Here is a 70936-nt window from a genome sequence, read left to right as displayed (position 1 = left end):
GAGAGAAAGTGAAGATGACAAATTCATCTAAGATAGAGGATCTAAGAATTAGGTAACAATGTCTTACCTAGACCTAAACCCCCCCCCCCCCCCCTCCCCCCCGGCGCTTCTCCCAAAAAAAAAAGTCTGACCTTCTCTACAGCTAACTGGTATCCTAAAAGATAATTGAAGTTTTGATCTGTTAAGTACCCTAGGTTTCCTTAGGCCTTACATTACCAAAAGGTTCCAATTCGTCACCTAGGCCAAAGAGCCAATAACCTTGTAGCTCAATGACATTGCCTGATAGTTATTTACAAAAACTTGATTGACTTGGTAAGAGAGACTTAGTTGTTGACAATTAAGTCATATGGATTTTTAATATTTGGAAATGTTTTTTTGCCAATAGGCAGCAGGAAATTGCTAGATTCATACAGTTCCAGGACAAAGAGATGGAACAATTTGTAGATGAGAGGGATAAGCTGGATAGAGATCATGAATACATGAAGCGAAAGCTGAGGCAGAGGTACTGGAAGGAAGAGGTTGAGCTGGAGAAGAAGTATGAAACTAAAATAACCCAGCTCATGGAGAAGTATGCCCCCTCATCATCATCAGGAACAAACAGCCAATAGCTTCCATTCATAAGATGGAGTGTGGTGAACTCAGAATCAGAAAGCAGTGGGAGTATGTGGGTCTATAGCTTTTCTTTTGGTTTTTGGCTCAATTGTAGTTTTTTGGGGAATGCTATACCAAAAAAGAATGAGCCTGCTAGTTCCTTACTATTATTTTTGCCTTGTATTTTCCTTCTTTTAAGTAAGTTTTGATCTCAAGGTAAGAGGGAGGGGATGATTCAAAGTAGTGAAGTCTGCTTCATGAAGCGTGATTCCCAATTGATTGTACTACCCTTGGGGTTATTATGATTTATTTCTGTTTTGTTGTGTGGTAATGAATCTAGTGATGACATTTTACCCAAAAAATAAATGTTCTATGCTTTTTCTCATGGTCATGAGCAAATGGTTAATAGCTATGATTTGCACTCTTGTTGGATGAAAGTGATAAAAAAAGTTCAATTTGAAAGAAATAAAATCAAAAGCTTCTATGGGTAGAAGAATGTATTTTCTGAACTTCTGTGTTTCCTTGTTTTGTTTTTTGAAGGCAAAGGCTTTTGGCTCAGTTTGGATCTTGGATATCTTAAGGGATATATAATGGAAAATTGCAAGATTACTTAGGAAATTAGGTTCTTGTTTGAGGCAATTTTATTTGCTTTCCTTTCCCTTCAAAGATACTACTGGGGTCTTTTTGTGGCTAGCATATGTGTTGTCCTTTCTTGTTGGAACCTATATTGTTGAGGGAGTTGAGTTCAAAACTCTTGCTGCCAATGGGTCGCCTATTGAACTTTGTGTTTCCTCTAAGTAGTGAAATAACATGATTTGTGTTTGAAATGAAATAACAAATGGTATGGAAGAGTTTATTCCTTAGAAATAAGTGATGATAAATATTTTTGAGTTAACATAACAAGAATAACTTCATAACATAAAAGTGAGTTAAAATAATAATATACCAAACTTCTCCTGTAGTTGTTTGAGATTGTTTTTACATTAGAGACCATTGTTATGCAACATCACTAGTTTAATGTTAATTATCTTGGAAAGAGAGAAGGTAAGTAAGGTACATAAAATGTGCAATCTAACCTATCATGGCTTATGTGATTTAAAATATCAAAAGAAAAAAAAGGATAAGTCATGCACACTTAATCGAATGGAGCCAATTTCCTTGATGAATGTGTTTCAAGCTGACATACTAACCAAATGCATGTTTGCCACCTCAAAAACCTACCCCCTTATATTCCAAACCATTTCTCTAGTGTTATGACACATCACTAGTGAAACGTTAATTGCCTTAAAAAGAGAGAAGGTAGGTAAGATGCATTAAATGTTGTGAAATTCAAATGTCATGGCTCATGTAATTGAGAAGATTTAGAAGAAAATGACAAGTTATGCACACTTATCTTCTTGAGAGAAAAGGGACAAGTCATGCGCACTTAATTGAATAGAGCCAATTTCCTTGATGAATGTATTTCAAGCTGTCACACTGACCAAATGCATGTTTGCCATCTCAAAAACCTACTCCCTTACATTCCAAACCATTTCTCTAATGTAACGACACATCATTAGTGAAATATTGATTGCCTTAAAAAGAGAGAAGATAGGTAAGACGTATTAAATTTTGTGGAATTCAAATGTCATGGCTAATATAATTGAGAAGATCAAGAAGAAAATGACAAGTTATGCACACCTACCTTCTTAACAGAAAAGGGACAAGTCATGCACACTTTAATTGAATAGAGCCAATTTTCTTAATGAGTGTGTTTCAATCTGATCAACTGCATGTTTGCCACCTTAAAAACCTACTCCCTTACATGCCAAACTATTTCTTTGGTGTTACAACACATCACTAGTAAAATGTTAATTACCTTAGAAAGAGAGAAGGTAGGTAAGGTGCATTAAATGTTGTGAAATCCAAATGTCATGACTAATGTAATCGAGAAGATCACGAAGAAAATGACAAGTTATGCACACTTGAATTGAGTCATTTTCCTTTTTTTGTTTAGTGTGTTTCAACTATTAAGTTAACACAACAACTAAAGGCAAGGTTGTTGTGTCAGCACCTCGAAATCTACTCACTTCCATGCCAAATCAATGGTCATCTCATTGTTTAATTAGTTATAAGTGATAACATAGTTAGGGGTGTTCGTGGTGCGGTGCAGTTTTTGGTCATTTTTAGTACCGCACTTTGCAATGCGGTTTAACTAAAATCATAACTGCGCTGCACCTTATTTTTGCGGTCACATATGCGGTATGGTGCGGTTTAGAGTTTAACCAAAATCATAACCGCACTGCACTTCATTTTTACAGTCACATGTGCGGTGCTATATACAAGATGAGATTTGAAGTTGGTATATTTTTCAAATTTTGGGCATTTCCTACCCATCCCAAAACTAATTTTTTCAATTTTTTTTTTGCCAAGTTTTAAATTATTTAGCTAGTTTTTCTTTATTTTGGGTTGGTTTTTCTAATCAACACTTATTTGGGTTATTAAACTTTTTTTTTTTTTTGAAAACTAGGGTTATTAAACTATTAATAATATATTTAATATTAAAAATAAATAAATATATTAATATATAGAGAGGGTGTGGTGTAGTGTGGTGTATTGTTACTTGTGGTGCGGTGCGGTTATGCTTTGCGGGCGGTTTTGGTGTGGTTTATGCGGTTTGGTAAACACTCCTAAACATAGTTATCATAGCATCTTGCATCAAACTAGAGAAATGTACAAAATTTCAAGTTGGTATGAAAAGAATAACAGATTTACAATAACAAAAAATTGATAAAAGCTGTGAAAATTCAAAAGTTTTTTAGAAAAAAAATACTAAACAATATGGTTTTATTTCAATCTTCTCTTTTTTTTTAATGTTATATAGATTGAAACTCTCTCTTAAAAAAAAAATGTTAATAGGAGTAATTTCAAATAACTATATTTTTGTTCCATTTTGAACTTTTATTTATAGACTTTTAAATCAGTTATTTTTAAACTATTTTTAGTAAATGGTAATACTTATTAGAATTTACACGAAAAAACTTAAAGTAATTAATTACTTAAAAGATCAAATTCACATTTCCTATTTTTTTGTGATTTTTTTTAAATATAAAAAATTAAATTTTATATTTAAATAAATTTTTGAATAGTAATTTTCTATTAATTTCAATATTTAAAAAAGTTTGCTATTTATTTTTATCTAATAAATATATATTTTTAAAAATAATACTGAGTTACACAATTTCCCCTCCCTTTTCTGTTCCTTCATTTTGGTCCCTCCTCAGATTTCTTTTTCCTCCTTTTCAGTTTTCACACTGCCGAATTCAAACAGCAATCCCAATCATCGCCACCTCCGCCAAAAGTATGCGGAGGCGATCGTGTCAATCTCGAGGTTGAGCTCCGGCGAGAGCTTCTCCACCAAGGAGCGCAAGGCCGAGCACATACCCAACATCGATTTGGAGCAGTGTGGCTTTGCATCAACAAGAAGAGCATAACAAGTCTCCATTCACAGTGCACACCATCTGTTCGACTAAAGTCCTCAACCAACACTTCCACTCTCAACTCTCAAATCCCATGTCTCATACATTGCGAGCGGCGACCCAATGGCTCTCTCTCTAAGAAAACCCATCAAAGTCTCTCTCTTTCTTACTCATTACTACCCTCGCTACTGCCTCAATCTCAATGGTCACCACTACTTCACCATTCAAAAACGATGTCTCAGAGAGCAAGTTCGACTTCCTAGTTGTAGCTTTATGTCCCTGTCTCCTATGCTTCATTCTCCTCCTCATTGTAGTCTCTATCATTCTCATTGTCAAGTTCCATTTCTTTTGCCAGACCCCACTTCACTCTCTAATATACAAGAAAGGTTGTTGATTCCCAGCTCTACAAGTTTTCATCTTGGAATTGTAAAACGATTGCCCATTATTGGTTCACGTGGAAAAATGTTGGTTGTAAACTCTAGGGTTATAAATTCTAAAATTTCAATAATGCCCATTATTGATTTACAAGGAAAGATGCTGGCTTTGAGTTATAGGGGGTTTGGTAGTGTCACAAATGGTTGTACTGATTCTGATGCTGATAATGAGAGTGGAGATGATGATAGTGGTGATGGGGATTGTAATGAAAGTGTTGGAGTTAAGTCGGGTGCAGACCCGAATGAGGTCGAGAGAGTATGCAAGTTGATTGATGAATTGTTTGCATTAGATAGGAACATGGAGGCGGTTCTCAATGAATGTGGGGTTGATTTGTCACATGATTTGGTTGTGGATGTGTTGGAACGGTTCAAACATGCTCGAAAACCGGCTTTTCGGTTCTTTTGTTGGGCAGGGCAGAACTCAGGGTTTGCTCATGATTCTAGGACTTATAATGCTATGATGAATATATTAGGGAAGACGAGACAGTTTGAGTCCATGGTATCAATGCTAGAAGAGATAGGCGAGAAAGGGCTTTTGACAATGGAAACTTTTATGATTGCGATTAAAGCTTTTGCTGCTGGGAAGGAAAGGAAGAAAGCTGTTGGAATATTTGAGTTGATGAAGAAGTATAAATTTAAAGTGGGTGTTGATACGATTAATTGCTTGCTTGACACTCTTGGGAGGGCAAAGCTTGGTAAAGAAGCGCAGACACTTTTTGAGAAGTTGAAAGATAGGTTTACACATAATTTGCAAACTTATACAGTACTGCTTAATGGTTGGTGCAGAGTGAAGAATTTGATGGAAGCAGGGAGGGTGTGGAATGAGATGATTGACAAGGGATTTAAGCCTGATATAGTTGCACATAATATTATGCTTGAAGGGTTGTTGAGGTGTAGGAAGAGGTCTGATGCGGTCAAGTTGTTTGAAGTCATGAAGGAGAAGGGTCCTTCACCCAATGTTCGGAGCTATACAATTTTGATTCGGGAATTATGCAAGCAAGCAAAGATGAGAGAAGCGGTTGAATATTTTGATGAAATGATTGAATCTGGATGCCAAGCAGATGCTGCAGTTTACACGTGTTTGATCACAGGGTTTGGTAACCAGAAGAATATGGACATGGTATATGGATTGCTGAAGGAGATGAACGAAAAAGGTTGCCCTCCTGATGGGCGCACGTACAACGCCTTGATTAAATTGATGACAAGTCGACGGATGCCTGATGATGCGGTGAGGATATATAAGAAGATGATTAACGATGGCATTGAACCATCAATCCACACTTATAACATGATAATGAAATCCTACTTTCAAACAAGAAACTACGAAATGGGTTGTGCAGTTTGGAATGAGATGATCCAGAAGGGTTGTTGCCCTGATGATAATTCCTATACAGTTTTCATTGGAGGGCTCATAAGTCAAGGTAGATCAGGAGAGGCTTGTAAATATTTGGAGCAAATGATAGAAAAAGGAATGAAAGCACCTCAACTCGATTACAACAAGTTTGCAGCTGATTTTTCCAGAGCTGGGAAACCAGACATACTTGTGGAGTTGGCTCAGAAGATGAAGTTTGCTGGTAAGTTTGAAGTCTCCAATGTTTTTGCGAGGTGGGCTGAGATGATGAAGAAAAGGGTTAAGAGAAGAGATCCTATTAAAACTAAAGCACAGTTCAGCTGAGTTTGTTGCTGACGGTGAATGAGGCTGTGGTTGTCAGAAGCTCTGTGCTCTCTGACTAAGTTCCACACTTAACTGGTGAACTTGTGGCATAATTTGTAGTTTATTATTGTGCTAGAGCTATCGTTTGGTTACTACATTTTTTTATTTTTATTTTTTAAATTTTAGGTGTTTTTATCTAACTAGTTTAATTATTATTTTTTAATGACATCCTTTTGGTTTGTCTAGATCTTTTATTGAATTTTGACCTTTAAACTGCATTCTCTGATTTTGTATGCGAAAGAACCTCTCGCAAAGCTTGTGGTAAAATTTATGTATAAAATGTTGTGCTTGTATCTCATTCTTATTCTCAGCATCTTTGTACGATATATCAAGCTTTCTGCTTGTTATGCTTAATCTTTTATAATTATTCTAGATGCTGCTGTAGTCATTTCCATATAAAATCAATATCCCAAATTTCAATATATCTCCTATTCAGAATTTGATTAGCTGAAATTTTCTAAAACCTGTACTAGAATTGTTAGGATCTAAGAGTTGATTCTATCAAGTCTTCCTTGGAATTTAATGTGCTCAGTTACCTTTATTTTCCAGTAGACAACAAGTTCATGCTCAGTAGCATACTATTCCGTTTCTTCACATGTCAAGGGTTTACAATTATCATTGTCTAAAATCTGAGACTGGCCATTGGTAAACTTGCTCTGTCATGTTGTGTGTTAGTATCTTTGGTTAGAGTACTGCTAGTGTGCGTGTCATCTTTTTTTTTTTTTTTGATGAACAAGAATTTTATTCACAAGACAAAACAAAGCTATAAAGAGGATACAACAGTCTCATCCTTAATGATAATCTCAAAACAGGGAGGGCCAAAACCAACATCAAAGGACCCAAGAACATTGTTCAAAAAGGACCAGTTAGCTAGAGAGTGAGCTGCTTTATTTGCCCCCCTAGGGATCCAGGTAACATGACAACTAGGAATAAGTGAAATTAAGTTGAGAATTTCACTGCAAATACCTCTAATTCTCCTGGGAACTTTTTTTCAGAAGGTGCTAGTGCATCGACATAGTCTTTGGAGTCACTCTCCACAATCATAGCAGCTGCTTCGATACTTTTAGCGAAGCTTAAGGCATATTTAATGGCTTCTACTTCTGCCTGATGAGGGAGGATGGAATATACTCTCTTAGCACAAGCAAATATCACTTCCCCTCTCCAATCTCTAGCAACAACTGCAATGGAAGAGTTATCATCCTTGAAAGCAGCATCAACATTTATCTTGATTGAATCTCTAGGTGGTTTCTTCCACCTTTGTACTGGCTTCGGCAATTGGAAGCCCGAATGGATAGCTATGGATAACGTGTCATTGATTTATTGAAAAAAAAAAGTGTGCATGGCATTGACATATGGAACAAATGAGAGTACTTTATTGACTATTTCACCCATGTCATCTTGTTAAAAGCAGATAAATGAATTTTCAAGTAGTACAGTCTTGTTAGGCTAATCTTTAAGAATCATATATTATGTGCATATGAAGTAAAATCACATCTCTTGAACCATATGGTATAAAAAAATATTACTCCTATCACAAACTTAGTACACTGGCCTTTTCTTGGTTTAACTAGTGACTGCAAGGATCATATCCTCTTCATAATTTCTTCTTTAAAGGCTCAACAGTTTGCTAAAGTATTTGAAACAATTATACACTAACAGAAATTCTTACAACGATTAGTTCCAGAGAAGGCAGGTAGAATCCTCTTATGGATGATAATAGTGACCCATTTCTCAAGCTCACAAGTTTATATAAAGCTCTCGTCCACAGGTCAATCAGTTGAAATTCATAATGTGTTTGCAAGACCCAAGTTTCCTCAGAATTCTACTTCTTTTGCATGGGGACATCCAGATGTGATTTAGAAGCTCAGTGTATGGTACTAGCCAATCAAGAATGGCTAAAGGCAATTCCATGTAGACACAAAATGCTTATCTTAAGAATTGCAGTGACAGAGTGAATGCTTGAATCCAACAAACTAAGAGTTCTTGGCAGAACAATGACACAGGCCGACAACATGTAGTGTCTCCACCCCTACAGCAAAGGTCATATTGGTCTGCTAGAGCTGATCACACTCAATCCAATTATTCAAAAGTTGGGTAGTTGAACGATGAAATCATCCCAAACCCCCCATTATGTTGATGTTGAGAGTAATGGGTGTTGATGAATTAATGATGATGAGTGATGACTCAGAGATTGTTTGTGATAGTAATGACCTCTCAATTATGACTCTGATTTAGATTCAAGTGAAATGAACTTATGAGACACTCAGAGGAAATGGATAAACTGCCTACCAGGAGATTAATTCACCATCAATGCAGTGGCACTGCCCAGCATGCCAAGGAAAGGGGGGGGGGGGGGGGTGGTTGTCCTGGAGCCATTGATTGGTTCATATGGTAAACTTTGTCCAATTCTTAAAGAAATTAGTTTGGTTTAGCAAAATTTGCCCTGGCGGGCATTGTGTAAAAGAGTTCTTTAAAGCTTTTTAGTAATATTTGACACCTATTTGGCAATTTTGTTGAAGGTATTTTTCTCCCCTCTTAAAGCTAAAAAGTGAAACAATTTTAAGTATGTAAAGTGGAGAATTCCAAGCTTTTAGTTTTTTATATGCACTATTTTATCCTTTAATAAAAACAAGATCTTATTTAACCATCCTTGGATTAGGCCATAGGCCAATTCATACAGTTTTAATATTACTTTCTAGATAGTTGACCCCCACAACAATTAATGAGGAGTTTCTATACTACTTATATAAAAATATATAATTTTTTTTTCTTTCAAATTAAAAATTATAAAAATTCAAATTATCATATAATTTAAGGGCAAAATATTATTTTGGTGTCTCAATTTTACCAAAAGTTTTTTTTAATCCCTAAACTTTAAAAAATATTTTTTTACTCTTAAACTTTGTAAAGAGTTTTTTAAATAATTTAGAGACAAAATTGAATTTTTTTTTTCAATAATTTAAGAACAAAAAATAAACTTTTAGTAAAGTTTAAGAACATAAAGAAAATTATTTTCAACAATTTAAGAATTAAAAAAAAAACTTTTCATTAGTTTAGGGTGAAAATAAATTTTTTAAAGTTAAAAAAAAAAAAAAATTAGGAAGCAAATAGTATTTTACCATAATCTTTAACACTAAAAAAAGAACTTTCCCAATTTTAAAAATTATGCAAAATCTTCATCGTTATGCACTTTTCGAAAATGGAAGTCCAAATTCAGAAGTCTCATATTAATCTGTAGCAAAAAGAAGCAAAAACAACAATGGAAGAAGAGATGGAGATGGAGGAAAGAAGCAAACCAATTGCTATCTTCATGGCCTTCGGTACTAAAGGCGACGTCTACCCCATCGCTGTAAGTCCCTCCGTTCTTTCTTTGCATTTCCTGTTTGGCTGCTCAGAAAATAATTATAGAAAAACGAAAGCAAAAGGGTACCCAGATTTCATTGTTTTGTGATTATCACTATGCAGTATACACAAGAATAGAAAATGTTATTCTTTCTTCAGTTTTCTCAGCAATTAAAAAATGAGCTTGATGTTAATTTTGTATTGGTTCTCTGGGAAGAAAATTACAAATGAGGAAGTGGGCACTGGCAAGAAAAGAAATTTACTTTCACTTTTCAAGTCAAAATATAGTCTTGGTCCCTTGAATTTAGCTTAGCTTATTAGAGATTTCAGTTCTTGAAGTTTAAAGTAACTAACATACTTTGGGTCCATTTGGTTAGGCGTTTGGGAAACTTAAAAAAGCATTTTGAAAACCCAAAACCCAAAAATCCATTTTGCAATAGCAACTCATCATAACTTTTTTTTATAAACGCATATTTTAAACTCAAAACACAGTTCAACAGCCTATACAAATGCACCCTTTAAAGTGATCGTTTTTAGTTACTAAAAAACTTAAAGTGATTGCTTTTAGTCGCTATGGAGTGATGACATGTCAGTTTTGAGTTTGGTCATGTCATCTCACGTCAGGGACTAAAATCACTTTTAAGCCTTTATTTTGATTTAAGAAATATTTGTTAATTAAAATAAAAAAAATTATTTCTTTTACTGAAAGAATAAAAGTTTTAAAGAATTCAGGCCCTTATTTTGGCTATGTATATGGAGTGATTTCTCTTTGAATTGCATCTAGATATTGTAATGGTGGTGCCATTTGTTACAGTTTCTTTACTTTATTTCCATTTTATATTTGAAATATGTTTTTTTGATTAACTGAATATTTTCTTTTTCATTTTTTGTTTCCAGGCCATTGCTGCTGCTTTTGCTTGTGACCAGAAACAATACAATGTGGTCCTAATAACTCATTCAGCACATGAGGTTTGTGCCAGGTTGCTTTTGAATTTTTGAATTTCCTACTTCATTAATTTTGAATGGCTTTATCATATTGCTGAGTTAATAATACTTTAATGGATCACCCGTTAGGGTGCAGCTTAGTAGTTGGAGGCTTGGGATGAACTGTAGACCCAGACGTCCTAGGTTTGATCCCCACTAGGAGTTCCCCTGGATTACCGATATCCAATTCTGGTGGGTGGGGTTGTCTTTTTGTGGTTTACTCCTCAGGTGTGGATCCAAAGGGCCCCTGCCTTGGTGACATTCTACGTCATATAAGGGAAAAAAAAAAAAAAAAACCTTAATGGGTCATAAATATTTTCACAATTAAATAAATTTTTTGAACAAAGCATGTTGATGTCATGATTCCTTGGTTGCAGAACTTAGGTCATCACTTGGCAGGAAAACATGTTGCCTATCATCCAATTTTATCACCACCGGTCCTTTCTACAGATCAGAACCATGAGACTACTACAGGTTTCGATTGTTGACTTTGGTCTCCTTGTTAGTTTAATACTATGGATGAGACTGGCTGTGGCTACAGCGACAAAAAAGTTTACATCTTTAAAGTAAAATTTTAATGAATTCCTTTGTCTTATCAGGGTCAGGCTTACTGGAGTTGTCATTCTTACTGCAAAAAAGAATGGTTACAAAAGAACATAGACGAGAATGCTATTCTCTAGTTCAAAGGATATTCGGATGTGGCCAAAGCTTGGATGGTGATTTTATTGTGATAAATTTCTTTGCATTGGTATTCTCTAATTGGAAAAAACCTTAAGTCAAAATAAAAATTTCACAAAAAGTTGCAGAAATGTTTTATGAAGATTAATATTGTGAGGCTGATGGAGATACCATCCAATTAGAGCCAATATACAATCAAGATACTTAATAAAACTGTAAAAGACTTTACTTTTGAATTTTTTAAGGAGATAAAACTACTTTCATGAAACTAATATTCTCATAAAAAGTTAAAAACTATTATAATTATTTATAAAAAATTGAAGAAACAGAATTATCTGCCCCTTTTAACTTTAACATTTATCTTTTTGCTATCGATAATTGATTGTTATGCAAACAGTCTTTCTGTCATGATAGGGATGGTGGGAGAGAGTAGCTTGGGTGTGATAAGTTATAGAAGATATGAGAAAATGTTATACTGCATGTCTTCATCTCTTTGTCTGTCTCCCCCCCACACCCCCCCCCCCTCTCCTCCCCCTAATAAAAGACATTAATTGAATATGGCATTCCGCAAGATAACAAATATAAGTCTCCTCTCTCGATTTCACTCCACATGTATGCGCACACACACACACACACACTAGACTTGTTGATTTGAAAAATGAATTTGAAATTCAACTGGTAGGTGAAGTTAAGTGATTGATACCTGAAAGATCTCCTTGCTTGATTTTATGATGCAGGAAGGGTGGAGCCTTGCGGAAACGTTTCGTGTCCGTTGCATTGTTGCTGCTCCATATGTTGTCCCTTACAGGTAATGGAAGAATCTCATATTCTTTTCATACAATTGAATGCTCTGTATAATGTATTAATATGTTTTCTGTTGTGTTGGCTAGCCTTAAATTGTTTTCCTTATTAATTAACATGGCTGTAGTCTCTCCTACATGACAAACTTAGATTTTACCCCATTTTGGTATTATAGGTTCTGACATCATGATGAGTGAAATTACTTTGTGGGAAAATTTGCTATCATGCTTTAAAAAGTACAATGATCTCAAGTATTCTGTGTCTGACTAGCACTTGTTTTCTCAATGTCCCTTCTCAACTTTCGTATCTACTATTTTTTGGTGAATCTGAATTCTGAACCACTTTCAGCATTTAGAGATTCTCTGGAACTTTTTGTATTTTCTTCCATCGTTTCATATTTTGTCACTCGTAAATACCATGTATTTTTCTCAGTCAATTTTCATGTGATATTTCCCGCAATTTTATGTGCCACATATTACTTTATTTATTTCTCCTGTGCAGTGCACCTTCATCATTTGAGCGCCACTTTAAAAAAGAACTTCCTCTTTTGTATAGATATCTGCAGGAAGCTACAACTAACAAGGTACTTATACACTGTTAGAAATACCAACTTTTTGTAAAATTTAGTTACGGATGTGCAATTTCATTGATGGTAATGGTATCACTAACAAGTAAACATATTTTCTGCTTCTCTTTTATTAAAATAGGTTGACAGTCACATTCATAAGTTGTATATGTAATGTTTATTGTACTTCTATGCACATAGGTCTGTTGGAAAGACGTGATTCATTGGATGTGGCCTCTTTTCACTGATAGTTGGGGATCTTGGAGATGTGATGATTTGAATCTGAGTCCTTGCCCTTTTACGGTTGGTGCTTTTAATACTTATATATATATATATATATATATATATATATATAAAGTTGGTGCATTCAGTCATTTATGAAACAAAATTTTTATTTGAAAAGTTTCATGAAACAGAATATAGCTGTATTTAAAAACGGAAAAGAAAAAGAAAAAAGAGATAAAGTAAACAAAGATAGATGGTTAAAGTGCCTAGTTGAAATGTTGTTGTACGCTTGTACTGTTTGGAGGTACATGGCTTCTCTGGCTTTCTGTTTAAACTCATCCAACTGCTTATTTCTTGAACTCAGGATCCAGTAACAGGTCTTCCCACATGGCATGATATGCCTTCATCTCCCCTATTATTGTAAGTCATGAGTTTCATACACTATCTGTGTGTGTGTGTGTGGGCGTGTGTGTATAAAAGAGATAAATTAAGAGAAAGGCTTAAATCAACATAATTAAGAGAAAGGAGATAAATTAAGAGAAAGGCTTAAATCAACATAATTAAGAGAAAGGCTTAAATCAACACAAGAAAAAAAGAAGCGTCTGTTTGTATATTCTTCTCAAGCATTAGTTGAAATTCTCAAGCCTTGTTGCTTGTGTATTCCATGGTGCTGGTTCATCCATTAGGTTTAAAATAAATTGTAGAAATTTAACACCTGTGAGTTAATGAGGCTATTTTTTTAATTGTTCTTTTCTTCTTTGATTTTGTTTTGCTACTAGATATGAGATAAAATATTTTTCATAAGCAAATGGACAGTACATTTAAACAAGTAAGAGTGTGCTAGTATGATGATTAATTTTCTCTTCATTGATGAGTATTTTTTGATGACATCCCTGTTTAACAAATTTCCCTCATCGTCATAATGAATTTACTTTGACTAGGAACATACTAATTCCAGTTTCTAATTTGTTCACTAATATTGTATTACAGGTATGGATTTAGCAAAGAAGTTGTTGAATGCCCTGGTATACTAATCTTTTTTGGTATATTATTTCAAAATTTTCATTCTTGAACTTTAAAAACTGTTAGTCTTTTGTTTCTCCTCAGTGCAAAGTGAAAAAGGTTGGTGAATGTCTGAAGTATGAACCTAGTAATTTTCTACTAAATATGAGAAAGCATGGGAACTTTTAGGGGTGAAGAGACAATTTCAGCCTTTTTGGGTTTAGTTTTAGGCATAGAATCATAAATTTTTATTTTTATTATTTATTCTTCAGATTATAGCTTTGGATTGACTGTTTGGGATAGGACAAATTAGAAACTTGCCTACAATTGCTTGATTGATGAGTTTTGATTTTTGAAAATTATGATTTTTGGATTTTAAAAGTGGTTAAGGTTCCAAATGTTGTGTCTGGGATACCTATCCATATGTATATGTATGGTGTCTGGGTTCAAAAGAATGAAGTTTGATGGCTATTGCAAAATTCTGGAAACTCTGAGCAGCATAAAATCAGGATTAAAGAGTTTCTAAAGTGTCATTTGAAGGACTATTTCAGGGCTAATTGTCATGTAATATATGTGGGCTTTAAGGATTTTGATAGTTAAGGGAAAGGGTTTAAAGGGAAGAAAGTGTCAGATCTGTCTGCTGTCAAGGAAGTACTGAAGAATGATGGGAACAGTAATAAAGAAAAAGCAGAAAAAGAAGGGAAAGAGAGGGAGGAAAATCACATAAGGGAATCCATGTCTTCTATGATCAACAATCAAATTCTCATCAATCAATTCTAATTTCCTTTGCACAAAAAAAGACTTAATTAGAAAGTTAAAGATTCCCCTGATTCTACAATCTAAAGAAAACCCAAATATAAAGCAAAATACTTACGACCTAATTAACTACCAAGGACAAGAAATGCTTCTTTCTTGATCTGAAGGTAATCGTCGTAGCATTTGGCTTGCAAAGGATGTAGTTTATATCTAATCATGCTATACATGCATCATCACTGTCCAACTTATTACTCTAATACATAGGAAAATAGCAATACATAGAAAGAAGTCAAAGAACAGCAAACATGTAATATTAAAGGAAAAAAATTTCTTCCTTTTAGTTTCGTAATACTCATTTATTGAAAAAGATTTAGTGAATGGTTAGAAGAAAGAATTTCAAATTTGTGCAAACCACATGCTGGGAGCCAGGGATAGCTTCCACCAATAGAGCATTGAATAACCTAAAAGGGCATTCTACGCATGAAGTCAAAATTATATCATGGTTTACCTACACTTCCCTTTTACTGCTATTTACAACCTTAAATCATTTCAGTTCTATCATAATCCAATATCTTATTAGTGAAGCATTTTTGCACTTCTGCTGGATAATGGATTTCTAGGCTGCCAAAGAGACCTCAAATGTTATCTTGGTACGTAAGAGTTTATCTAAAACTACAGCTAATACTAGCTTTCTGTGGTCAATAGTATGCATAGGATTGCATGATTTATTTATGATTGACAAAGAATATTTAAACTAAGTAGCCTTGTTTGGAGGTAGATTTTTCCCTTGACAAAGGACGTATAATGACGAGGCCATTTGCCATGTAGCAACAAGGTTGCCCCAGTTCTTTTTAAATAATATAATGTGCCCCATGATAGACAGATTCTTTCATTTGTCAAGTTTTCTTCGCCAATTTCATTACCATATTTATTTCACTACATTAACAGGTTATTGGCCTTCAAATGTCCGGGTTTGTGGCTTTTGGTTTCTGCCTATGGAGTGGCAGTTTTCTTGTAAGGAGTGCAGTGAAATCTCAGCGCTTGTTTCTTCAGGGAATCTGCAGAGAAAAGATGAACTATGTTCAGCTCATATTGATTTACACACTTTTCTGAAGACTGTGTCAACGCCACCAATTTTTGTTGGGCTGAGCTCTGTTGGAAGGCAAGTTCTTTATATGTGTATTTTTTTTGTTCTCAACTTCTTTTAAATGCCTCCATAAAGTTTATTTACCAGAGCTCCTCTGTTAAAATTGTTAGTTGGGTCAAAATATATCATTATCTGATTATAGGAGGTATAGCTTTTAAATTATTGTTGCTCCTGTTTGAATGGACTAGTTCCATATATATTGATGCATATAGGTCTTGCACTGCCACCATTTTATTACCATAGTACTGATATGTTGATGTTTTCATTAGCCCCATTTACTTTCTTGAACTGAGTTTGCCTTTTTTGTCTGCAGCATGGGCTTTCTAAAAAATCCCCAAGCATTTCTTTATGTACTTCGAACTGTTATAGAGATCACAAGTTATAGATTTATCCTCTTCACAGCTGGCTTTGAAGCTTTAGATGCAGCTGTCCATATGATTGCTGCAGAAGCATCATCGTGTTCAAGTCAAACACAGCTCAGTGAAGATTGCATCTCTCTCTTTAACAGTCGGCTCTTTTGCTTCACTGGGTATGTTTCTTCAAATATTAGGAAACTTGTTGGAAGAAGATGACTACTGTTAATAGAAAGTTATCAGATTCAAAAGATAATTGCAATCTATCAATTTATGCATTTTATTTGATATCAAACACATAACTGGCACACACTATAGTGCCAATGGCTTTTCGGACAAATGGCACTTCCACCTCCCATGATGGGTTGGGAGGTGAAGGTGGAGGTTCGAGTCCCCTCGCGTGTGAGTATTTACTGAGGGAAAAAAAATGTGCACTCTAGGATTGCATAGACAATTAGAAAAAAGGGGATTTCAGCTATTTTTCCTGAGCACTTGCCAATACTTGCAGAAAGCTGCTCATCATCTGCTAATGATTTTCCAAGCTACTTCAAGCAAGTTGTCCTATAATGGGTATATGGATAGGTTAGATAATAATTTGAGTGTTTTTTTTTTTTTTATTGTTCTTGTGTTGTAGGGTTTAACTAATGTTTTTAATATTTATATGCTAAGTTATAGAATGTTATAGGAGTATTTTCATGGTATTTCTTGATATATATGTATCCTACACCTGTGGACACTTGGTGCCACTTGGTAAGGTAACACTGGTATGTCTTATCTTCATTGCTGGAACCTTTTAATCAGGTCAATATCCTGCTATGTAATAATGATTGAGCACTCATTCAAAAGCATAAGCGGTTACAATTATATATAGCTCTCAAAGAGAGGGGAGAGATATTATCATTTTTTTTCATTGAGTAAATGGCATTGTGCTGTTATCAAGTTAATTATGTGCCTGAAATTATTGTAGGAAGTAGAGCTTTAGCTGAAAAGATATTTAGCGTTTTGAGGGTTTGGCAAATTATAGTAAATAGTGCTTTAAAGCTCTGGATTTATGAATAGTAAATTGTAAAGCTTTTTCCTAAAAACTCAAAATTTCAGTTTTTCCATGTAAAGCTTTGGAGGAGCTTAAAACTCTTTTGTAGAGCTTACCAGACACTAGCATTTTTGTTTATTTATTATTTTTCTTAAAGAGCTTTTTAGCTCTATCAGCTCTCTAAGGCTCTGCTTAAGGCAAGCCAGACAGAACCTAGAAATTATTTTTGCAAGTTGCATTAACTGTTTCATCGTACAGTGAAAATGTGTATTCTACGCTCTAATTATATAACCTAAGTACATCTGCATAAATGCACATGCAGATGGAACTTCTTAAATGGTGCCATTTGCAATATGTAAAAATGTAAATCTATTATAATTAAAATTAAATTCACCAGGTTGAGTAGATAATTCAGAGCCTGTAAACTAATATTTAATTTAATTATGTTGTCATTAGTAAAATAGGTCCACATGCAAAACATGTGCTCTAACACTAGTTTTTTGAAAAAGCAATTCACTCAAATAGTATCATGGGCATGAAGTTTGTCACCATATTATAATATGATGCTCTAACACTAGTTTTGCTGAATCTAGTTGATTACTTTTGGCATTATATCATAGATAGTGTACACATCAATATACAATGCTGTACCTTTTAGGGAATCTTATAATTGTGATTGAGTTGGTTCTAATCATTGTTTTCAATCTTCTTATAATGTCAATAGTTCCGTGCCATACAAGTGGCTGTTTCCAAAATGTTTGGTTGCAATTCATCATGGGGGCAGGTAGGAATATTCCATTGTGAGTCATATTGACATTATGCATCTTATTGAAATATGCAATAGTCAAGTTACTCAGTTGGCTTTTTGTTGTTTCTCCTTGTGTAAGATTAGTGGAACTACTGCTGCTGCATTACATGCAGGAATCCCACAGGTTAGATGTAAATCTAAACACTTTGCTGTTTTGTTGTCACTATTGTTAATGTTTGTTCACATGGTTTAGCCATTAAAACTTATATATAATGACTGCATTTCTTGCAATAATGGACATGAAAAGATAGGATAGCCATATCTTGAGAAGTATCAAATGGTACTAGAGATACATGCTATTTATGGGTCCTCTTGGAATCATCATTATATGATTATTATTCCCAAAACTCATGACATGATTAAGAGTAGATAGTCTTTGAACATGATCTAATGTGGGAAGTATGAGGAAATATTTATTTTAATTTACTTTTATTTAATTTTGCAAGTTAGTTGTATTTTTATTGGTCGATTTTAGTTTATTTTAGGTCCTAGTAGTTAATTAAGTTATTAGTATTATATTTATTAGAGTTGATTTTATTTTTTATAATTCAATGATGGGATCTCCCGTCATGTAGAGTTGGATACTTAGACTTCCTTGGTCAAATAGAATTAGGGTTTCCTATGTCAGTCAATATTAGGGTTTAGTCGTCTATATAAGAATAGTGCTGTACTCCTTTGGAGATAGATTATTTTGATGATGAATCAAATTTCTCTTGATTTTCTCCCAATGGTTTGGTGTTGATTCCTAGATGTTCTCTTTTTCTTGGTGTTGACTCTAAGTAGGCCTAGGTGTTGACTCCTAGGTTACCTATCCTTCATTTTTCTTTTCTTCTATTTTTGTATTGCATCATCATTTTGGTTATGTCCTTCATCAATTGGTCCTTCACTTTCTTTGCCACTGGTTATGTCTTGAACATGCAGGGTTCATTTTTTTGGATTTCATTTCTTAGTTGGTGTCACTTTGGGTTCTTTGCGTTTTTTTTATTTTTATTTTTTTTATATCCAGTTCAGTTGACTTGGTGAAACTTGATATCCAAAATTGGGTGTGTTGCAACCTTACAAAGATATGTATTGAGAAATTCCCTTAACCCCCCAAAAATTCCCAAAAATTGTCAATTTTGTTAAACCCTGCAAATTTGGAAAGCATATAGGAAATTTATTATAACCAAGAGGTTGCTAACTCTGGTGGGTTAAGAGAAGTCGTCAAAATTTTTGATACAAATTCTTGCCATCTTCTAGCCCTTTGGAACCCTGAAGAATTGACAAATTCCTTTTCATTTCATAGGAACGCATTCAAAATTTCTCACTTCAAAAAGGATAATCGAAAGCTGCCTTTAAGTACTTCATTGACATAGTTTTAGTGATATATTGCATGCACAACCAGAAGATTTGTAACTTATATCTCTTTACCAGGCAAAGAGAGATCCTAATTGTACTTGACCTAGTGCTCAGGTGTTTTGGCCTATTGTGGGCCAACAATGGTAATGTAAGTGGGGTCCTCTAAATAAGAATAGTGACCTCTGTTTTTTCTTCAACCCCCCAGATTACACAAGCATTTTGTGTGTGCTTGTGTACATGTATTATGTATTTCATAGCATAGATACTACATCAGCAAGTTTTGTTAACTTAATATCCATGTTCAACCTCTTGATGTTTAACTGGGCAATGCAAATTGCGATTGGATTGTTCCTTTGTAAAAATATTGTTTCATTGTGCTTCACTTTTGGTACATTAAGCTCTCTCTCTCTCTCTCTCTCACTTGTAATATTGTTTGACAGGTAGTATGTCCATTTATGCTAGATCAGTTCTATTGGGCTGAGAGGATGTTTTGGCTTGGAGTTGCGCCAGAACCACTGAAAAGAGATCAGTTGCTTCCTGATCAGAACGATGACATGAGCATCCGTGAAGCTGCAAATGTACTATCAAGGGCAATAAATGATGCATTATCTCCTAAAGTGAAAGCATGTGCAATAGAACTTGCTGAAAGGATTTCTCTAGAGGTAATACCTAACTTCAATTATGTGGGTGCATTTGTTGGTGATATTTCTGAAACATTCGAGTGTCTCTTACATATGTATTCATTTCTAATTGTTTACAATATTATTCTCTGCTGTGACAACGTTTAACTTACAGGATAAAACTTGTAAAAGAGCTCTATACACAACTTTTTTTTTTTTTTTTTGAGGGTGGGGTGGAGAATAACGTAGGTCCCTAATCTATATGCTTCTAAAGACTCTTGTTCTTTTGAAGCACATACAAACATCTGACAGCAAAATGGATACACATATAGCAAAACTGACATTTGTGAGACTTATTTCAGAATGGAGTCTTGGAGGCTGTGAAGACCCTCAAGGAAGAGCTGGGCTGTCCAGATTAAGAATTTAAGATAATCAAGAAATTCCTACTTCTTAGACTTTTCTCTTTGTAACCTGGTCTTTTTCCATCATATTGGTAACCTTTCATTTCCTCCTCTCTCTCTCTCTTTTCTTTTCTTTTTATTTTTTTATTTAATTTTTTTCAGCTTTTCCTTGTTTTGGCTGTTGAATATACCCAGTCCACAAAAAAAATAAAATAAAATAAAATTCAGAGGGTTTACGGAATTAACACATCTCTTAGAAACTAAGAAATTAGTGAGACATTATTATTGTTATGATTATTATAAATGGTACCCTTACTATTGTTGTCACTTCGACTATGCTTACCAGCCAACTGTGGAGTGTCAAATATATAGTTTTAAAGGGTGAAAAACTATATATTTGATAATTAGATAGATATAACTTACAACAGTTGGGGAAGTGAGATTTGAACCTTGGTTTTTCTAAGAAAGGAGAGCAAGCTATACCATTGAGATATAAAGGCTCTTGGCAAAAAGAATTGTTGAGTTGAAATATATAAATCATATTTTTTTTAAAACCTTGCACGAAATGTGAGAAGGTTGCAATCTTTTAGCATGATAAATTCTCAAATAAAATTTAGCCTGCTCTTACTTTGTTCAGCATCGAAGGAATTAAAAATGATCTCTTGTGTTAGTTGCATCTTGTGTTAGTTGCATGTAGTAGTCTGTGTGACCAACCATTTGGTGTCATGTGTTGTTTTTCCTTATTATTTTTTAATAAATTAGTCCAAGTCAGATAATCTGATTCTGATGCTAAAAAATTGCCATGTTGGTTTTATGAAAGGATATAAACTAGAACGTTTGCTAAAGTTTATGGACAAAATCAAATTTTTTGAAGTTAAGGAATGAAAAATTATTTCAACTAAAATTAAAAATAAAACTGATAACATCCTATTTAATGATATTATCAATTGAAAAACGGAAGTTAGCAAAATTAGAATAGAAATTTTTATTAATTTTGCATCTAAAAAAATATAGAAAAATTGATTTTATACACAAAAAACTTGTTACATATGAAGTTAAAATATATATTCTTTCATTTATTTTAAATATACAAGAATATTCTATTATCTTTTAGATCTGAAATTGTATTGAGCCGACCTGAATATATTCCAAGAAAAATATTTTCGATGGAGAAATAGTTTATCTTTAGCAAGATATATGTTTAGCTAGACTAGCATCACGTCAATTGAATCTGTGTATGGAACTAGAACGTGCTTCTTCTATGGACTTCGGTTTGGTTCGGTTCTTTATTTATTTTTTTAATTTTTAATTTTTAAATAAAACTAAAAATTTGAGTGAGTGGTCAAATGGGAAAGGGTGTGGAGTCAATTTCGGCTTCTACCGAATTCTAGATGCTTTATAGTCATGAAAAATGGACACAAATTTTCTTTTCTCCATTGATTTTAATAAAAGGTGTTACAGATGGCATGTGGTGCGGAAAATCTACAACTTGTGGTAGTTAGCCCAATCTTTTGAAATTTTCACTTTTGGGAATTGACTAATTAGGTACATGCCATTATATTTCACTAAAAAATAAAAAGAAGAAAATAAATAAAGTTACATGCCATGATGTTTCATTAAAGAAGAAAAAAAAAGAAGAAAAGAAAGAAAGGTACATGCCATGTTTTGATGTTATATTGGATAAAAAATATCAAAATTCAAAATTGGGTAGCCCCACTTGATCTACAGTATATAAGGATAATATAATCTACTTCATTCTACCGCCTACAATAGGTATTGGTGAGCAAATGAATATGCTAATAAATTGGTGATTATGGGATCTTGATGCAACCCTTTTGTCCTCTTTTGACTTGACAAGCTCGATATAGACTTATGTGAGTTCTTTCTTCTAAGGGAAAAATTTAATGATGCTTTAAGAGCACTAATTTGTAACCTATGCATATATATGGATATACTTAAAAATATACAATTTTTTGAAATTTTCACTTTTAGGAATTGACTAATTAGGTACATGCCATTATATTTCACTAAAAAATAAAAAGAAGAAAAGAAATAAAGTTACATGCCATGATGTTTCATTAAAGAAAAAAAAAAAAGAAGAAAAGAAAGAAAGGTACATGCCAAGTTTTGATGTTATATTGGATAAAAAATATCAAAATTCAAAATTGGGTAGCCCCACTTGATTTACAGTATATGAGGATAATATAATCTACTTCATTCTAGAGCCAACAATAGGTTTTGGTGAGCAAATAAATATGCTAAGAGGCATCCGCTATTTTAGAATTATTCTATTTTACTATCTCAAAACTTATTTTATCCTTTATATCATACCATTTTATAACTCACCCAACATTGCGATTTTTATTTTTTCATACAACACATTAAAATAATATATCTACAAAGAGATGAGTTTAAGTTACACCTGGTGTAACTCTTATAAAGTTACACTTTTTCTGTATCATAGATTTCTAATAGATCCGACGGTTGGAAAAATTGCATTAAATTATTATTTTTTTCCACTTATTTACCTAATTAATAATAGTTTTTCTCTATCCTCATTTATTACTTTCCATAGATCCCATTGGATTTTGTTTAGTGGTGTCCCTTTCTTCCTAAAATTTCTGTTGTTAAACAACGTTTCTTCCATGGTGGAAAATGCAGGTCAATGGAAAAGGTTTTCTGTGTTCAACCAAAAACTAGTTTAATACAACAAAATGAAAACATTTTTTTAGAATGTCACATATTCAACTAATCAACACTTAAAAACTCTCTTCTTGCATTATATAAGTTTTCAAAATCCCTTAGATATTAGATATGACAAAGCCATCGCCAACCTTAGATATTGGATTTTGTTTAATGGTGTCCCTTTCTTCCTAAAATTTCTGTTGTTAGACCACGTTCCTTCTTCTTTGTTAGACTTGTTTTGTGTTTCAAATGGTTTTGAGGTTTCAATTTTCCTAATCTCCTAATTCACATACTCTCTTTAAAAAAATGATAGAAAACTTTATGGATAGAGATGACATCCACATAGACAAAGCAAAGCCTCATACAAAACATAACTCAAACATCATACTTATATTTCTACTTCAAAACCAATTAACCAAGTCTCCTAAATGGGGAAAAAATATCTCAAAATTAAAACTTAAAAAACCTCATGGGATTTATTTTCTTGCAAAGCGTTGGTTAAGCTTCTTAATTTGGTAATTTTTTTAATTCATAAAAAAATCATTTTGTTTTATCATTTCTTCCTCTACTCAGATCACGATGAGAGAAAGATGCAGAGAATTTTGTTTTTTATTGGGTAAGCAAGAGAGAGAAAATAGGTGAGAGAAAGAAGAAGAGAATTTCTTTTTATATTGGGTAAGAAAGAGAGAAAAAAAAGATAGAATTAATTTGTCATAAATAAGGAAGAGAAACAAAATAATTATTTAATGCTATTTTTCCAACCATTGGATCTATTAGAAATCTACGATAAAAAAAAAAGGGTGTAATTTAAACCTGTCTCATCTACAAGTAGAATAATATATCTCAAATCATCAGCACTCATTGCAACCATCTACTCCCATCACCACCATGGATTTTATTAAAAAATAACTATAAAACCCAAACTATATTATTAGTTAGGTAAGGTTTAAAACAAATTTCATTTCTAACAAATCGAATCCAGAGGACTCAATTTTGCTATGAGAAAATCGAGTGTGAGATACTCAATTTCCAAGTGCAACTTCACTAAGCAAAAGCGAGTGCAGAAAACTCAAATTGTTAGAAACCAAATATGTTTGAAACGTTGCTTAACTAATAATATAAATTGGGTTTTATAGTTATTTTTTAATAAAAACCCACCACCACCGCCACCATCACGAACAAAACCACCAACTACCACAGATTAGCAAGCAATCAACATCCTTAAAACCACAATAAATAGAATAATATATCCCAAATTCATAAGCATTCATTGCAACCACCTACTCCCATCACCACCACCACGAACAAACCACCAACTACCACATATTAGCAAGCAATCAACAACCATTAAAACCACCACCACCAATCACCACCTCCACCATCATCAATCACAAACCCAATCACATCCACACTCATCAAACCCACCACCACTAGAAAAAGAAAAAAGAAAAAGAAGCAAACCCAACACCACCCACGGCAAGTAAACCCAGCACCACCCATACCCACGGCCAACACCACACACGTCGATCCAAGCAGATTTCGCAACCACCGGGCCCACACCGATTTCGCAACCCATTGACCCACGCCGCTTTCGCAACCAAAACCATCAACCACAGATCAACCCATCAACAAATCATAACCACCGATCAACTCAGAATAAACCAATCCTGAAACCCATTAGACCCGAATCCATTAAACCCAAAACCTATCCAAACCCATGAACAACCCATAACCACCGACGGGTCGGCGAAGACTGAAGATGGGTCGGCATAGATGGGTCGGCGACGAGAGAAAAAATAAAGAAAATGGTGAAGAGTATAGACCGAAGCGATGAAGAGTGAAGAGTGAAGAGAGATTGATGAAGATTGAAGAGAGAGAACTGAGTCAGGGAAGAGGATGAATAAAAAGTAATATTTCATTTTTGCAATTGTAGATGGTACTGTAGCACAATTGTAAATTTTTTTACAATTGGAAGACCGGATAATGGGAGTTTTTGGAGCTTTGATACTAAAATATACCAACATATGGCATTTGAGAGACCCAATGTGAATGCTTTAATAAATCGGTGATTATGGGATCTTGATGCAACCCTTTTGTACTCTTTTGACGTGACAAGCTCGACATAGACTTATGAGAGTTCCTTCTTCTAAGGGAAAATTTAATGATGCTTTAAGAATACTAACATGTAATCTCATGCATATGAATAAATACGTTTAAAGATATACAATAAGATGTATAATATAAATCATATATATATATAATTTAAATATTATTGATAGTTCATTTTTATATTTTGTTAACTTTTTAAAAAATTTTGTAAAGATATTATTAGGTATAAAATGTAAATTGTCCATTTAAAAAAAAATTATTGTGAAGTACTTTTTTTTATGATTAATTTATTCTAAACTCTTTGGTTTTTGTACTTAATAATTCACTTAGATGAATATTTATGACGTGGTCTCATATTTGATTTTAAAATTAAGAAATAAAACTCTTTAAGAATAAATAATTTAGGACACATGTCGCAAAATTGGAACTCTAATTTGGAATTTTAATTTGAGTTTTTCTCAGCTTCACTTATTATTATATATATAGATTAGTATCCCAAATTGCAAAAAATATTCTATTTTATCATTTAAAAAACTATTTTATCTATTATACCATTTCACTTTATAATATATCCAACATTTTAGTTTTTTTTTTTTAATACAACACCTTAAAATAATATAAACAACCCAATAAAAATAATATATCCCTAAAGAGAGAGAGAGAGAGTAAAATATAATTTTAAAAAATAGAAACTTGCTAGAGTAATGTCTTACATATAAGACATTACTGTAGCTTGATTGTAAAAAATTTTACAATTGGAAACTTGGGTAATGCATCTTTTTTGTGGTTTAATGCTATAAAATAGGATATTGGTAGTTTTGGAACTCCCAATGCTAATGCTCTAAGAGCATTGGTTTAAGATATTTTTTTAAAATTTTTTATAAGAAAAGAAAAAAGTAATTAATTTTTTTGACAATTTTTTTTAAATATATTCTATAAAAAGTATTGTCAAAACTTTCCTCAGATGATTTATTAACAATTTTTCTAAGAGTATATGTTAATATGACCATTTTTCTAATTATTTTTTTTATGTATCTTATCTTTTATTTATTATATAATATTCTTTGCAAGAATATAGTGAAAGGTTTAGGTGAAATTTCATTGATTTAGAACCTGTTTGAGATAGTTTATTTAGTTAAAGAAGTAAATGGATATGAAAATGTTGTTAGAAAAAAAGAAAAAAGAAAAAAGAAAAAAATGAGATTTTAAAAAGTTATGCATGAACTGAAAGATAAAAAAATAAGCTAAAAGTTGAAAATATATCCAAATTCCTAAAACACACTAAAATAAACTGAGTGCCAAAAATCAACAAATAAAATTAACTAGAAAAATGTATATGTATTATGTACTAAAATGGAAGTCATGGTTGGACGTAATGATGGTTACATTGTTGACACCATTTTTTGTCACAAATTTTTAAGAGCTAAAGAAAAAAAAAATTGTCTCAAAAAGAAAGGGAGTCGGGGATTTAAACTGAAATGGTGGAAGACCCCTGTTTTTTTGCTAAAGGTGGAAGACCCCTGTCATTGATTGTTGTTTACCAAACCCATATTCTTTTCTGGACTACATTTCAACTTCAAACATTAAAGTCCAAACAAGTATTTATGACACTGGCCAGACCCATCTCTTTCTGTGAAAAATGTTTCAACATATGGGCCCATAAGTCCACTACCACCCTCATTAAAAAGGCCATCTTCCTCTGCAGAGTTCACACAGACACACACACACACACACACACATACACACCTTCTTTCTCTGCTTTTGTTTCTCTCAAAGTTTGAGTTTTTAACCAAAAAAATGGCTCAGGGAAGAGGGAGTGCAATGGTTGCCACAGTGTTTCTGTGCATGTTGATGTTTTTGCTTCACTCTGAGATGGCTCATGCAGCCAGCTACACTGTTGGAGATTCAGGTGGTTGGACTTTCAATGTTGCTGGCTGGCCTAAGGGAAAGCGGTTTAGGGCTGGTGACACACTTGGTTAGTATATGAAGCTTTACTCTTTAGTATATAAGATCTTTTATTTCCTTTCTATTTTTGTAATAATAAGTCCAGGGACAACATTTTCATAAGTGCATATATGGTCTATTAGTAATAGATCCAGTGAAAATAATGAGTTTATCGTTATATAATAAAATGGATCCGCGTAAAAATAATGTTCCAATCACAACAGATCATATAACAATTATGAAAAAGAAAAATATTATGCTCTTGATATTACTTGCATTATCTAGTGAAATATTGAAGGAAAATTAATCATAGGAGCATGATAACATAAACCGAGTTATCTAAAACTCTATACTTCTTCCTTAGAAAAAGCTAAATTGATATTCAAAAAAAAAAAAAAAAAAAAAAAAAAAAAAAAAAAAAAAAATCCAAAGCTAAATTGATTTGTGTATTAGGCCTGTGAATTTTAGGAGCTAGTCTCGAAACTATAGCATCATGGAAAATTAGGGATTATAATATCAACATGGGGGAAAAAATAGAATAAAGAAATATAAAGAGTGAAACCGACATTACCAATAAAAAGTAAAAGCTTTATGTACAAAGCTTGTAGTGGGTTGGTAAGATATAACTTCCTATTTTTATTTCTATCTTTATGGATTGTTGGTAGGATAAGCACAAATTTTTAAAAGCATTATAAAAAAAAAAAAAAAACAATGTTAAAAATATTATAAATTTTATTCTATAAAACTTACATAACACACACCGGAACATTTTATAATTTTTTAAAAATAATTAAAAAATTATTTATTATGATGTTGTCGATTTCAATTACTACTCAAAGATTAGTAATAACTTTATCTTGTTTTAGCCAAAAAAAAAAAAAAAAACCTTTATCATTTGTCTTTTCTTTGTTATATGACAAACTTTGTGATATATATTAACCAAGAAGGCTGTCTTTACTTGACTTTTCAGTGTTCAACTATAGTCCTGCAGCACACAACTTGGTAGCTGTGAACAAAGTGGGTTACAATACGTGCACAACACCAAGAGGTTCCAAAGTTTACAAGACAGGAAAGGATCAAATCAAACTTGTGAAAGGCCAAAACTTCTTCATCTGCAGTATTGCTGGACATTGTCAATCTGGAATGAAAGTTGCTGTCACTGCTATCTAATTAACATGTGTCATTAGAGAACTATCTCTTTGACTTTTTATGTATGTTTCTACTGGTTGGGTCTAAAGTTTAGTGTCACTAGTTGCTGCTACTTCCTAGTGATCATGAAATAAAATAGAGAACAGGATTAGAAGGAAGAAAAAGAGTTGTATGTGTGTGAATGGGTAAGAGTTATACTTACCTTAAAACAGAGTAGGTGCCTTATATAAAAATAAAATTGAAAGAAAAGATGGTTTGTGGGCTTTTTTTTCTTCAATTATTAATCTGAATTCTGAGTACCACATCTTTTCATGAGTTTTTATTGGTTTACTATCTCTCAGTAAATAGGACATATATATTGACCGACAAACAATACCCCATTCCATCATTTCGCCAGAAAATAAATAAATAACTATACATGGCAGTGAATTGAAGTGCAAATCAAAAACTTTGGCGTCCCATTTGTCTCCTCAACCTTCAAGGCTGTTTTTTTATTTTACTGTCAAGATTTTTATCTTTTGATGTTTTCAACTGAGTGTTAATGTTCTTTCTCAAAAAAAAAAAACTGAGTGTTAATGTTTAAATCCTATCTTTTTTTAGAGCATTAAATTCTGTTTGATAGAGTATTTTAAACACATATTTTCAGTTTTTAAATAATATTATATGTATTTTTACATATTTTTTATTTATATGTATTTTTTTTTTAACTTACTTATATATATTTCAAAAAAATATAAACAATAGGTACAATATTACTCAAATTCCTCTATCAAATGAGCTCTTAATATTTGAGGGTGTAAGTGCGTTATTATTAGAGGTGTAAAACCCCTAAATTGCTATTAGATCCACTAAACCCATAAAAAGAAGTTTCTAGGGGTGTGCATGGGTCGGGTTGGGTCGGGTTGAGAGGATTTTTTGACCATTGGGATGTATTGTGATCCATAAATGAGGCTCATTTTGTGGCTTTCGTGGTGTAAAAGCTAATGTTTTGCTTTAGTTTCTACTTTTGTTAATGGATCTATCAAGTATCAACGACCTGTAGTTTTGAAGTGTGAAATGTCTGGTTGGAGAAACCGAGAAAGAATCCCACATTTCATTCATGGAGCTATGTAGCCTCCAATGTAGTAATCAGTTTAAAAAGTTCATAACTAGTAGTAAGTCTTTCAAAATTTCTTCTCAATATATATAAAATGGATTTTACTAATGTGTGTCCTTAATTTTTATTTTTAGAAAAAATTTTCTTAAGAATTGAAAAAGTAATAACAATTTTTTCAATTTTTGAAAAAATATTTTCAAAAACAAGAAAACTTAATTTATGGCACACATTAACCAACCCATATAAAATATATTAAAGTATAATGACATTTATAAATTTTTAAATAATATAACATTGGATACAGTTTTAAACAAGTATTTATGACACTGGCCAGACCCATCTCTTTCTGTGAAAAATGTTTCAACATATGGGCCCATAAGTCCACTACCACCCTCATTAAAAAGGCCATCTTCCTCTGCAAAGTTCACACCGACACACACACACACGCACATACACACGATCTTTCTCTGCTTCTGTTTCTCTCAAAGTTTGAGTTTTTATTTTTTAACCAAAAAAATGGCTCAGGGAAGAGGGAGTGCAATGGTTGCCACAGTGTTTCTGTGCATGTTGATGTTTGTGCTTCACTCTGAGATGGCTCATGCAGCCAGCTACACTGTTGGAGATTCAGGTGGTTGGACTTTCAACGTTGCTGGCTGGCCTAAGGGAAAGCAGTTTAGGGCTGGTGACATACTTGGTTAGTATATGAAGATTTACTTTTTAGTAGAGGCTATATTTTTCGCTATTTGACCTCACCAAAATATTACTTTTATTTATTTTATCTATTCACGTACTCACATGCTAATCTATTTTAACTATTAACATAATAAAATATTATAAATCTCACGATAAAATAATATATCTTCTATAATAAAATAATACCGCAAAACAAACCCAGAGCAATCCGAAATCCAGCAACCCGAAACCGAAACCCACCACGCCGGTACGCCGAAACCCACTCCTATCCACGAGCAAGCACAACCACGAGCGATAACCACTCCGATCCACGAGCAAGCACTCTGATCCACAGAAAGCCACTTCGATCCACGAGGCCGGAGCACAACCACGACCCAGCGGCGGAGTGGAGGTGAGGGAAGAAGAACACCAACCGTTTCGGCACTGAGACCACCCACGAACCGTTTCGGCACCGAACCCAACCACGAACCCAACCGTTGCCGAGCTTAGTCTCACCGTTTCGGCACCGAGATCCTCACTGAAATCATCAACACTGTCCATCTCTGATCTCTCTATGGAGGAGGAGAGGGGAAACAAAAAAAGAAAGAAAAAAAGAAAGGGAGAAGTGCTGAAGTGTGTTCGGGCTGTGCTACATATGAGAGTAATCTATATTATTTAATTGAAAAAATAAATAAAATATTATTATTTTGGTATAGTTTGAGGCTGCAAGTTTTTTGTAGATTCTTTATTTCCTTTCTATTTTTGTAATAACAAGTCTAGGACAACATTTTCATCATAAGTGCATATATGGTCTATTAGTAATAGATCAAGTGAAAATAATGAGTTTATTGCTATATAATAAAATGAATACACGTAAAAATAATATTCCAATCACACTATCATATAACAGTTATGAAAAAGAAAAATATCACGTTCTTGACATTACTTGCATTATCTAGTGAAACATTGAAGGAAAATTAATCATAGGAGCATGATAACATAAACCGAGTTATCTAAAACTATATGCTTCTTCCTTAGAAAAAGCTAAATTGATATTCAGCAAATAAAAAAAATTAAAAAAAAGCTAAATTGATTTGTGTAAGGCCTGTAAATTTTAGGAGCTAGTCTCGAAACTATAGCATCATGGAAAATTAGGGATTATAACATCAACATGGGAAAAAAAATAGAATAAAGAAATATAAATGGTGAAACCGACATGACCCTGTTATGGGGTTGGATTTGGTTGAAAAAGCAAAAGAATACAATTTGCCAATAATAAATGTGGTTGCAAAGGAACAAACGACATTAACAACAAAAAGTAAAAAGCTTTATGTACACTAATCACTTTTTTTTTTTTTTTTTTAATGAACTATGTACAATAATCACTAAGGCTTGTAGTGGGTTGGTAAGATATAACTTCCTATTTTTATTTCTATCTTTAGAGTGTTGGTAGGATTAGTACAAATTTTTAAAAGCATTATAAAAAAAATAACAATATTATAAATATTATAAATTTTATTATATAAAACTTCTAAACTGATATAACACACACTGAAATATTTTATAATTTTCTGAAAATAATTAAAAAATTATTTATTATGTTGTTGTCCGTATCAATTACTACTCAAAGATTAGTAATAACTTTATCTTGTTTTAGCCAAAAAAAAAAAAAAAAAAAACCTTTATCATTTGTCTTTTCTTTGTTATATGACAGACTTTGTGATATATATTGACCAAGAAGGTTGTCTTTACTTGACTTTTCAGTGTTCAACTATAGCCCAGCTGCACACAACTTGGTAGCTGTGAACAAAGTGGGTTACAATACATGCACAACACCAAGAGGTTCCAAAGTTTACAAGACAGGAAAGGATCAAATCAAACTTGTGAAAGGCCAAAATTTCTTCATCTGCAGTATTGCTGGACATTGTCAATCTGGAATGAAAGTTGCTGTCACTGCTATCTAATTAACATGTGTCATTGGAGAGCACTATCTCTTTGACTATTTATGTATGTTTCCACTTGTTGGGTCTAAAGTTTAGTTTCACTAGTTGCTGCTACTTCCTAGTGATCATGAAATAAAATAGAGAACAGGATTAGAAGGAAGAAAAAGAGTTGTATGTATGTGAAAGGGTAAGAGTTATGCTTACCTTAAAAAAGTGTAGGTGTCTTATAAAATAAAATTGAAATAAAAGATGGTTTGTGGTTTTTTTTTTCTTCAATTATTAATCTGAATTCTGGGTGCCACATCTTTTCATGAGTTTTTATTGTTGTACTATCTCTCATTAAATAGGGTATTTATATGGACTGACAAACAATACTCCATTCCGTCATTTCGCCAGCAAATAAATAAATAACTACACATGGCAGTGTATTGAAGTGCAAATCAAAAACTTTGGCGTCCTATTTGTCTCCTTAACCTTCAAGGCTGTTTTTTATCTTTATTATTATTTTATTTTACCGTCAAGATTCTTATCTTCTTTTGATGTTTTTAATGGAGTTGTTAAATTCCATCATCTTATTGTAGACGCTATTAAATTAAAAAATATATATACTGTTTTTACATATATATATATATATATATGTATTGTATTCAAATTTCAAATGAGAAAAATTACAATTTAAATCTATATGTAGTTTAGGGTGTAGTAAAATAAATTCTATAATTTTAAAATTTTTAAAAAAGAAGAATTAAAACCTTGAAAAGGGAATAAATTAAATGAGTTTATACATATTCTTAATCACCTTAATATGATTTAAAAATTTTCCAAAACATTAAAGAAAAAGAAAAAAAAAAAGAAAAGTGATTGCCAAAAAAAACATGCAATAATTCATTAGACCATCCATATATATTATGACTCATTAAATTACTGTAAGTATTTAAAGAGATAATTAATTAAAGTAAGTGAAAAAAGAAAAAAAAAAAAAAGAGAAGAAAAAAAGTATCATAACATAAAAAGGAAATATATTTTTTGAAACCATAGGATAATTTTTTTAACAATTTTGTTGAGAAGGAGGGGAAGAAAAGTCTTATATATGCAGGTTTCAAACCTTTTTTTAATAAATTTTTATTATTATTATTATTTTTTTTTTTATAGATAGTTAGACGTCTAACTTTGCAGCTTGAAACCCCTAGATCCCCCCGCGAACCTCCAAACACTTCATGCATAAACACTCAGATGAATTAAATTCTTAATTGAAAAAGAAGATTATTCAAACATAAAAGAAAAAGAAAATAAGGATTTTTTTTTCAAAAGATAAAAAAAAAAAAAAGGAAGTTAAGATTGTACTAACATATAGAGATGAAAGCTGAAAAATATGTTAATTATTTAAGAATAAGAGAAAATTCAATCATGCAGAACAATCCGGTCACTTTTATTAGTAAGGAGTTGCACTCTCAAAACTCAAATGATATAGAGAGCTGCTACATGTAAGAAAAATGAGGGGTAATCTCATTTTAAGAAATTTTAACTTTCTTAAGTGGAATAAATTTTTTTTTACTTCAATTATATATATATATATATATATTTATATAAAGCAACCGACAGTCTATTGAAGAGAAGTAAAAAGATTAAACAAGTGGTACTTGTAGTTCCATATCATGGGATGAATCATTGGAGAAATAAATTTAGCACACCCAAAAAGAAAATTCATTCAACTAAAATAGTATATAAAAATAAAACTATAAAGCAATCGACACTCTTACCGGAGGCAAAAAAATAGTATTAAACAAGTGGTACCTTCAACTTTAAGTTTCAACTTTCAACCTCTAAAGTCGAAACCATATACGATTACACATGAACTACCACTACAAGTCTATAAACTAAGCTAAAACTTGATTTATTGGAAAATGGAAAGAGTGTAAAAAAAAAAGAAAGGAAAAAAGAATGCAATGAATTTTCTCTCCATTTGGTATATCTTCACCACTACGTTTGCCATGGAGAGTAATTGCATGCAGGTTCTCATCCTGATTTCTCGACCATTGGGGCATGCGATAGTTATCCATGAAGAAGGCTCATTTGTTGCTTTTCGGGGTGTCAAAGCTATTATTTTACTTTATGCTATGTTTAGAAGTTTGGAGGGAGAGAAGAATAGAAGGGAGTAGAGTAGTGGGGAGGAGAATAGAGGGGAAAAGTTATCCTCCATCTTGTTTGGATGTTTTTAAAATTAAGTAAGAGGGAGGAATAATTAGCATTTTCATAGTTTGTAATTTTGTTAATATGGTAAGGGTATATTTGGAAATTCATTTGGTCAAGCATTTCTATACTTTACTCTCTCTCCAAATCTTTCTAATTTGGAGGAATTAAAAATGAGGGATTAGAAGTAGTTAGAACTCCTTTAAACCCCTCCAAATCCCTCCCTCTCCTCCCTTAAAAAAAAATCCAAATAAGGTAATTTAACTTACTCTCCCTTCATCCAAACAAGCTATTAGTTTCTAGCAAGGTCTGTTAATAGATCCATCAACAGCAAGTAGTTTTGGGAAAATTATTGAATACTCCGACAGTACCATAAATGCGTAATTTTTACTCTCACATGAATGGTGAGTCCCACCATGAATTTGATTAGTGGAACCTACAATTATGTGAGAGGGGAGAGTATGCATTTATGATATTCTGGGAGTATTCTATAATTACCCGTAGTTTTGACATGTGGAATGTTTGGTTGAAGAAACTGAGAAAAGTACCCCATTTCATAGGTATAGCCTCCAATGTAATCAGTTGGAAAAAGTTCATAATTAATAGTAATTCTTTCTAACTCTCTTCTCAATATATATCATGTATTAGAGTATTATGACATTTTAAAATTTTTAAATAATGTAACATTAGATACACTTTGGAATTTATAATATTTAATTTAAACCATAAAATTGATACATTTTAAATGAAGAAGATCGTTTTTCATTGTTTATTATTTTTTAATATTCATGCATGGCGTCTTATAAGACATTTATCTCATGTGTGATCCACACATGATGTGAGAGAGATGTCTCTTGAGATACCTTCGTGGTGCACATAGGCTACAACTTATTTGTGAAATTGAAAATTTAATAAGATTAGGAGGGCTATTGGAAGAGCTTTTTATTTATTTATTTTTTATATATATATTTTTATTTTTTTCCGATTTCGAACAAGAGGTTGTAATTGTAATTTTTTGTGTGGGGATGATTAGATAATTACAATAGGGGAGAAGAGATTTGAATCTAAGATGTCTTCATTAGAAATATTAGGAGGTGTCAACAAAAATAAGTCTCATGATTTAGTAATTTGTTATTTGTTATTTCAACTTGCAGTAATTTTACCTAGGATCATGATTGTTTTGCATAAAAAAAACTTCTACACTTGTGCTCATTGTATGTAAAATGTGGATACTCTTGAAAAATATGGATATCTATTTTTCACATTCTACACAAGGTGTATACAGAATGTGTACACCACTAGTGTGAAGTAATAATTTTCCCTTTACCTAAATAATAAAAAAAAAAAATTAAGTACATCTTACCATTCACCTAGCTTAGAATTTCTTACAATCAAATATCAATATGAATTATAATAATACACCAGCAATTTTTGTTGTTGTTGAGAAGAGATGATAATAATGCACCAACATAATTGTACTTTCTATGATTCGTTTCATATACTACAATTGTCAATTGCATAGAAATCGAAAACAAAAAACCAGTAGAACGTAGTCCCCTTCCTTAAGTTAAGAAACAAAATAAACTTACTTGTCATTTGCCCATCATTATTTTCTAATAGTACCAATAACATCTATGTTCTGCTTCAGAGTCTAACCAAAGGTGCAGTAGAGGGATTCACCATGACTTGTGTTGTTTGTTTAGGAGGAGCTGACATGAAAGTTGTAACAGTAGGCTTTATCTTTTCCATAGTCTTGATGAAACCCAACAACAAAAGTCGATACAAAACAACCATTCCTAGCAATATTGCAAGATCAACCCACTTAGAGTAACCCATTTCCATTTGCAATTTATTTCTCAAAATTTCTTTACCACTAATGTTGGTTGGTCCTCCGGCTTTATCTATAGAAAATGTTAGCTTTTCAAACTCGTTCTTGAACAATCCTTGGTATGCATACTTGTGGAAACTTATGTAGTATAATGGGTATTTCCAAAATGGCTTGAGAAGATCATTTGGATATCTAAAGATTCCACCACCTAACATCATGAGTCCTTGAACTCCAGCACCAGTTATTATACCCATTAAAAGATTAGGCACTATGCTTGCAACAATCATCATTAGGCTCTCAACTAACATCATGCAAGCAAATAATATGGAAGCAAAGAATAGAAAGTGTTCAGCTCCTCTTTGAAGTCCTGAAGGGTAATAAGCTATTGCGCCGGGAATCAGTGAAATCAATAACAGGTATGGAATAGCAGAAAATGAGTTGCTTATGATGAATGCACAAGTGCCATAGTGTCCATTTAATCTTTCTCGATCAAATACCTGGATAAATGGGAGAAAAAGAAAAAGAAAGATAGAATATATTTGAGTATGACATCAATAAATTGTCAATTTTGGTTGAAACCAAGTAGTTAGAAGGGAATCTGTAATGATAATAGATGAATGATCAACATAAAATTGAACTACTTCCACATTCCCTCCTCCAAAGTACAGAATTAGTTCTAATGCCCTCCTAATTAAACAATAAAATCAAACATTTAAAAAGAAAGGATTAATTTCTATTTTTTAATGTAAGAAATTATATTTAAAATAAATAAATAAAACTACATTGTTTGAGATAATTAATGGCATATCAACCTATCAATAAAAAAATCACCTAATGGACATTAAAGAAATGGCTGAATAGAATAAAGTTAAAAATTAAAGGATTAAATTAATTTTAGACAAAAAAAAGCCTAGTCCAAATGCATGTTAAAAGAGGTAAGTAAAATCTATGTGCATAAAAATAGATTAATACTTGCTTCAAAAAAGAAGAAGATCAATACTTAAATGATAGACAAAACAGACCTTCATCTCCTCCACAAAAGAAGGGAATCCACCGATGGTCATGAAAGTTAAGAATGAAGTTATAAACATGATCAGTGAACCTCTCACCTGAAAAACCGAAAAAACAAAAACAAAAAAGTACAACGATTAATTTGGCTCTTGAATTGATCCTATTTTGCATTGTGAATCAAATATTGATTCTTACTTTCTAGCTTTGTAGAATAAGTATAAGGAATATTCAATCTCTATCTCTATCTTACCTGGATTGATGCATAAGCATAACTCGAGCCAACATCATAAAAGACAGTGGCTAGGCCTATAGCTAATGCAACATAAATAGCTAGGCGTAACCAGTAATAGCCTATATCACGGTACATGTTCACAAAAGACCTTCTCGTAAGAACAAGACACTGAGTAACAAACCCAGCATGGTTTCTCTTCTTCTCTAATGCTCCCCAATCCTGAAACCAATGTAAGAATCAATCATTAATTTAGGAAAGATTTATGTAAATTAAATTATAAGATTTTATTGCTTGAATTTCATTACCTGTTTACATATTTCTGATACTTGTCTTCGAACTTGTTGGTAAATTTCAGATGATTTATATGACCTTGTAAGAGAGTTAATTGCTTCCTCTGTTGGAATCCCTCCATCTAAACCTTGCTCAAGATCCTACATTTTTTTTTTTTAACAAAAATATTTGTTAGATTTATGAGTTTGTTTTTAAGATTTTGGTAAGAAATTAGGCAAAGTTGAAAAAAGTGTTCTGAGCCTATAATAATAATGGAGATGTCTCCATCTTTTTCACGGTTAAAATTTTATGTTATGAATCCAATAGTGTATGTAGTGTATCGTAATTCAAAATTTTAAATGACATGATACTCAATACATATTTAGATTTAGATTTACAATATTAAATAAAAACCATGAAACAAATCCATTTTAAAAGAAGAAGATCCTTTTTCCTCAGTGAACTAGCCACTTAACATATTCTCCAAAGGAAAAGTCCTATATGACTAAAAATTCTCTTACCTTTCCAAAATCCTTGTTTATGGTTTTAAGGAAGTGATCTGATGGATTTTGGAGATTTGGGCATGGAAAACCATTTGTAGCAAAAAACTGCAATGAATTGAAACTAGGAAAGTTTAGTTACGTATTTCAAACACCAAGTGAACATTCTTCATAAATAAGTTCAGAGACAAAATATTTTTCTCGACTATTGACATAGTGTGTTATGAATAGTGCATAATAAAATTAAAAAGGGTGGACCATGTGAAATTGACGTTGCTACATTCATAATATGCCATGTCAATAGTTTTGAAAACAAAAATATTGTGTCTCTAATATCATTCTATGCTTCATAAACATTAGATACCTTACCTCAGTTGCTGTGGAAGCAGGACCAAAGTAGACTGTTCTCCCTGATGACAAAAGGCAAAGATTGTGAAAGATTTGGAAGACCTCACTGCTGGGCTGATGGATGGATGCAATTATAGTCCTTCTAATTCCATCCCTTTTATGAAGGCTAGCAATTCTGCTCATGACATAATATGATGCTGCACTATCAAGTCCACTTGTAGGTTCATCAAGGAAAAGAAGCTTAGGCCGTGTCAAGATCTCTATGCAAATGCTCACTCTTCTCTTTTGTCCACTACTAATGCCTTTGGCTCCCGGCCCACCAATTCTCGTGTTCATGGCATCTTCTAAGCCCATTTCTTTTATTGTTATGCCTGCAATCTCCTTCTTCTTTGACTTTGACATGGAGTCTGGCAATTGGAGCTGAGCCGAGTAATACATAGCTTCTTTCACAGTTAAAGTTGTCATCAAAGTATCATCTTGTGTTACATATGCCTAAATTTATGTAAAAATTGAACTAATTATTATGTTTTAATGGTTAAGAAGAATTTTGTGACAGACTGACAGTTGCTTCATTTAATTCCTCTAGGAATGATATAAATTCTCTTTGACTAGAAATGGAAACAGAGATATATTTTTATCTTTTAATTTGTCTCTTACCGATGTTCCAAAACCCAGTTTCTGTTTAAGGCCATTGATAAGAATTTCCCCTGATTGCCTTGTGTTTGAACCTGATCTCCCTGCCATAAAATACTCCTTATTGGTTCTCATATGCCTAATGGAGTGAAACTCTTTAAAAAATATATTTCAGCTCTCAGAGAGAGAGAGAGTGAGAGCCCTTTGTTTTTAATCCCATATCAATATAATGAATTTGGGAGAAGTTAACCGAAGTTCTAAAAGCATTGGTTTAAACATTTTATAGAAAAAGAAAAAAAAAAAACATTTTTTTTAAGATTTTTATTTTTTATAAAAATTGTATCAAAACTTTCTTAAATTGGTCTATTATCGAATGTTTTAAAGACACATGTTAACCGAACAATGAATTTTGATAAAATTGTAAATGACATCTCATAATAAGATAATACAACTAGAGATGTCCGAAGAGTTTTTGAGATAGACACAAACACATCTTGTCTGCATTAGTACCAGATAAGACGTGAAAATAGTCTGAAGGTGTAAAATAATATTATAGTAAAATGAAAAATATGATATATATATTTATATATACCTGCTAATGCATCAAGGAGGGTAGACTTGCCACAACCTGAAGGGCCCATTATGGCTAAGAGCTCGCCTGGTTGTGCATAACCAGTCACACCCTCAAGTATTGATTTTCTACCTTCCTTTCCATTTGTAACTGTCACCCACAAATCCTCCCATGTCAAGAAAACACCATTCTCCTTCGGCACCATTGTTCTAACAACGTTTCCACCTCTGATATTGCTTTGCATTGGATTAATGATTTCCGCTTCTAAAAACCTAGCAAGAGTTGTGAAGTTTTTGTATATGTTAATGATTTCTAGTACTATTTAATTGAAGAAGTGCAGCCTTGGGCAATTTCTTAGTGTTTGTGCAGTGGCCAAGCTAGATATTTATAGTTGGGAACATAAAATTAGACAACTAATTTTTTTTTCTCTATGTATATATTAATTATATCTATCCTATTAGTAACGTACATACAATTTAATAATCAATATACAAATTAAATATTTTATACATCAAAATTCAAAAGTGTAATATTTTTTGAATTATCGTTTTTTTTTTTTTAATCTTAAGAATGAGTCAATAGTTCAAAACTTGTTCATGAACCTAGATTTTTCACATTAAATTATCATTGATTAAGTATAATGATTAAGATTAAAAAATACTAATAATTTAAATATTTCTAAAAAAAAGACAAACAATCATTCAAATTTCAATACATAAATAAAAATCTAATAAACTAGAACCAAATACATGTTATATTATTTTATCTATAAATTAAATGATAAAAAATAATATATTTTAATCAGATACATTTATAACGTTATGATATATTGATTATTTGAAGAACAAATAAACAGATGATAAGAGGATTAAAAAAAAAAAAAAAAAACAGATGATAAGAGATGAGACATTAAAGTCAAATGAAACAAAATGAAAATAAAATAAAAGTAACACACACTTGCTACACAGTACTCACTTGCTTTCGTAGAAATGATTTTGACCACACACGTCTTTGCCCAGCGGAGGAGGATAAGGATTGAGGGTCTGCAATTATTGTTCACATGCAAACATGCTTTATTACATTGTAAAATGACGAAAAACTAGAGGAAAGGAAAGAAAAGAGAGAGACAGACGGAGCAGTAAGAGAATGAGAGTTAAGATGCCTGAGGCTGAGGGAGAGAGAGAGAGAGAGAGAGAGATTCACCCGTGGTGTGTGGCGAATCAAAGCCTCCTTGCAGATATGCTCCTTCAATCTTTCTGCTGCTGTGACACAAGTTACTTCTAGAGAATGTTTTTTCACCTTTTATTTGTTGAGATAATTGACAGAGAAATGTTATACTCATAATATTAATATTTTTATGATATTTTTACAATTATTTTTAAGTGGTGAGTTGTTATTTGATCTAATTTTAATCCACAACATATATTACTTTTTGGTTTATTTGTAATAATTAATAATAACATGTCAATTAAAATTTGTTGTAAAAATATTGTAGATATAACCGTGTCTGTCTACAATTATTATTCACGTGCAAACATGTCTGCAATTATTATTCACGTGCAAACATGCTTTATTACATTGTAAAATGACGAAAAAGTAGAGGAAAGAAAAAAGAGAGACAGACGGAGCAGTGAGAGAATGAGAGTTAAGATGCCTGAGGCTGTGAGAGAGAGAGAGAGAGAGAGAGATTCACCTGTGGTGTGGTGTGTTCACCTGTGGTGTGGTGTGTGGCGAATCAAAGCCTCCTTGCAGCTTTGCTCCTTCAATCTTTCTGACGCTGTGACACAAGTTAGCTCTTGAGTGTTTTTTAACCTTTTATTTGTTGGGTTAGTTGACATAAAATATGTTCACCATATTTTTATAATATCTTCACAATGAATCTTAAATAATGAGTTGTTACTGAATATAATTTTAATTCATAATAGTTAATAATAACATACCGCTTAAAATTTAATATAAAAATGCCGTGGATAAAACATTCCACCAGTCTGTATCTGTAATTTCTAGACACTGAGCTCAGTATTTATGAGCATGTGCTCAGTGACAGACAGCATGAGAGGAATACTTGGAACTGGAAAGACTGCTGATAGAGCTTAGTAGTTAGTACAACAATGATGAGGGTTAAGTCCTATTTATATAAGCATGTGCTTCAAACTTTAAAGGTTCCAATAAAAAAAATGTTGTTTGGATATTACAAATTTTTATGATATAGAATTTACAAATCATCGTGGCATTATTTATAAAAAATAATTTAAATATTTATTTATTATGTAATTAAACTTTATTAATTATATTTATTGTCACATGATAATGTAAGTTTTATGTATAATAGCTTTAACATTTTTCCTAATGAAGAATGGCGATAGAATTTAGTATTTGTCAAGAAATTTGTAATTTAAGTAGTTGGCCCCCCGCCCCCACCCCAGTGTTTGATTATTTAAATCCCCTCCCCCGACCTCACTTTCAAATTTTCATTAAAACAAAAATCCAAAATCCAACCATATTTGACGCATAAAAACAAATGCAAAACCACTTGTAGAACTGCCAATGCCTATCAATAATTTAGTTGATAAGATTTGAAATAAAATTGAGGGTTGTCAAATCAAATATCTTTCAATTTCTGGTCGTGCTACTTTAATTAAATGAACCTTGTTCCGATGTATGTTATGAAAACGAGCCTTTTCCTTCAAAAAAGTTAGTCGGCATCTAGATATATAGTATGAATTGTTATTTTTTTTTGTTTTTGTTTTTGTTTTTTATAGTATGAATTGTTGTTTTCTATGGGGTGATACTAATCAACACAGTCATTGTCATATTAGTTAGGAGCTAATAGCTACTCCCAAAGAGGCTGGGGGTTTAGGCATTAAATCAATCAGACATGCTAATTTGGCTATGCTCATGAACCAAGCTTGGAGGCTTAGGAATAACCCAACAACTTTATGAGCTTAAGTGTTAAAAAGCAAATATTTTCCGCATGCCCACATTTTTGACAGCGTAGCAAATTTCAAAGCATCTCATATCGGAAAGTTTTGCATTTGAGTAAATAATTAGGTACTTCTGCAGTATAAGATGGAAAATTGGTGCTGACATGGATAATAAAATAATAATAAAAATTATTTAATTGTCAAATGAAAACAACAAATCCACAAACACAAAGTTAAACTAAACCCAAAAAATTCACCATAACCAAAATCTAATTCAAGAAAACGAGGGAAAGAAAAATTCAGACAGTAAATCCATCCCATCTATAGTAGATCTGAAGAGTTTGATGGAGGTAGTGTTTGTTATAGTCAAAGAAGTAGAGCCTGGCGGCTCCATCCCAAGCCACAAGGTTTTGTGACAATGACATGGTGGATGTGGACCACGTCTTTGGTAGAGGAGAAGACTACTGGTTGTTGTGAAGGGGTATCTCATTTTTTTGTTTTTTTGTTTTTTGTTTTATGTTTGCTTTTAGTCATAAACAAAAAATTGAATGATGACTGCTAGTGGCTTTCTTGCGATGAGATAGTGAGACTGCGGGAAAGAGAGTGATAGAACCTTTAGAAGAAAGAGATTGAATTTGCAAATACGACATTGTGTAGAAAATCTTTGTGGTTTTATGACCATTCAAAATTTTTTTTTTTTTATTCTTTCTCAAAAAAAAAAAAAAAAAATTTGCTTTTATATTTGGTTGGTCTAAGAAGATCGAGAATTAGTGTTGGTCCGAAGGATCCACTGCTTGAAAGTTGAAATAGAATTTGGTTATGTTGAATTTTTTGGGTTGCATTTAAGTTTGTGTTTCTGGGTTTGTTGTGTTTAGCCGACAAGAAGATGCAAGAAAGCTACTCATCATTCAAATTTTTTGTTTTATTTTTCTCATGTAGTTTTTTTATTTATTTAAATTTATTCTTAAAATTGCTAACGAGGTTTTCTCAAATAGAAATTAAATAATTATTAATATTATTTTATTATCCATGTCAACATTAAGTGTGCCAATTGTGTACACTGTTTGTCATGTAGACATTTTCTATTAGTGAGTTAACAGTAGGTAGTAAGGACCCAATTGACAACAAGTTGAAAATAACATGTACTAAATTGATTGTTATCAAAATATATGGACAGAATTGAATATAGTTAAAAAATATAGGGACTAAAATGATATTTTCGCTAAAAATATTTTGTCCCACTTTTAGTGTTCTAGCTACTTTATAGTTTTGGCAAATGTTAACATGGGTCCCATGTTAAATTGCCCTCTTGACACATTTCACTCACTTTCATTTTTTATTTTCCACCAAATCTTATTTTACTAATATTTTACTATCAATTTTCTTTTACTTTACCAATATCAAACTTAATTTCTTTCCTTTTCCCAATATCAAAGAGGAGAAGAGATGAAGAAATGTCAATGAAGGATTGAGGAATAATTAAACAAGGTACTACTACTGTATTTTATTTGATTCATAGTTATTTTTAAAAATGTGTTATAATTAATATGATGTAAATTTTTATTTTTTATATATGTATATTGTAGCACTAATGGATGGAGATGTAGTTGCAAGTGAGTCTCAACACTCAAGCACTTTGCTCCAAAAAATTGCTTTGACTTAAATGAACCACTTCCGATACCCATCAATTTTTGGAGTATGCCATGTGTTCGAAATAGATCTATCAATGGCATGTAGTGGGGGAGCTTCATTTGTTGCTTTCACGAAATCATAGTTACTGTTTTACTTTAGTTTCTAGGTCTGATAATGGATCTATCAATGGCATGTAGTTTTGATGTTTGAAATGTTTCGTTGGAGGAAGTATCCCATTTCATTCATGGAGCTGTAGCCTCCAATGTTATCGATTTGAAAAGTTCATAATAAAGCTATTTCTAACTTCCTTTTCATTGTAAATTTGTATCAGATTGTCATGATATATATTTAAAATTTAAAATAATGTAATATTGGGTGCATTTTTAAATTTATAATATTTAATCGAAACGATAAAATAGATATATTTAATATGAAGAAGATTGTTTTCCATTGTTTATTATTTTTTGACATCCCTGCATGGCACATGCAGGCTACAACTTATTAGGCAAAATTGAAAATTTAATAAACATCATAAGGCCGTTGCAAGCTCTTTTTTTTTTTTGAACAAGAGGTTTTAATTCTTATTGAAAAATAAAAGTCTCATGGTTTAGTACTGATTTGTTATTTTTACTTGTAGCAACTTTACCTAGTATCATGATTGTTTTACGTTATAAACTTCCACACTCTATATAAATGTCTAAAATATGAATATTCTTGAAAAATGTGGATATTAAGTGTTCACATTTTATACACGGTATGTATGGAGGGTGTTCAATAAAAATTAAGCACATCTTACAAGTTACTGAGCTTATTGAATCAAATATCAAAACGCACTGTAATCACATGCCAGCAGATAACTTTCACTTCCATGATTCGTTTCAAATACTTCAATTGAAAAAAAAAAAAAAAAACCAGTAGTTCCCTTCCTTTAATTAATAAACATAGTAAAAGTTACTCGTCCTTTACCCATCACTATTTTCTAAAATATAACCAATAACATCAATGTTCTGCTACAGAGTCTCTCCATGTAAAGGTGTAGAAGAGGGATTCACCATGACTTGTGTTGTTTGTTTAGGAGGAGCTGACATGAAAGTTGTAACAATAGGCTTTATCTTTTCCATAGTCTTGATGAAACCCAAGAACAGAAGTCTATACAAAACAACCATTCCTAGCAATATGGCAAGATCAACCCACTTAGAGTAACCCATTTCCATTTGCAATTTATATCTCAAAATCTCTTTACCACTAATGTAGGTTGGTCCTGCAGCTTCATCTACAGGAAATGTTAGCTTTTCAAACTCGTTCTTGAACAATCCTTGGTATGCATACTTGTGGAAACCTATGTAGTATAATGGGTATCTCCAAAATGGTTTGAGAAGATCATTCGGGTATCGAAAGATTCCACCACCTAACATCATGAGTCCTTGAATTCCAGCACCAGTTATTATACCCATTAAAAGATTAGGTACTATGATTGCAACAATCATCATTAGGCTCTCAACTAACATCATGCAAGCAAATAATATGGAAGCAAAGAATAGAAAGTGTTCAGCTCCTTTTTGAAGTCCTGTAGGGTAATAAGCTATTGCCCCGGGAATCAGTGAAATCAATAACAGGTATGGAACAGCAGAAAATGAGTTGCTTATGATGAATGCACTAGTGCCATAATGTCCATTTAATCTTTCTCGATCAAATACCTGGATAAATGGGAGAAAAAAAAAAGATGGAATATATTTGAGTATGACATCAATAAATTGTCAATTTTGGTTAAAACCAAGTAGTTAGAAGGGAATCTGTAATGACACCAGATGAGTGATCACCATAAAATTGAGCTAATTGCACTTTCCCTCCCCTAAAGTATAAAATTAGTTCTAATGTCCTCCTCAACTATAAAATCAAACATTTTCTATTCACTTAAAATGGAGAGAGTCCATTTTACGGATAAGATTCTATTTTCTTAATCAGACACTATACCAAGTGTCATGTCCTTTAAAATTTTAAAATGTCGTAATATTTGATGTACATGCTTAGATTTGTTCTATTTAATGTAAAACATAAAGTAGATCACTGGGATTCGTTTTGGAGAAAATTTACAAAAATGAGTGTGCGAGTTGTGTTGAGAAAATGGTGAAGAACTTGGTGAATGAGTTGGTCCCCAATTACAAATGGGTGATATGTTGGTGAAAGATTGGTCCATAGATGGGAAGGGATTTGAATCCGGTGTAATAATTGCACTGTGCAATAACCATATTGATGCGTGATGTAAAAGTTAAAAAAAGAAAAAGCGAAAAAAATGAAAAGCTGAAAAATGTGAAATTTAATTTCTAATCTTAACCATATATTTCAACTAGCACCTCTAGATTTGAAAAAAAGGGATTTTTTTTTTAAAAAAAAAAATTTTAAAAATCCTCAACTTCTTAATCCGTTTCACATTCGTTCTTTTATTTTGGACTATAATTTTTTTTTTTTTTTTGTATTTTTTTCTTCTTGCCTCAATTTGAAAAGAAAGGAAAATTTTCTATTTTTTAATGTAAGAAATTATTTATATATTGTAAGGACACGATTCGTGACGGACCGTAACAGTGTCGGGTTCGCACGTGAAAAGGCCCTAACAATATCATTTGTAGAGCGTGGGTTTGGAAGGCTAGGCCTTGATCGACAGGCGGTGGGTTTTTCGTGGTGTTCGTACAAGTTTAAGTTTTCCTTCACCCCTGGAGTCTTTCTCCTGGAGGTGGGCTGAGAGGCTCTGGTTTTTGGCCATTTTTCCCAACCCCCTCTCTAGGTTCCTTCTTTTTCCTTTTATACTCGCCTGCGTCCACTATCCTTCATCCACGTATAGGGTCAACATTTCCAAGGCTGATACTTGTCCCGTCAGTCCATACCCAAAGTCGTTGGGAAGGGTTGTAAAAGCCAAAGAATGCAGCTCTGTCAGGTTCAGAGCATTAAATGGCAGTAACAGCAACTTTCCCTGGATATTTTAGATCTTTCTTCCAAGTTTCAGTCCTATACCATTTTTACCCTTCTTTCTGGGGGTACTTTGGGTCTGCCGAGGACTGAACTGCCCTCGGCAGTATCCAAAGGCTATCTTGTCGAGTTTGGGCCATAACCCTCCTCGGCTTAGGCCTTCGGATTCTCCCCGGGTAGATGGGCCTGACCCATAAATCATTTGGGCCCCACAATAGCCCCTCAAAACCCGGCTGTCCAACCTCTTGGTTGGAAAGGGGGGTTTTGGTGATGCTGAATCTCTTCCTACGGCCCAATCAATTTGGCCTATTAATAATGCTGGCGACTCTTCATCTGTCCAAGAAATGCACCGGTCTATGAGACAGTTTTTTGATTTCGCGCTTGATGCGTTCTTATCGTTTGGGTATCCAAAACGCGCTTTTAATGACCACTATTTACGAGACTACTTTAATTCGGCGGTTTGTTTTGATGGGGTGGAGAAACGGAACCGGCATGTTTGTGTTGGCAGATTCCTTTGGAGATCTGAACCTATTAAATGTCTCCCGCTCCACCCTCTGTATAAAAAGGAAGGGAGGAGGTTATTGTTTTTGTAAAGAATCTCTTTTCATCCTTCTGAGATTTGAAATACTTGGCCTCCCCTAGGGTTCATTTTACCCACTGGTTTATAAACTAAATCGTGATACACTTTACCATAACAACGAGTGATGCAGGAGCCAAACCCTTCCCATAAACGCCATGTTCCAATAAAACTCATTATGGCTCGATCGGGACAGGGATGGCGAAGACTCAAAATCAACCTCACCCTTCTTTCAGTCAAAATCCGAAGCAGGGACTTGTCACGTCAAACTTTCGGCGTGACTGAGTCGAGAACACCCATCATCAGTACCAACCGCTCTCCTATGAGCATACCTAGTATGGCTCCAGTGTGTTGGGAGTCAGGATCGAGGCAGGGACTAAGTGTCTCTATTTCTTCCTCTCTTCCTTCACTGGTGCTATCCTCCGTCTCCCTTTCTTAGTCTTCCCAGCACCAGGTCCATCCTGGTGCTTTCACTTCTCCCTCTTTTACTCCTTTTTCTTTCTTTTCATCTCTTCTCTCTTCTTCTCCTCCTTCTTTACTCATGTCCTCCATCTTCTTCATTGATTTCTTCCTTACTATTTCCTTCTCCTTCATTTTTTCCCAAAGAAGGTTCTTATTGTAATATGAGCAGTATTGAGGCAGAGATTATAGAGACTTTGAAGACGAGTTTAAAAGACGCTTGACAGTTTACTTATCTGTACTACGGATGTAATTGTTGCTTAGGCAGTTCACATTTTGTATAGGCTCGTTTGAGCCCCTCTTTGTACGTTGTAATAATTTTTCGTATTAATAAAAATTGTTGTTATTTTATTTCGCATGTTTTGTCTCTATCCCTCTTTTTTTTTAAATTTACAAATGCTGCTCGGCACAATAATGTAGCATCTAAACCAATGACGACTAAGACCAGAATACTTGATAATAAAAAGATGTCGCCATAACTTTAATAGAAATGCTTGGCACAATAAGGCCGACCAGTGAAAAGTAATACTTACCCCCTGCTAGCCGAGGAGAAAAACGAAGGTTTGATGCCGTGTGAGGAATAACCATTTGAAGATATATCACCCACCAAATGAACAGCCTTCTTATACGACTAAATGCTGGGGCGTTCCACACCTTCCTTACACCTTTATTGGCCTTAACCTTTTATGGTGTTTAAGCCGTGGATGAAGTGACCTGACATTTTTATCAAGTAACCCATCTTACGAAATTCAAACCTTTTCTTATCAAAGTATTTGGTTTCCCCATTGGCTTGAGTCCGAGGACCATACAAGGCCTTGATTCTGTCCAAAACTTGTAATAATTATAATTTTTTGTACTTGGTTTTCCCATAGGCTTGGGTCCGAGGACCATGCAAGGCGTTGGTTCTGTCCAAAACTTGTAATTTTTTATGTACTTGGTTTCCCCATAGGCTTGAGTCCGAGGACCATGCAAGGCCTTGGTTCTGTCCAAAACTTGTAATAATTATAATTTTTTGTACTTGGTTTTCCCATAGGCTTGGGTCCGAGGACCATGCAAGGCCTTGGTTCTGTCCAAAACTTGTAATTTTTTATGTACTTGGTTTCCCCATAGGCTTGAGTCCGAGGACCATGCAAGGCCTTGGTTCTGTCCCTGGGCTCCTATGCTGAACGGGCCTGGGCCGCGAATTTACTGGGCCCGCAAATTAAGAGGTATTTCCGTAGTCTTTGATCATGCGGTACTTTTTGGCGTCCCAGTGTTCGAGGTGCGCCTTCTCGAGACTCCTTTAGCCTCAGGGTTGCAGATGACGTTGGAAATCGAGCCAGAGACATTTTGTTTGTAGCGTTCCTTGGGATGCCGCGAGTAAAATGCCTCCACCTTATCTCTTAAATAAATAGGAGAGAAAGTCGCTTTACTTTCGCACAAATCCTTCAATCTTCTCTCCTAGTACATCATGTTCGAAGCGAGGGTTGAGGCAAAAGAGCTCTCTCCGCCACAAAGGCGCCATGTCCTCCTGAGACTCCAGATGGTGAGGCACGGGCAAAGGAGGCACAAATTCAAGAGAATATTCTAGTTTGACAGAGGGGAAAGGGTGTTTCTCCCTCTTTTAGTCAAAATCCGAAGCAGGTTCTGTTCATGCCAAATTTTTGGTGTGTCAGAAGAAAGATTCTCCGCCCCCAGCGCCTCTGCCTTGTTGCAGGCAAATTTTTGGTGAAGGCTCCTCAGCTTCCGGCTCCCTGCATCTTTCCCTCAGCGGTGTGAGGCTTAAGTCGGGTTCTTTTGCTGCCTGAGTTATGGGCGTGCAAAAGCATTGAGGAGGAATAAGGTCTCGAGGCAGTAGCCAACTTCTCCTCTGTGCTACCTCCTCGGCTTTATCTTCACTCTCTTGTATTTTTCGTTACTTACGTAGTTAGCTTCAATGTAAACTTTGTTTCAGCTTTTCATTGTACACTGTACTGTTCCTTTGTCTTAATAAAATATGTGTCTATTTCTCTATACATATCTTTCTTCTCCGTAACAACTACTTTATGCATGAATATTAAATATAAGCTTGCCCTTAATGATATTCCAGGTAGAAAAATGCCTTAACACAGATTCCTACTAGTTTAAACTTACAAATATTATCAAGCATAACAAGGTTAATCCTCAATAAATTAAACTCTTGGAACTAACCGGGATAACCGCTGAGTGCTGCGCGATGCATGCTAGAGCGATGTCCGAGAACGATAAACTCTAAATAATTCGTCCGAGAGGGTAGCCGAGTAGCGAGGGACTTTGGTTGTGCTTTTGGGTAATATGTTGCGCCGTATCGCATCAACCCCTTTGATACTGGGGATCCGAGGGTAGACCGAGGAATCCGCGCAATCAAGGTATTAACCCATCTGTTAACGCGGAGTTCTCTTCGGATGGATTTTGAGGTTTATGTGCCATAGTTTTTTTTTTTTTTTTAAATAGTTGGTTCCTCATCCAAATAGTTGGTTTCCCCATAGGCTTGAGTCCGAGGACTATGCAATGCCCTGGTTCTGTCCAAAACTTAGTTTTCCTCATCCAGGTAGTTGGTTTCCCCATAGGCTTGAGTCCGTGGACCATGCAATGCCTTGGTTCTGTCCAAAACCTAGTTTTCCTCATCCAGGTAGTTGGTTCCCATAGGCTTGAGTCCGTGGACCATGCAATGCCCTGGTTCTGTCCAAAACCTAGTTTTCCTCATCCAGGCAGTTGGTTTCCCCATAGGCTTGAGTCCGTGGACTATGCAATGCCCTGGTTCTGTCCAAAACCTAGTTTTCCTCATCCAGGCAGTTGGTTTCCCCATAGGCTTGAGTCCGTGGACCATGCAATGCCCTGGTTCTGTCCAAAACCTAGTTTTCCTCATCCAGGCAGTTGGTTTCCCCATAGGCTTGAGTCCGAGGACTATGCAATGCCCTGGTTCTGTCCAAAACCTAGTTTTCCTCATCCAGGCAGTTGGTTTCCCCATAGGCTTGAGTCCGTGGACCAATGCAAAACCTAGTTTTCCATCTGTTGGTTTCCCCATAGGCTCCGAGGAATGCAATGCCCTGGTTCTGTCCAAAACCTAGTTTTCCTCATCCAGGCAGTTGGTTTCCCCATAGGCTTGAGTCCGTGGACCATGCAATGCCCTGGTTCTGTCCAAAACCTAGTTTTCCTCATCCAGGCAGTTGGTTTCCCCATAGGCTTGAGTCCGTGGACCATGCAATGCCCTGATTCTGTCCAAAACCTAGTTTTCCTCATCCAGGTAGTTGGTTTCCCCATAGGCTTGAGTCCGTGGACCATGCAATGCCCTGGTTCTGTCCAAAACCTAGTTTTCTTTGGCACTGGAACTTGGTTTTACGGGAGTTAGCTCCTCGGCCAAGCCCCTAGAATTATTCGCGCGATTAACGCTGACAAACGTAGCCCTTAATCAAAAAGCATAGCCCCTAACGAAACTTTACGCTGAAACTCTATAACCAATTGTTAGGAATAAAAAAGGAACTATTTCGACCTACCGCCTATGCCAACACACAAGCCTTCCCACAGACGGCGCCAATTGTAAGGACACGATTCGTGGCGGACTGTAACAGTGTCGGGTTCGCACGTGAAAAGGCCTTAACAATATCTTTTGTAGAGCGTGGGTTTGGAAGGCTAGGCCTTGATCGACAGGCGGTGGGTTTTTCGTGGTGTTCGTACAAGTTTAAGTTTTCCTTCACCCCTGGAGTCTTTCTCTTGGAGGTGAGCTGGGAGGCTCTGGTTTTTGACCATTTTTCCCAACCCCCTCTCTAGGTTCCTTCTTTTTCCTTTTATACTCGCCTGCGTCCACTATCCTTCATCCACGTATAGGGTCAACCTTTCCAAGGCTGATACTTGTCCCGTCAGTCCATACCCAAAGTCGTTAGGAAGGGTTGTAAAAGCCAAAGAATGCGGCTCTGTCAGGTTCAGAGCATTAAATGGCAGTAACAGCAGCTTTCCCTGGATATTTTAGATCTTTCTTCCAAGTTTCAGTCCTATACCGTTTTTACCCTTCTTTCTAGGGGTACTTTGGGTCTGCCGAGGACTGAACTGCCCTCGGCGGTATCCAAAAGCTATCTTGTCGAGTTTGGGCCATAGCCCTCCTCGGCTTGGGCCTTCGGATTCTCCCCGGGTAGATGGGCCTGGCCCATAAATCATTTGAGCCCCACATATATATATATATATATTTGTATATTTTAAAACTACGTCATTTGAGATACTTAATGGCATATCACCCTATCAATAAATAAAATATCACCTAACGCACATTAACGAAATGACTGAATTGTATAAAGTTAAAAGTTAAAGGATTGAATTAATTTTAGACATTAAAAAAAAAAAAAAAAAAGACTAGTCCGAATGCAGGTTAAAAGAGGTAAGTAAAATCTATGTGCATAAAAATAGATTAATACTTGCTTCCCAAAAAAAGAAAAAGAGGATCAATACTTAAATGACAAGCAAAACAAACCTTCATGTCCTCCAAGAAAGAAGGGAATCCACCAATGGTCATGAAAGTTAAGAATGAAGTTATAAACATGATCAGTGAACCTCTCACCTAAAAAAAAGAGAAAGTACAAAAAAACATTACAATGATTAATATTGCTTCTTATTTTCTAGCTTTTTAGACTAAGTATAAGGAATATTCAATCTCTCTCTCATACCTCGATTGATCCATAACTAGAGCCAACATCATAAAATACTGTGGCTAGGCCTATAGCTAATGCAACATAAATAGCTAGGCGTAACCAGTAATAGCCTATATCACGATACATGTTCACAGAAGACCTTCTTGTAAGAACAAGACATTGAATAACAAACCCAGCATGGTTTCTCTTCTTCTCTAATGCTCCATAGTCCTGAAACCAATGTAAGTTTCTGTCATTAATTTTGGAAAGATTTATGTAAATAAATTATAAGACTAATTGCCTGAATTTCATTACCCGTTTACATATTTCCGATACTTGTCTTTGAACTTGTTGGTAAATTTCAGAAGATTTATATGACCTTGTAAGAGAATTAATTGCTTCCTCTGTTGGAATCCCTCCATCTAAACCTTGCTCAAGATCCTACATTTTTAAAAAAACAAAAAAAAAGTGTTAGATTTATAAGGAGTTTGTTTTTAAGATTTGGGTAAGTAATTGCATAAGGCTAAGTTGAAAAAAGTGTTTTGAGCCTATGATAATAATGGAGATGTCTAACAATGTATGGAGTAATACAAAATTTTAAAGGACATGATACGTAATACATATTTAGATTTAAATTTACAAAATATTAAATAAGAACCACGAAACATATTCTCCAATGGGAAAATCCTATGTTCTCTTACCTTTCCAAAATCTTTGTTTATAGTTTTAAGGAAGTGATCAGATGGATTTTGGAGAGTCGGGCAGGGAAAACCATTTGTAATGAAAAACTGCAATGAATTGAAACTAGGTATGTTTAGTTACATATTCCAAACACCATGTTAACATTCTTCGTGAATAAGGTTAGAGACACAATATTTTTCTTAACTATTGACATAACCTATTATGATTGGTGCATAATAAAAAGGATGGACGGGGTGAAATTGATGTTGCTCCAATTATAATAGGACAAGTCAATAGTTCTGAAAAAGAATAATATTGTGTCTCTAATATCATTTTATTCTTCGTAGACATTAGAAGCATTAGAGAACTTACCTCAGTTGCTGTGTAAGAAGGACCAAAGTAGACTGTTCTCCCAGATGACAAAAGGCAAAGATTGTGAAAGACTTGGAAGACCTCATTGCTGGGCTGATGGATGGATGCAATTATAGTCCTTGTAATTCCATCACTTTTATGCAGGCTAGCAATTCTGCTCATGACATAATATGATGCTGCACTATCAAGTCCACTTGTTGGTTCGTCAAGGAAAAGAAGCTTGGGGCGTGTCAGGATCTCTATGCAAATGCTTACTCTTCTCTTTTGCCCACTACTAATGCCTTTGGCTCCCGACCCACCAATTCTTGTGTCCATGGCATCTTCTAAGCCCATTTCTTTTATTGTTATGTCTGCAATCTCCTTCTTCTCTGACTTTGACATGGAGTCTGGCAATTGGAGTTGAGCCGAGTAATACATGGCTTCTCTTACAGTTAAAGTCGTCATCAAAGTATCATCTTGTGTTACATAGGCCTAAATATATTTAAAACTTAATCTGATTAGTTTATTTTAATGGTTAAGAATTTTGTGACAGTTGCTACATTTAATTCCTTTAGGAATGATATAAATTCTCTTTGATTAATAAAGGAAAAAGAATTATATGTTTATCTTTTAATTTGTCTCTTACCGATGTTCCAAAACCCAGTTTCTGTTTAAGGCCATTGATAAGAATTTCCCCTGATTGCCTTGTGTTTGAACCTGATCTCCCTGCCATAAAATACTCCTTATTGGTTCTCAAATGCCTAATGGAGTGAAAGTCTCTAAAAAATATATAATGTACTTATGATATAACTGCTTTACTCTTGTGTGCGCATGCATAATGGACATTATAATTTATTTTCCATGATAAAATAAGTGACAAGAATCTCAGTTGCTAGAAGGAGGAACTTGCAACAGTTTTCAACTATATGTTTTAGTCAATCCAAAAAAAAAATGACATAGCCCTTTGTTTGGTGAGGGTAGTGGGGAAGGGAAATTGAAGGCTTTGAGACACATATCAACATTCTCATTAGGACTAAATTTGCCCTCTCTTGAAGAATTTGCTATGGTTTACAAGCAAATTGTCTCAGAGATACAACAAAGTCTGAATATCCACAAATAGCAATTCTAAACACTCAAGAACTTCTTATAAGTGTGTTATGCAGAAAAGTAATGAAAGATGCTGGAAATGACTGAACTTGTCATCTAATTATAGATAATGTATGTGAGGTTCAAATAATTATGCATCATGAAAGGATACTAGTTAGGCGTTATACCCTTTCAAAAAACAGTTGAAAATACCATTGACTATATTAGGCACATGAAACCATGTCAAATAGGTCAAGAAAACCCGATAAATTCTGATGAAGAACAAAACAGTTCACTCTCACCAAGCATTCGCTCAACCAAGTGCACTTTCGATTTAGCAAGAACTATTAAGGGAAATTATATGATTTGACATATTTACAACTTTTTTTTTTGTTAAATAATTTAAATTTTTTATTGAGTTGGGATTCTATTAGTTTAATATTTTAGAGGCACTCTTCTAGGTAAATAAAAAATAATAATAATAATGTATAACATTTTTGAAAGCACGAATTTGTATGAAAATATAAGAGCTATTTAGACCCCCAAATTAAAGATTATGTCTCGGTTGATTTTACTCTAACTTAAACTAAGTGCGGAATAAAGTAAATGCGAGTAAACAAACAATATAACTACTCTAAGTTATATTCATTAAATATCAGCAATAAAATGAAAGCTAAAAGAGTAGGGAAGAAGAATGTAAACACAAGATAATATCCCAATGTGTTATCGAAGAGGAAACCGAAGAACTCAGTGAAAAACCTCTCCGCCACCCTCCAAGCGGTGAATTGATCAACTAGAGAATGAATTGGAGTACACGAATAACAAAAGACCCTCTAAGCCTAATCTATCCCATGTACTTGAGTTCTCCAAGCTCCTGCTACCAACTGACTTGATGAAGTCTTGTCTTCTCTAACTCTCTGGATCACGCAATTCAGCCCGATTGCATCCACCAAACAAATGGCTTCTTCCAATGTTTCCCAGCAACACCAAAACCTCACTTTACACTCAGGATGGATGTGGTAAGTGTTTGGGTTATTAACCTCTCAAGGATTTGGATATGGAGAGGTAGGAGTTGAGGAAAACCATAATGGATTCTGTAGAGGATTGTGGGTATGACATGTCTAACTCTCAAGGGTTATGACTAGGATTTTCTTTCTGAAAAACACTCCTCTCAATATGTGGGTAATGTGGGTATATATAGTGTGTGTAGAGAAATGGTGTATCAGATATGACAAAATAATAAAACAGAATGTTTCGCGGGTATCTCGTGGGAATGCCTTACCTGTGAAATACTCTCGAAAACCTATTGTCACCATCTATCATGACTCTTCGCATTCTAGTCATATGCTGAGCACATGGCTTCACTTTGTGGGAAGGCTTCTCACGAGCTACCCGCGAAAACTCCTTTGATCTTCAATTTGTCTTGAGTTTTCACACTCTCTCTTACACATAACCCATACAATGAAATCTCACATAAAATACAGGGTATATAAGATTGAACAAAATTACAATTAAATTTAGCACAGAATTAAAACCAATACAAAATAGTTGTAAATCACAACTTTACAATTTTCTTAACCAATTATTATCATAAAAATTTAGTCCTTTTTAATATTTGGGGTGAGACAAAACAATTCATAAACCTGCATAATCAAAAAAATATTTAAACAATCACAAATCCAGTATAGAAAAAAAATACCAACAAGATAAGTACAAATGACAAATCCTTAGCAAAACAATCCTTTAGTGCTACACCACCACCATCATCTTCTTCTCTAGCCGGCTGCATCTCTGCTGCTTTCTTCTTCTTCTATTTATTTATTTTTTTTCTAACTTCACAACCTTCAAACTCCGGTGTATGCCTTCTCTCTATTTTGCAAAATGATGATTGACAAAGGCACCTTGGAGATTGTGGCAAAGATGGCTACAACTCATTGTGGTTCTTGTGGCCAACATAAAGCCATGTGCACTTAATTGTTTCTTTTCTTTTTTTCCTTTTTTTTTTGGGTCTGCTCATATAGTATATACTACCTTATATTCATAAAGTTATCTTAAAATGAATGTAGTAGTATATTACCTTAGTTTATCAAAAAAAAAAAAAAAATAGTATATTACCTTATATCCATTAATTTTGTTATAACTTTATTGTGTTAATAAATTACTAATAATAATAATATTGTTGTGGCTTGTGGGTTATTTTTTTTTTAAATTTTAAAATTTAAATTAAAGAAATAAATATCAGAAAGAAAAATAAGAATATATTAATTTTTATATAGATTAAAGATTCTTGACTTTGCAAGTCAAGAACTAATTTGCATCGTTACATAGGATAAATTTCTAAAAATTATAATTATAATACATCCACAAATATGATATTATGATGTGTATGCATTTTTTGGTCGGCTAAAATCAATACTTGCGAAACTTTTTTTGGGTTATGCTTGCCACTCCCAAGTTTATTCCCGGGAAGTGTTGAGTCTAGCTCTTTGGGAAGAATAGTTTGATGTTTTTTTCTTTTTTGGTTAATTATTTGAGCTTTCTTGTTGTGGAATAAACTTTTATTACTTGTCAAGGAAGTAATGTTGTTTTACTTGTTGTCTTGTCTACCAAGAAATATATTTAATTCTAAATTTTTATATTTTTAAATTATTAGAAAATGATGAGGTTTTAGATTAAATAGTATATCACATCCAATTGGTACAAAATTTGGCGAACATTTCTAGAACATAGAGAATATATATATATATATATATATATTTCAATAGTGAAAATTTTAAAATATTAATCTAATAAAAGTTATTAGATAGTTTAATATTACTTGGAATTACTCCAAGTAAAACTTGATCCTAACTCAAAATTTCTCTCTCAATCTCTCTCTCTTTCTCTCTAAAGAGACAGAGAGGCCCGAAGAGTTTTGGACACACAAACACACACATATATGACTGTTTCCAGTCCTTCATCCCTCTCTACACCTTTTCTTTTTGACTAATATCTTGTCTGCCTTATTACTAGATAAGACGTGAAAATAGTCTGAAGGTGTAAATAATTTTATAGTAAAGTGAAAAATATGACATATATACCTGCTAATGCATCAAGGAGGGTAGACTTGCCACAACCTGAAGGGCCCATTATGGCTAAGAGCTCGCCTGGTTGTGCATAACCAGTCACACCCTCAAGTATTGATTTTCTACCTTCCTTTCCATTTGTAACCGTCACCCACAAATCCTCCCATGTCAAGAAAACACCATTCTCCTCCGGAACCATTGTTCTAACAACGTTTCCACCTCTGTTATTGCTTTGCATTGGATTAATGATTTCCATTTCTAACAACCTAGCAAGAGTAGTTGTGGAGTTTTTGTTATATTCAAGATTTCTAGTATTTGGTTGAAGAAACGATGCCATATATGGCCAACTTCTGTTTTGTGTGATTTCTAGTAGTAAGAGAACTCACAGCTCAGTATTCATGAGCATGTGCTTAGTGGCAGAGAGTGTGAGAGAAGGATTTGGAATGGGCAGGACTGCTAAGAGAGCCAAGTACTTAAAGGCAGTGTTGACAGCTGATTGCTCAATTAATTATATCTGTAATTCATGTTGCACACATTGTGTAATTCTCTGCAACAACTGAAATCTTTACTTCAAGTTACAATAAAATCAGTACTTGACAGAACTAATTGGGGCCCAACGGAGCCCGCCCGCCCCCTAGTCTTAAGGAAAATATATATATATATATATATATATATTTACAATTTTATATTTGGGCCTCCTTTTTCAAGAATGTTGGGTCATTCCCTTACAATTTTACATTAATTTCATTGTAATAGTATTTGCATCAATGGTAAAATGGCATAAATCTCCAAATTTGTCCAACCAACCCTAAAATACACTCACATCAATTTATGTATCATTGTGCAAAAATACATTTGTGCTACAATAATTGTGTAAATTTACACAATTATATTAGAACAAATGTATTTTTACAAATTTACATAATTACTATAGTACAAATGTATTTTTGTATAATAATACATAGACTGATATGAGTGTATTTTGGGGTTAATTAGGAAATTTTACACAATTAATGTAGTTATGCAAATGAATGTTTTAGAAATTATTTAGATTGAGGGCAGTGCTTTTTGGTTGAGGAAGAGAGAGATGATTTGAGATAATAATAATATATTGATAAGAAAATAGTACTATGATGAAATATAGTATAAAAGAAATTATTTGATGTAGGGTATTTTGAAAAGTGAGTATATATATATATATATATATTTATATATAAAGGTTAGTATACTAAAATAGGTAGAAATTTTTATATGAGCCGATGAAAATGCACTCTAATGTAGTAATAAAAAATGGTGTTCTGTGTCTTTATTTTTGTTAGTGGATTATTGCAATATAATGTATTATGAAACAATAATTTTGTGTATTTGTCTTTATTGATAATTTGTTAATACTAAATAAATACTTATTTGGTATTTCAAGATTTTTTTTACTTGTAATTTGGCCCCTAACTCAAAATCCTCAATCCGTCCTTGACTTAAAGTCAAGATTTTAGTTGTTGCAAGCAGTGTGTACATACATTGAGTGCAGCAATGACTACTCTTTATATATAATCATGTGCTTCTGTGGTTCAAATGGAAAACACCATGAGCATGACACATTCACATGTGTTTAGTTTCGAAGTTTGAATCATGTTTTGATGCCTAAAAACAAATACATGATCATTTGTAATTGATCGATGGTGTATAAAGTAAAACACAAAAATTTGGACAAATGATATGTATTCCCTAAAAAGCATATGCAAAACTTTCTTGATTGGCGGCAAAGGCTGCATTTACTTTGACAGATAGAGTTTATTTTCATAATAAATGATTTAAATGTGACTATACAATACATCATCGTCTCCTTTCCTTCCCACGACTCACATTTCTAGCCAACCGTTCCAAAATCACGCTAGCCAAACATATGGATAATCTTATAATTTTCATAAAACAGATGTTTATTGAATGCTAGCTACTAACATTGAATGCACTTTAACTAACATTGTGCGACTTAAATTAAGAAGGAAAATGCTAACGAGTGTCCTTAGGACACTCGTTAAGAATCCAATTAAAGTTTTTATGGGAAAAGAAAAAAAAAACAATTAATGTTTTGACAATTTTTTTTCATTTCCCATAAAAGTGATGTTAAAACTTTCCTAAAATGGATTCTTAACCAGTGTCCTAAGGACACTCGTTAACATGACCCAATTAAGAATATTATTGGCCAACAAGCATTTTCATTTGTCTCATCCATTTAATGTGAGTAGGCATTTTTCTCTTTCAGAAAAGGACATTCAACTGCCTTCGTTAGTCACACCACTTTCAATGGTTTAGCTTGCGTACAATACTCTTGCACGTATAGAATGCGACAGAAGTGGAAAGAAACATTGGAAATATGAGCTCTTTAATGAGTTGGAGGTGAAACATGGTGGATACAAAACTTTGAAGAGAAAATGGAAATGAAAACTTTTTTGGAGTGTGTTTGGTTGGGTAGGAAGAAATGAAAATAAATGGTGGGGCCAAGGTGTTTTTCCCCGAACCCACTAAAATGTTTTCTCCCCAAAATGGAGAGAAAATTGAGTGGAGATGAATTTTTTCTTGATTGACAAAAATGTCCATGTGCACGAACTTCTTGTAGTTGCCTTTATTTATTTATTTTTTCTTCTCCCCTTAGCAGTAACATTGTCTTTTTTTTTTTTTCCCTTCTTCCTAGGGCCTAGGTGTGATAGTTGTTGTTGTTGTTTTTATTTTATTTTTTTAACTAGACGTGATTTTTATTTTTTTAATAAATTTGGGTGATTGCTCTTTTTTTTGTGGTTATTTGTCACCTTTTGTTTTAATTGGGCACCATTCTTTAACAAGGGTAAATGAGTAAATTTATTCAAACCCATTTTTTCCATCCCTCTACTTTTTCACTCTCAACCAAACAAAAAGGAAAGAACATAAAATTTTTTCAATCCTCCCCCATTTTCTATCCTTCTACTTTTTCACACCTCCAACCAAATGGACCCTAAGAGTATGTTTGGTTGGAGGTGAAATAGGAAGGATGGAAGAGAAAATATGATAAAAAATGAATTTGTGTGTTGTTTGATAAGGAAAGAAATGATGTAAATTTTTTTGTAAGGCCCAGGCATTTTCTCCCTTAGCCCACCAAAAATCCATCTCTCCAAATGGTGGTGGAGCCACTTGGGGACCGAGGGGGGCCTCTCCACACCCCCCCCCCCCTCCCCCCCAAAAAATTTGAAATTTTTTTTTTTGGAAATTTTTAAATAACCTTATCATTTTAACCTCCCTACCTAATAATATACATATTTAAGGAAGTTTAAAAATAAACATTATTTTCATTTAAATAAAATACAATCCATAAATACAGATGTCAACAAATTACAATAATTAAACTTTCAGCATCTTTAAAATGAACGCATAGGTATTTTAACAATTATTTCAACAAATAAAAGGGAAAAAAATTTCTAATTTTCATCCCAACACATCTATGGTTTACTTGTACCATAGTAGTAGAAAAATTGAAAAATCAAAAGTTTTGTTGATGTGCCGCACCACCAAGTCCCCTACACAGTTGCGAAAATTTTTTGCCTCACATAGGTGACTCTCTCTCTCTCGCTCTCTCTGTCTCCGTTGGCAACTTGGTGTTTGCCTTCTTCTTCTTTTTATTTTGTTATTTTCAATTCTTTCCTTTTCCCTCCCACTGTTGATGTATTTTGTTTACAATATAAAAAGTAAAAGTTTTGTACTGTATGACTAAACTAGGCAAGAAAGAGTGAAAGATTGAAGCTTACGTGGGCCCCTTATCTCTTGACTGTACAGTGCTCTGTGCCCTTAGCTGACCAGTTGACCCCTTGTTTTTAACTTTTTCTCAGATACTTTGCATTTGCTTTCTTTTGATTTTTTTACTTTACTTTTCATTTGCTTTCTTTTTTTATATTACTTATAATATATTATTTATTATTATAATAATCAATATATAATATACCAAATGGCATTATAAAAATATAAATGTACTTATAAATTATAAATGTACTTGATTAGTTGATTAAAATATACAGTATATACTATTATATTAACATTTCATAGTTGATTAAAGATATTAAATTGTTTTGTCAATTTTGTCTCATAATTGTTTAATTTTAATTAAATACACTTTTGTTTATAGTACATATTGACCTATAAAGTATTGTATATTACTACTTTACATTTTATACAAAAAAAAAATTTATACATAATCTCTCCAAAGATAAATTTCTGATTCCACCACTGTCTCCAAATTAAACAGAAAACAAGAGTGAAAACTCTTGTTCCAGCAAAATGATAAAATTGACCCCAGATTTTAATCATTCTCAACAATTTCACCTACACCCAGGCCCCACCCACTTCCCCACACATTCTAGAGTCTACTACACATTTATAGTTTTTTTTTTTTTTTTTTTTAATCTCCTCTTCACCTTCTCTCTTTCAACGGTAATTCATCTCTTTTCTTTTTTTGGTTTTTCTTTTTTTCCCTCGTTTTCTTTACACTCTCTATTTTCTAGGTTTTTTTTTTTTTTTTTTGCTGCCCAATTTTTTTGTTTCCACCTAGCAACATGTCCATATATATGTGTGTATATATATATATATATATATATAAGTTTATATATAATAACAAAGAAAAATAATATTATAAGTTTATATATACGATGTGTTAATTTTTATATTATTTAATGAGTACAAATAAATTATTTTTTACATGTAATGTAATAAGGGTATAAGAGTAAATTTATATAAACTACATTTTCTATCATTTCACTTTTCTTCTCAACCAAACAAAAGAGTTTCCTATCCCTCCAATTTTCCACCCTTTCAATCAAATACACATGATGGAAAACTTTTTTTTTTTCTATATTTCCATCCTCTCATCAATTTTCTATCTTTTCATTTTTCCATTCTTCCAACCAAACGGACCTTAAATGAATTATTATTTTTTATTTCCCTTTTCTTGTAAATTTGTAATCTATCAAAAATAAAGACATTTTCAATTTTTTGAAAAAGATTGTTCAATTTTGTTTTACAGATTGTTAGCCTATTTGAAAGGCTATAAAAAGATTGTTAGCCTATTTTTTTAAGTATAAATATTACTAAATATATTCTGATGGATAGAGTATAATAATAATCGGACTCTAATTTGACTAGAAAATTCTTAAAAACACATAATATCAAGGAGATATATTCCTAACTCTTAGAAAAATAGTTAGAAAGATGAGGTCTGATCTCTATTTTAAGGAACTTAATTTTTTTTTTTTTTTTTTTGTATAGATATAATTTAAAACTTACTTTATTTTATTAATTATTATTTTTTTAGTTTTTTTATAGGATTAATGTTAATTAAAAGTTAAATATTATTTGGAGTGTTTAGGAAAGTTGATAAAAAAAATATATTATTTCAATTTTATATATAAACCAACCTGACACTCTATCAAAGAGACAAGTGGTACTTCCATATCATTTATGTATGGGATGAATTATATCAAATATCAAAAAGGCTAAATTGCAATGTGTACCTTCTAAATATGACTGAAATTTATTTCCATCCTCTAATTTTACTTTCATTCAATTGAGTTCTCTAAGTTTCAAATTTATTCAATTAAAGCATTTTGTCCAATTTCATTAAAAAAATTACCGTTAAGTATGAAATTAACTAATGAAAAAAAATATTTTTTTCAGAAAAATTTCTCACATAAAATATATAAATTTTTTTATTAATTTTATATATTTTTTCATGAGAAAATAATATATTTTTAAGGGAATTTTTTTTTAATCAAAATTTGATAAAATGCCTAAATTGAATAAATTTGAAACTTAGAGAACTCTATTGAACAAAAGTAAAGTTGGTGGACCAAAATGAATTTAAACCAAACTTAAAAAGTGTGATTTGCATTTTAGTAAAAAAAAAAATCAATCAAAATATCATCGGATAAATAAATTTGGCACACCCATAAAAAATATAATTCAAATAAAACAATATATAAAGCAATTGACACTCTTACAAGTTTACACCTTGCAATTCACAAAAAAACAAAAGAATTATCACTATAATTGGTTTTTCTTCACAATGTAATATGGGCAAATTACACCATCACACCATTCAAAAACCAAATAAAACAATAAGGGCAAATTACAACTTACCAACCGTGATTTGGCTAAAATTTAAGTTGCCTACTTGTTGTTTGAAATTTGACACTTTGCTAACTAGAGGTTACCTCAGTTAGAATTTTTAACCCAATTCTGTTAAAAATATGGATAAATATGTAATTTTGCTATACTTTTATGTCTCTCTCCTCCAAAAACACACAAAAAAAAAAAAAAAAAAAAACACATTAAAATACAAGATCAAATAAGATAAAAAAGAATTTAGTGGAACACTTGCATCATGTGATTTTAAACTATAGGTAGACAACTTAAATATCGATCAAACATATTGTGAGAAAAGTGTCAAATTTCAAACCACAGGTAGTAGGTTGTAATTTTCCCAAATAATAATTTTCGAATTCATCAAAAGATAATTATGTCTTGGAAGTAGAAACCATTCAGAACTTTACCAAAGCATAACCATTGCTCAAAAATAACATGAAGTCTCAGACTCTTAGCACTTTGAAGGTTTGACATGAAGACAAGCAATTTGAAGGTTTGACGAAATGTGAAGACAAGCAAGTGAAACAATGCAATGAAGAAAGAAAATAAAGCAAAAACAAAAAAGGGAAAAGCGTAGATCAGGTATGCAGATGAAGGTTGCTGAAGACACTGCCATTGTTGTTATTTTCCTTCTCTCTTCTTAATTTCTTTTTGGATTGTGATTATTTTCTAGTGAATTTAAAGCTTAGATATCCCCTCAAAATAGAAGCTTTAGATGTGTCAATGGATTTGTGAACATCTGATTTGAGATATAGAATGATGTAGTTGTAGGATAGATTTTTTTTAAAGGGAAAACTGGTACCGGATGATGTTGACCGGAATGGCCGAAATAGACCGAAATTTGACCCGAAGTGGAACGGGTGGTACTACTGTTCCAGGTTGCACACCAACACGAGAACAAAATTAATAACATTGATCTTCACTATAATAATACACCAACATACTTTTTCTTCCATAATTAATTTCATATACTACAATAGCAAAGAAATTGAAATTTATATATATGTACACACACACCCCAGTACAACGTAGTCCTCTTCCTTTAATTAATAAACATACTAAACTTACTCGTCCTTTGACCATCATTATTTTCTAATATTCCAATAACATCAGTGTTCTGCTACAGAGTCTCCCCAAGTAAAGGTACTTGTGTAGAACAATAGGCTTTATCTTTCCATAGTCTTGATGAAACCCGAGAACAATAGTTGATACAAAACAACCATTCCTAGCAATATGGCAAGATCAATAAGCTAAGAGCTCGCCTGCTAATGCATCAAGGAGGGTAGACTTGCCACAACCTGAAGGGCCCATTATGGCTAAGAGCTCTCCTGGTTGTGCATAACCAGTCACACCCTCAAGTATTGATTTGCTACCTTCCTTTCCATTTGTAACCGTCACCCACAAATCCTCCCATGTCAAGAAAACACCATTCTCCTCCGGCAGCAGGGACGGACCCAGGTAGAGGGCTAAGGGGGCCTGGGCCCCCCCTGGGTCCAAAAGAAAATTTTTTTAACAAGTAAAATTTTCGAAAAAAAGGGCTTAGGCCCCTGAGTTTTTAGCTCGGCCCCCCCTGAGTTTTTAGCCCAGCCCCCTTCACAAAAATCATGAACCCTATCCCATCATCCGGTTAGCCCAGGAGCCCATGACCCATGTAAATCTAAAAAAGAAAAAAGAAAAAAGACTCACTCAGCTCTCACACTCAACAGTCCAAAACTAAACGAAGAAAGCAAAAAACGAAACGAAGAAAACAAAAGAAAAAAAGAAAGGGAAGTGAGAGGCGAGACAGAAAGATAAAGAGGCAAGACAAAGTAGAGATAGAGAGTACTCAGAGAGACGGAGACCCACTCACCCACGCCGTGATGCCGCCGCCCACTCCCACGCCGTGTCGCCGTGACGCCGTGACGTTTGCAAGTTGCAAGACCCATCTCGTACTTCAACGGCTTTTCGTTCTCATACTTCAACGGCTCCACCAAGTTACATCTCTAAAATTGAAAATTTTTCAAAGAAATGGGATTGTGTTAGTTGAAAAGTCTGTTACCTCTAACAACTGTTGTAGTGCCTCTAATGGTGTAGGCATCCAAGTCCTTTTTCCCAGGTCTAGGTTTGGCCATGAGTAAAGACAGAGATTAAGGATGTCTGAAAATAAAAAATGTAGGAGTTTTTAACAAAATGAGAGAGGTTTTTGTTTTTTTTGGGTTTTGGAAGTATCAAATTTTGAGAGAAGAAGAGAAAGGAAACCCAAAGTCCTCTCCTTCATGGAGGTGGAAGGAGGAGACAGAGAGAAAGAGAGAGAGAGAGAGAGTGACTGTGACACTTGACTAAGTTACAGTGACTTTATTAGTACAAGAACGAAGCATCGTCGTTTCAACTCCCCATGTTACTCTATAGATTTCAATTTTTATCAAACGGAGCAATTTTTTGTAATTGCTATAAAATAAAAAAGTGATAAAATTTCAGAGTCCCCTTGATAAAAAATTTTCAACCATAATATAGCAATTTTTTTTTATAGGTTGTTAGATGAAATTCGACGGGCTTACATTAAAAAAGGTCCACAACAACCTCCCGAATTTTTTTTTTTTCACTTATTTCCGGCCCCCCCTAGCTTGAATTCTTGCGTCCGTCCCTGTCCGGCAGCATTGTTCTAACAATGTTTCCTCCTCTGTTATTGCTTTGCATTGGATTAATGATTTCCATTTCTAAAATCCTAGCAAGAGCAGTTGTGGAGTTCTGGTTATGTTCATGATTTCGATCTAGTACTATTTGGTTGAAGAAGCGAAGCCATGGCCAATTTCTTTGTGTGTGTGTGATTTCTAGTTAAAGAGCTCAGTATTTATGAGCGTGTGCTCAGTGACAGAGGATTTGGAACTGGCAGGACTGCTAACATGTTGGGTGTGTTCCTGTTACAAGCATCTTCAGATAGCCACGTTACTAGAGATGAAGTCTTGCATAGCCATGTTGATAAGAATATTCCCGTAGCCTGCAGCCACGTTGCTAAGGAGATATAGATGATGTCTTCAAATATTAGTATGTATAGATTGATTTGGTTTCAATTGTCTAAATTATATTGTTTAGATTGAGTTAGTTTCAAATTCCAATAAGCTAAGCTATATCTTAGCAAGTGTTTTCAAATTAAAGGATAAGCTATAGCCTTTAGCTATCCTATATGAGTCGGTACCCAGTATATCATTATCTTTGTAATGCATATTTATATTTAGAAGTATGAAATGGAAAGCACTTCCTGATCTCTTAACTCATCAAAATAACTTGGTATTAGAACAAGAGATGTTTCAGCCACACTGAAGCCGAGCTTGGAGCATTAAACTCTAAGCATGATAATGCGATGAAGCAAATGCAAGAGATGTTTTCTTCTCTAAACTCCTGATTAGACCAGCTCATAGCGAACCAGAATTCTGACCACGGTAAAGGCTGCTCGAATAGAAGTGCGCTCAGGCAAAACCATTTCAATACCGGAGAAGGAATGAGTTATACACCATCAATTTGGGGGGGGGGGGGGGGGAGGTGGTTTGCTAACGAGCTCTGTTACCAATTGACGTAGAACAAAAATGCGAAAGAGACGCAAACACTTAAATTCATTAGGGATTCTTTGAATTCAAATTGAAGAATTCTAGAATCTCCAAAAAATTATAAAATAAATTAAAAATCTCAATTTGATTGAAAGGAAATTGTTTATTTTCGTTTTACAAATTGCCTACTTATTTAAAGCTCCAAAAAAAAAAAACTTTTTTAGGTACAATTTTTCTTAAATAGGTTCAAAATTCTAATAGATACAATATTATAACAAGAGTCTAGTTTAACTAGAAAATCCTTTAAAACATTTAAAAGTCAAGGAAATAAAACCCTAACTCCTAGAATTACAAAAAATACAACAAAACATCAAAAATGATTAAATCATAAAAATAGAACCCTATATTAATTCGATATCCAACCACAAACACCGAAAATTTCTTCCTGCAAAATCAATGTGATTCTTGTCTTGTGATCTTGTGCAACAACAAATATGGAATTTAGATCTCTTTGGAGTAAAGTTACAAAAATGTGTGATAGAATTGGATGGTTTTGTCGAACTCATTGATATTCTTCTACAAAATTAGTTGGATGCACTGAAGTTTCATGGATCTGTAGTAACAATATGGTTGATTTGCTATCAACGTAATTAAGTGGTACATTGTGGTACCTGAGTGATAGGATTAGGAAGCTTCTTGTGGATTACCTATTGAACCCTCACTCTAACGTGGTTGTGCCAATTTAGAGGTACATCAGTTTGGATTAGAAATTTAGAATTAGATTTTTATTGATTGATTAAAGGAAGTTAGTATTTATCTTAAGTCTATTTGAAAGTCTATCTTGTATGATCAATAAAGAACATCATAATTTTCTAAGTTATAAATCGTCAACTAGTTTAACTTGGAGGGTCTAGATTTTCTAAAAGTAGTCTATTTATCAAATGAATATGAATTGGTGCGGGGTAGCGGGTAGGGCACACGGCATTACAACCATGTGTACTGGGACAGCTTACGTTTGTGATGTAGTTGAAGACTTGAAGCCTTTAATTTGGCTCTGGAGATTGGTATCTACAAGTCAATTTTTGAGAGTGACGTTTTTGCAAGTGTGTTGATTTAGGCAGTGCTGAGAAAGGCATTGTGTCAGCATGATCGAATATATATATATATATATATATATTACACTTTTTAGACGGTAAATTTCTAAGAGTTTTAAGGGCTAAAAATAAAATACTAGTCATAATTGAACATTGAGTAATCTCTAACCTATACTTTTAGAACACTTGTTAATAAAACCTTTATTTATTTATTGATTTTATGTGAAAAATTAATCTACTGGTCATATCAAAATTGTCAAAGAATAAAAGGTTTTGCAACTTGTTTCAATTCAACCCGTTTCCGATCCAAACATAATTTGACTCATTACAGCCTAGATTTATAACATAAAGTTAAATTCATTTGATATAGTAAATGAAATTTGATTTATTGAGTCATCATCTTAAAAAACGTAAGCAATAGTAATGGTAAGCTTCCGTTTTTGGTTGGATCTTTTTTTTTTTTCTTTTTTCAAAGAAGAGTTTGATCATTTATCTAGTTGTCGTGATGCAAAATTTTGCAACAGTGTATCCTGTTATATTTCTAGATTACTCAGTCCAAACCACAGTTTCAAATATATATATATATAGACACACACAACTAAAGTGATAAGAAGTAAACAAATGGGCAAGCGTTCTTATTTGGTGAAATGGCAATTTCTTGATTTAAGCGTAAAACGGAGGCGAAATATGTCATTAAAACTGAGTACATAGCCTGCAACATAATGGTAGATAACTTATATTGATTTAGTAAGTTGTGTGGTTTGGATTAAAGTGATTCATAAATACTTTAAATTAAGATATACTTGGCATAATGGCCAATGCCTTTGACAATAAAATGTCCTCTATCTCATTGAGTAAAAGCTGGAACTAATAATTCTAGGGGAAGCACATTGATGTATCACAATATATTACATATAGTGAAAGAGAGGTGAATTATAGTTATCTTTTTTTGAGTGCATGCCCTACTAAGAATGTGACTTGTGAACACCTTATGAGTATTAGATGTCTAGTTACATAGATTAAAGGATCTTGGGATTCCTGGATGAATGTGACCATTCAACTTCGACCTAAAATTAATCATTTAAAGGTAAAACAAACACTTATGAGAAAATGTAGACTATGCATCATGTTGAAGCTGAGTGATATCTATGCTTGTATAATACATAAAGACACCACTAAGGTCGTCGAAATAAAAATTTATGAGAAATGGCTTGGAAGAAAGTTAGGAAGCATGAACACAAGTATGGATACGGATATGGATATGGGTACGATATGGCGATATAAGCAATTTTTAAAAAATTATAACACGACACGGCAAGTAGGACACAAGTATGGCACTCCAAATAAAATTTTTGAACATTCTATGAAGGAAGTACTCAACGGAATATTTAGTGCAAATCTACTCACAAACAAGTGTGTATGGCCAGGGCGGGCCCAAGGCCTAGGCCTAAGGCCCCACCCAAAAAAAAAAAAAAAAAATCCCCTTAGGGAAAAAGACCCCACTTCCAATGGATAAATGCCTAAATTTTTATAAATTTATATATATTTTTTAAAGGTTGTGCATTTTTTTTATTAGTGATGTCAATGATATTATAAATTTTACTATTGGCTTACAAATTGTCATGTTACTAATCACAAAAAAGTGATTTAAATATTCATTATTTAGATTGATGAATTTCATTAATGAGAGTCAATGTCACATCATATTGTGAACATTTTATGATGCTTTTAGTGCATTTTTCCTTTTTATTTCTATTAAGACTCTCAATGAACGAGACCAATAGAACCCTAATCCAAAGGAAACTCTAAAGTCTTTCAAAAAAATGTTGCAAATGTGTTAAATCATCAATTATAGATTAATCTCCCCTAATAGTTTGATACTTTAATTTTTATAAACTGATATCCTACAAAGTCACACACCAAATAATATCTCTATCCCTCTCTTAAAAACAAGATATAAAATTAAAATTTAGATTTTAACTTTACTTAATTATGCATTGTTGTATATCCAAAATAAAGTATTTTTTTTAATCATAATATATGTTTATTTCATTTTATTAATATTTTATGGTTCAACTATGATATTCAATTATCTATATGAAATTAACATTAGTTTAGTTGGTATTATTCATCAAATTATGTCTTTAATTTATCAAATTAACCTTAATTTGGTTAATATTAAATAATTTTATTTAATTAATATTTACATATAAAAATTTCTATATAAATTTTTTGCCTTAGGCCCTAAATAATGTTGGGCCACCCTTGTATGGTTGAAGTCATTAGTGATGGCACATGTTGTGGACTATGTTCCCGATCAAAGTTCCACTTTGGGACTAAGGAGAAATGTTATTTGCTCAAAAATTA

The 70936-nt window shown here is 33.2% G+C and overlaps 7 protein-coding genes across 16 annotated transcripts in view; 5 read left to right on the top strand and 2 right to left on the bottom strand.

The window, feature by feature from the left end:
• Positions 1 to 982, top strand: part of LOC115977459 (protein SUPPRESSOR OF GENE SILENCING 3-like) — a 7902-nt gene extending 6920 nt beyond the window's left edge. For all 3 annotated transcript variants that reach the window (XM_031099315.1, XM_031099314.1, XM_031099313.1), the window contains exons 5-6: positions 1 to 52; positions 386 to 982. The exon at positions 1 to 52 is cut by the window's left edge and continues 100 nt beyond it. In XM_031099315.1, coding sequence (XP_030955175.1) covers positions 1 to 52; positions 386 to 608 — 275 coding nt within the window. In that variant the 3' untranslated portion in view covers positions 609 to 982. The remainder of the gene's footprint in view (positions 53 to 385) is intronic.
• Positions 983 to 3823: 2841 nt separating this feature from the next.
• Positions 3824 to 6490, top strand: LOC115977458 (pentatricopeptide repeat-containing protein At3g62470, mitochondrial-like). Its single transcript, XM_031099312.1, has one exon. It carries the CDS (start codon positions 4173 to 4175, stop codon positions 6156 to 6158), a length of 1986 nt encoding a protein of 661 aa, XP_030955172.1. The 5' UTR covers positions 3824 to 4172; the 3' UTR covers positions 6159 to 6490.
• A 2864-nt stretch (positions 6491 to 9354) lies between these two features.
• LOC115977457 (sterol 3-beta-glucosyltransferase UGT80B1) lies at positions 9355 to 20486 on the top strand. Of its 5 annotated transcripts, none has more exons than XR_004088557.1 (16): positions 9355 to 9546; positions 10437 to 10508; positions 10901 to 10997; positions 11123 to 11271; positions 11939 to 12009; positions 12504 to 12585; positions 12769 to 12870; positions 13157 to 13212; positions 13783 to 13835; positions 15171 to 15200; positions 15499 to 15712; positions 16011 to 16226; positions 17808 to 17867; positions 17971 to 18015; positions 19670 to 19891; positions 20212 to 20486. XR_004088557.1 is itself a non-coding variant. In XM_031099309.1 (16 exons), the coding sequence occupies exons 1-16, from the start codon at positions 9457 to 9459 to the stop codon at positions 20266 to 20268; spliced, it is 1593 nt and encodes a 530-aa protein (XP_030955169.1). In that variant the 5' UTR covers positions 9355 to 9456; the 3' UTR covers positions 20269 to 20486. The 5 variants fall into 5 exon arrangements, 4 of the variants coding, with proteins under 4 accessions (XP_030955169.1, XP_030955167.1, XP_030955171.1 ...); XM_031099309.1 differs by having other exon boundaries at positions 13783 to 13817; positions 17976 to 18015; XM_031099307.1 differs by having other exon boundaries at positions 17976 to 18015.
• Positions 20487 to 26738: 6252 nt separating this feature from the next.
• LOC115977456 (basic blue protein-like) lies at positions 26739 to 28427 on the top strand. Its single transcript, XM_031099306.1, has 2 exons — positions 26739 to 27019; positions 27959 to 28427. The coding sequence occupies exons 1-2, from the start codon at positions 26842 to 26844 to the stop codon at positions 28156 to 28158; spliced, it is 378 nt and encodes a 125-aa protein (XP_030955166.1). The 5' UTR covers positions 26739 to 26841; the 3' UTR covers positions 28159 to 28427.
• Positions 28428 to 29646: 1219 nt separating this feature from the next.
• On the top strand, positions 29647 to 32124 carry LOC115962739 (basic blue protein-like). Its single transcript, XM_031081621.1, has 2 exons — positions 29647 to 29927; positions 31670 to 32124. The coding sequence occupies exons 1-2, from the start codon at positions 29750 to 29752 to the stop codon at positions 31867 to 31869; spliced, it is 378 nt and encodes a 125-aa protein (XP_030937481.1). The 5' UTR covers positions 29647 to 29749; the 3' UTR covers positions 31870 to 32124.
• Positions 32125 to 35436: 3312 nt separating this feature from the next.
• On the bottom strand, positions 35437 to 40735 carry LOC115977454 (ABC transporter G family member 11-like). Of its 3 annotated transcripts, XM_031099303.1 has the most exons (10): positions 40635 to 40735; positions 40407 to 40474; positions 39453 to 39703; positions 38885 to 38964; positions 38249 to 38719; positions 37901 to 37987; positions 37415 to 37540; positions 37128 to 37328; positions 36889 to 36975; positions 35437 to 36363 (listed from the first exon to the last, which is right to left on the bottom strand). In XM_031099303.1, exons 3-10 carry the CDS (start codon positions 39673 to 39675, stop codon positions 35683 to 35685), a joined length of 1956 nt encoding a protein of 651 aa, XP_030955163.1. In that variant the 5' UTR covers positions 39676 to 39703; positions 40407 to 40474; positions 40635 to 40735; the 3' UTR covers positions 35437 to 35682. The 3 variants fall into 3 exon arrangements, with proteins under 3 accessions (XP_030955163.1, XP_030955164.1, XP_030955165.1); XM_031099304.1 differs by lacking the exon at positions 36889 to 36975; XM_031099305.1 differs by lacking the exon at positions 37901 to 37987.
• Positions 40736 to 44764: 4029 nt separating this feature from the next.
• LOC115977453 (ABC transporter G family member 11-like) lies at positions 44765 to 58244 on the bottom strand. Of its 2 annotated transcripts, none has more exons than XM_031099302.1 (8): positions 56007 to 56228; positions 54285 to 54364; positions 53660 to 54130; positions 53308 to 53394; positions 52922 to 53047; positions 52643 to 52837; positions 52450 to 52536; positions 44765 to 45684 (listed from the first exon to the last, which is right to left on the bottom strand). In XM_031099302.1, the coding sequence occupies exons 1-8, from the start codon at positions 56038 to 56040 to the stop codon at positions 44998 to 45000; spliced, it is 1767 nt and encodes a 588-aa protein (XP_030955162.1). In that variant the 5' UTR covers positions 56041 to 56228; the 3' UTR covers positions 44765 to 44997. The 2 variants fall into 2 exon arrangements, with proteins under 2 accessions (XP_030955162.1, XP_030955161.1); XM_031099301.1 differs by lacking the exon at positions 56007 to 56228 and adding an exon at positions 57805 to 58244 and having other exon boundaries at positions 44770 to 45684.
• Positions 58245 to 70936: the final 12692 nt, after the last annotated feature.

The sequence above is a fragment of the Quercus lobata genome, chromosome 2 (genome assembly GCF_001633185.2).
Source record: "Quercus lobata isolate SW786 chromosome 2, ValleyOak3.0 Primary Assembly, whole genome shotgun sequence".
NCBI classification, from domain to species: domain Eukaryota; kingdom Viridiplantae; phylum Streptophyta; class Magnoliopsida; order Fagales; family Fagaceae; genus Quercus; species Quercus lobata.
This window is presented reverse-complemented; position numbering and strand designations above follow the sequence as displayed.

Bases quoted from the DNA above. Each gene is read 5' to 3' on its own strand.
- LOC115977454 (XM_031099303.1), bottom strand. From the start codon at position 39,675: ATGCAAAGCAATATCAGAGGTGGAAACGTTGTTAGAACAATGGTGCCG. The intron at 37,541-37,900 runs GTAAGAGAATTT...AAAAAAATGTAG, and splicing joins TAAACAAGGATTTTGGAAAG to GATCTTGAGCAAGGTTTAGA. The intron at 36,364-36,888 runs GTCTGTTTTGTC...CCATTTATCCAG, and splicing joins CTTTTGTGGAGGAGATGAAG to GTATTTGATCGAGAAAGATT.
- LOC115977453 (XM_031099301.1), bottom strand. From the start codon at position 58,126: ATGGCATCGTTTCTTCAACCAAATACTAGAAATCTTGAATATAACAAA. The intron at 53,048-53,307 runs GTAAGAGAACAT...TTAAAAATGTAG, and splicing joins TAAACAAAGATTTTGGAAAG to GATCTTGAGCAAGGTTTAGA. The intron at 52,537-52,642 runs GTATGAGAGAGA...TCTTTTTTTTAG, and splicing joins CTAGTTATGGATCAATCGAG to GTGAGAGGTTCACTGATCAT.
- LOC115977457 (XM_031099307.1), top strand. From the start codon at position 9,457: ATGGAAGAAGAGATGGAGATGGAGGAAAGAAGCAAACCAATTGCTATC. The intron at 10,509-10,900 runs GTTTGTGCCAGG...CCTTGGTTGCAG, and splicing joins TAACTCATTCAGCACATGAG to AACTTAGGTCATCACTTGGC. The intron at 15,201-15,498 runs GTACGTAAGAGT...CTACATTAACAG, and splicing joins AGACCTCAAATGTTATCTTG to GTTATTGGCCTTCAAATGTC.
- LOC115977458 (XM_031099312.1), top strand. From the start codon at position 4,173: ATGGCTCTCTCTCTAAGAAAACCCATCAAAGTCTCTCTCTTTCTTACT.
- LOC115977456 (XM_031099306.1), top strand. From the start codon at position 26,842: ATGGCTCAGGGAAGAGGGAGTGCAATGGTTGCCACAGTGTTTCTGTGC. The intron at 27,020-27,958 runs GTTAGTATATGA...TTGACTTTTCAG, and splicing joins TAGGGCTGGTGACACACTTG to TGTTCAACTATAGTCCTGCA.
- LOC115962739 (XM_031081621.1), top strand. From the start codon at position 29,750: ATGGCTCAGGGAAGAGGGAGTGCAATGGTTGCCACAGTGTTTCTGTGC. The intron at 29,928-31,669 runs GTTAGTATATGA...TTGACTTTTCAG, and splicing joins TAGGGCTGGTGACATACTTG to TGTTCAACTATAGCCCAGCT.